Genomic DNA, 52,177 nt, shown 5'->3' on the forward strand with positions numbered 1-52,177 from the left:
CTAGAACCTGCAACGAATTGCATATATGATAAGCACTACCGGTATCCAATACCCATATGTTATCATAAGAGTCTGACAAATGGAAACTGATCATGAATGTACCTGAAGCTTCATCAAGCTTTTGTTTCGCCCTTTCTGCAAGGTACTCTTTGCAGTTTCTCTTCCAGTGCCCATCTTTACCATAGTGGAAGCACTGGCCTTTGTCCTTTGCTGGGTCTTTCTTAGCAACCTTTGCTTTACCTGGTTTGACCTTGCCCTTTCCCTTCTTAAGGGACCTTTCTGCTTTCCTTTTCCTTTTGGTCTCACCATTGCAGAGAACTGGCTTATCTTTCTTGATAGTATCTCTGCCTCCCTCAACATATTAAGAAGCTTTGGGAGAGTCACTTCAAGCTTGTTCATATTAAAATTCATTATGAACTGTGAAAAGGAATCTGGTAGGGACCGAAGCACAATGTCCACACACAAGTTATCCTCTAGGACCATTCCTAGACCTGTGAGTTTCTCTATCCACTCAATCATCTTTAGGACATGGTTCTGAACCGGTGTCCCCTCAGTCATCCTAGCGCGGAAGAGGCTCTTAGATATCTCATATCGCTGAGTCCTTCCCTGTTCTTCAAACAATTTGCGGACATGTAGGAGAATGGATCTGGCATCCATCTTTTCATGTTGTCTCTGTAACTCAGGAGTCATAGAGCCCAACATATAGCACTGAGCAAGAGTGGAGTCATCAATGTACTTCACGTAGCGAGCGATCTCATCCTCGTTTGCCCCTTCTTCGGGCGCAGGCATCACTGTATCAAGGACGTACATGATTTTCTCCGCTGTGAGAATAATTCTCAAGTTACGGAGCCAATCCGTATAATTTGGACCAATGAGGCGGTTGACATCAAGTATGCCACGTAAGGGATTTGAAAGCGACATTTTCTGAAAATAAAGATGCAACAGAAATGAATAACATGCAAATTTTGCAAGAAATAAACTATCAAGATATGGACTTCTTTCTTAATATGCTCCCACTATTTTACTAACGAGTCACACGACACCCTCAGCACGTGAAACGGAAGTCTCCGGCAGACTTCTAGTGGGGATCAAGATCCAATCAGCGTCTTAGTGTAACCTCGAGGGACTCGACCAATCACACTAAGCCTAAAAGGTAGGCAACTCTTGTCGATCACAACTCCTTGTGATTCCCGTCCTGTTCAGCCTCCGAATCACCATAGCCTCGAGGGACTTGACCAACCATGATGCTCGGTTAAGTCAACACCTTCGTTACAAAATGAGTCTGATTTGATGATATACCCTCGAGGGACTCGATCAAGTATACCATGCCCTCAGGTCACTGGTGACATCTCTATGTCGTAAGCAAGATAGCGAATCGCGATATAGGTGAGTCTCGAGGGACTCGACCAACTCAACCTACACCGGGAATCGGTTCCTACTTATAACGATGGAAGGCCACGTGGGTCAATCTAATTGCCTCACGTTTACCGACTTAATATTATCGAGAGATGTTTTTATAATTTGGTCTCCTAATATGACATGTCACACATATACATATTTAATATATATCTACATCGCATGCAAATATATATACATATCTAGTATGCGTATAAGCAATTACACCAGATGATCATGGACCACAACCTAATATGATTAGGCCCGAGCCAGTAGGACTAATCACTCACATCAAGATCTATGTGTGCAATGGTGCATCTCCATGCCCTGTGATCGTCCATTTCGTCCTTGTCGGTTCCGTCGACATCTTGATGCATCTTCATGCATCACGATCGTCCGTCTCGTGGGTCCCGCTATCGCATCCACGCTCCCGCTGTGCCTCCTCATGTGATTACAACTTAATCATAGGCACGCAGGGCCGACAATAAACGAGAAATATAATGGAGGTTTGCAGACCTCAATAATAATAATCACAGATACACACATCACACGGTCCATGATCATCCGTCCACACATCATACATCAAATGTATAAATAATCATCATCATGTAGGACTACTAGATAATAATAATAAAAAAATAATAATCAACTAAACCTTTTAATTAATTAATATTTTCTGAAATCAGGAACATTATAGGGAATTTCTGAATTCATAAGGGTATTTTCGTAATTTACAAAAGACAGAAACTGGAATTTCTCAAATTCCGAGGGGCAAAACTATCTTTTGCCCAGAAAACCCTAATGCCCTTTCCCCTTTTCGCTGCTGCCGCCGCCGCCACCCTGCCGGCGGCGGCCTGTGCGGCGGGGCGAGGGCACTGCCCTTGCATGCAAGCGGCACGCCCGCTGGCAGCGCTGCCGCTGCGGGTGGGCGCCCCTTTCGGGCGCCACTGCCTCCGCAGTGTTGGGAAATCCTTGGGGGCGACATCATATGTGCAGCGAAAGAACAAGAAAAATAAAATCCCCGATTCCCAAAGAAATGTTCGTCATCGTGCGAAGATTGGTACGCAAAAATCTGCGAAACATGAAACTGCGTATAGAGTATATTGTGTTACCTAGGGAGATCGTATATCCCTGTTTCCTTGCAGATCCTTAGGAGAGGGTGAAGGAGGTCAAGCGTCCTCCTCTCTAGCGGTGATCCACACAGTAGGGTTGCGACGATGCTCCTCAAAACTCCAGACCTACTCTGAAGTGGAGATGGAGAGGAGAATTGGAAAAGGCAAACAAAAGCTCTCTTGCCCATGGGGCTCTGAATCCCTCCTATTTATAGAGGTCCCCTATCAAACCCTAATGGGTCCTCCCCTAGTGGGTATTGGATCTGCATCCAATAAGACAAGGGCTCCGTCAGATATCTCATATCCGAACCTCTATTCATCGCAATGCCTACCATATGTGTGTGACCCTCTAGGCCCAATATCGAGCTGGCCGTGAGTCATACCTGTCAGAACTCCTTCTAACTCAGTGAATTATTATCTCTGTAATAATTCACTCGACTCATCGACTACGGACGTACTAGGCCACTACGCCATAGTCCCCAGATGATACATGGAATCCAATCCATTAAACCTATCTATCATAAGTTACCGTGTACCTATAGTCCCTCATCCATCTAATATACCAGAGACCGTATATCGAGCATGGTGTTGTCAGACCCACACGGTTTCTTCTCGAGTCTCGCTCTAATCGGATTCTCCCGGAGAACTCTTTCTCTCTCAACTCGAATGATCCTGGCCAGGGATTTGTCTGAGCAAGAACACATGGGATATTCCTCTCATGACGCCGAGAGTGGATGATCCTCTATCGACACTCAATAGCCCTCGTAAGGTCGACTACCACTCCCAATGACCAGCTGTACTAAATCTGGGACAGCCAAACCTATAAGTCTGGTATCAAAGAGTGGAGCACTCATACAGGACATCCTTGGTGTCTCAAGTCTAAGGACCAGATACACCACTAGGACTACGGAATCGCTGTCTGACAATAAGGCATCATCAACCATCTAGCATTCCGTAAGCGGATCAATCAGTGAACTCATTCTCCAATGAGGACCTGTACTGTATCCCTAGTGTCCCCACACAAGCAGCTATGAGACCAGCTGCATCCATCATATGGACGGGTATACAGCACACCAGTCTGTCTGGTTATCACGATATCCCTCTCGAGTAACCTATGACCGGGATTATTTAGGATATGTGTTTAAAGGTGAATCGAACTCACTATCGTGATCTCATCACGATCCGATTCCCATTGCACAAATTCAAGGACATCACAATATATGTATGCATTTATGCAATAGTTATAAAGTGATATATGCCAAAATATAATAAGCAAAAAGATTCTATATTAAGTCACACGTGCCATCACTCATGTGATTGACTTGCTGGGCACCTATGACTAGCACGCAGGCGGTGCTATCTCACCAGGCGACCGCCCCTTAGGGGGGGTTTCGCCCGCAGGAGCAGTGGCGGCGGGCGCCGCTGCCCTGCGGCGCCTCTGCCCGTGGGCTGCCAGCCCCGCCGGCAGCAAGCCTGCTGCAAGCAGGCCCCCGTCCGGCTGCAGCAGACGCAGCCCCTGTGTTGCCCGCCTTCGGCTGCGCTACACGCACGCAGATCGAGGGCAATAACTATTGCTGCCCTTCCTTGTTTTTGCGTCAACAATTTTGACCTCAAAATTCTTCCTAAACGCAACACACGCGGTTCAAAACCAATCATTCGCACGAGCAACCTAGCTCTAATACCACTATTGGGAAATCCTTGGGGGCGACATCATATGCACAGCGGAAGAACAAGAAAAACAAAATCCTCGATTCCCTAAGAGATGTTTGTCATTGTACGAAGATTGGTAAGCAAAAATCCGCGAAACATGAAACTGCGTATATAGTAGATTGTGTTACCAAGGGAGATCGTATATCCATGTTTCCTTGCAGATCCTTCGAAGAGGGTGAAGGAGGTCAAGCGTCCTCCTCTCTAGCGGTGATCCACACAACAGGGTTACGACGACGCTCCTCAAAACTTCAAACCTACTCTGAGGTGGAGATTGAGAGGAGAATAGGAAAAGGCAAACAAAAGCTCTCTAGCCCATGGGGCTCTGAATCCCTCCTATTTATAGAGGTCCCCTGTCAAACCCTAATGGGTCCTCCCCTAGTGGGTATTGGATCTGCATCTAATAAGACAAGGGCTCCGTCGGATATCTCATATCCGAACCTCTATTCATGGCAATGCCTACCATATGTGTGTGACCCTCTAGGCCCAATATCGAGCTGGCCGTGAGTCATACCTGTCAGAACTCCTTCTAACTCAGTAAATTATTATCTCTGTAATAATTCACTCGACTCATCGACTACGGACGTACTAGGCCACTACGCCATAGTCCCCAAACGATACAGGGGAATCCAATCCATTGGACCTGTTTGTCCTCAGTTACCGTGTACCTATAGTCCCTCATCCATCTAATATACCAGAGACCGTATATCGAGCATGGTGTTGTCAGACCCACACGGTTTCTTCTCGAGTCTCGCTCTAATCGGATTCTCCCGGAGAACTCTTTCTGTCTCAACCCGAATAACCCTGGCCAGGGATTTGTCTGAGCAAGAATACATGGGATATTCCTCTCATGACGCTGAGAGTGGATGATCCTCTATCGACACTCAATAGCCCTCGTAAGGTCGACTACCACTCTCAATGACCAGTTGTACTAGATCTGGGACAGCCAAACCTCTAAGTCTGGTATCAAAGAGTGGAGCACTCATACAGGACATCCTTGGTGTCTCAAGTCTAAGGACCAGATACACCACTAGGACTACGGAATCACTATCTGACAATAAGGCATCATCAACCATCCAGCATTCCGTAAGCGGATCAATCAGTGAACTCATTCTCCAATGAGCACCTGTACTGTATCCCTAGTGTCCCTACACAAGCAGCTATGAGACCAGCTGCATCCATTATATGGACAGGTATACAGCACACCAGTCTATCCGGTTATCACGATATCCCTCTCGAGTAACCTATGACCGGGATTATTTAGGATATGTGTTTAAAGGTGAATCGATCTCATTATCGTGATCTCATCACGATCTGATTCCCATTGCACAAATCCAAGGACATCACAATATATGTATGCATTTATGCAATAATTATAAAGTGATATATACTAAAATATAATTAGTAAAAAGATTCTATATTAAGTCACACGTGCCATCACTCACGTGATTGGCTTGCTGGACACTTATGACTAGCAATCGCTGCCTGCAAGGGACGGCACATGTAGGAACAACGCCGTTCGCGGGCAGAAGCACCTGCCGACAAGGGCAACAAGCAAAGGGAAAAGGAGGGTTAGGGTTTTATTGAGCAAAAGATAATTTTATCCTTTAAAATTTTTGAAATTCTAAGTGTTGTCTTTTGTCCAAATTATGAAAATACCCCTTATAATTTAAAAAATTTCATACATATCCCTAATTTTAAAAAATATTTATTAATTAAAAATTTAATTGATTATTATTATTATTATTATTATTATTATTATTATTATTATTATTATTAGGTCCTACATGATGCTGATGTGTATATATGATATATGATATGTGGATAGATGATCATTTGTGATGTGTGTACTTGTGATTATTATTATTGGGGCTTTTGAGCCTCCATTTTTTTTCTTGTTTTTTGTCGGCCTATGTGCCTATGAGTAAGTTGTAATCACACGAGAAGACACAGCTAGAGCATGGAAGCAATAGCGGGACCCACGAGGTTGAGACGGGTGATTACGATGTATGGAGATGTGTCGAGATGCCGACGGAACCGATGAGGACGAGATGGATGATCATAGGGATGGAGATGTACCGTTGCACACATAGATCTTGATGTGAGTGATTAGGCCCATTGGCTCAGGCCTGATCACATTAGGCTTTGGTCCATGATCATCTGGTGTGATTGCTCATGTGATGTGTGATTACTTGTACACCTACTAGATATGTATATATATTTGCATACGATGTAGATATATATTAAATTTGTATGTGTGTGACATATCATATTGGGAGACCAAATCAAAGAAACCCCTCTCTCGATAATATTAAGTCGGTAAACATAAGACAATTAGATTGACCCACGTGGCCTTCCATCATTATAGGTAGGGACTGATTCTTAATGTATGTTGAGTTGGTTGAGTCCCTCGAGGCTCACCTATATTGTGATTCGCTATCTTGCCTATAAGATAGAGATGTCACCGGTGACATAAGGACATGGTATGCTTGGTCGAGTCCCTCGAGGGTATATCATTGAATTAGACTCATCTTATAACGATGGTGTTGACTTAACTGAATATCATGATTGGTCCAGTCCCTCGAGACCATAGTGGTTCGGACGCCGAATAGGACGGGAATCAAAGGAGTTGTGATTGGCAAGAGTTGACTATATTTTAGGCTTAGTGTGATTGGTCGAGTCCCTCGATGTTTCACTAAGATGTTGATTGGATCCCGATCCCTACTAGAAGTTTGTCGGAGACTTTTGTTTCATGTGTTAAGGGTGTCGCGTGACACGCTAGTAAAATAGTGAGAAGATTAAGATAGAAGTTCATATCTAGATTGTTTATTTTTTGTAAAATCCGTATACATCTTTATTTTCAAAAAAATATCGCTTTTAAATCCCTTACGTGGTATACTTGATGTCAACTATCTCACTGGTCTGAATTATACGGACTGGCTCGGCAACTTGAGAATTTTCTCATGGCGGAGATAATCGCATACGTCCTTGATACAATGATGCTTATGCCCGAGGAAGGGACAAGCAAGGATGAGATTGCTCACTACGTGAAGTACATAGATGACTCCACTCTTGCTCAGTGTTACATGTTAGGCTCCATCACTCCGAGTTACAGAGATAGCATGGAAGGATGGATGTCAGATTCATTCTCCTACATGTCCACAAACTGTCTGAGGAACAGGGAAGGACTTAACGATATGAGATATCTAAGAACTTCTTCTGCGCTAGGATGACTAAGGGGACACCGGTTCAAAACCATATCCTAAAGATGATTGAGTGGATAGAGAAACTCATAGGGTCTAGGAATGATCCTAGAGAATAACCTATGTGTGGATCTTATGCTTCAGTCCCTACTAGATTCTTTTTCACAGTTCATAATTAATTTTAATATGAACAAGCTTGAGGTGACTCTCCCGGAGCTCCTCAATATGTTAAGGGAGGCAAAGAGCACTATCAAGAAAGAGAAGTCAGTTCTCTATACTGGTGAGATCAGAAAGAAAAGAAAAGCAGAAAAGTCCCTTAAGAAGGGCAAGGGTAAGGGCAGATCGGGTAAAACAAAGGTTGGTAAGAAAGACCTAACAAAGAACAAAGGCCAATGCTTCCACTATGACAAAGATGGGCACTGGAAGAGGAACTGCAAAGAGTACCTTGTAGAGAGAGCGAAACAGAAACTTAGAGAAGCTACAGGTATATTCATGATCAGTCTCTATTTGTTAGACTCTTATGATAATGTATTGGTATTAGATATCAGTAATGCTTATCATATCTGTAATTTGTTGTAGATTTTAACAAAGCCTTAGAGATTGTCTAGAGGAATATTGCATAATGGTTTATTTATACTAGACACCGCTCCACATATCATGAATGTAAGTGTGTCCGAGAGGAAACGAGATGAGGTGAACAGTGTATACCTATGGCATTGTAGGCTAGGTCACATCCATAAGGGAAGGATTCAAAAGTTGCTAAAGGTTTAATATTTAGATATATTAGACTATGAGTCATATGTAACTTGCGAGCCTTGCTTTCATGAAAAACTAACCAACTCTCATTTTAGTGGAACTAGAGAGAGAGCCATTGATCTCTTGGAACTCATACAGTAATGTATGTGGATCCATATCAACTCATGTCATTGGTGGTTACTCCTACTTCTTTATCTTTATTGATGATTTCTTAAGGTATGGACATGTGTACTTAATAAAGTACAAGTCTGAGGCATTTAAGAAATTCAGATAGTATAAGAATGAAGTGGAGAACCAGACTAGAAAGAGTATCAAGACTTTTTGATCAGATCGAAGAGGTGAGTACATCAGTACAGAGTTCACCCAGTTCCTCAAGGGCCATGAGATTATATCCCAATGGACACCTTATTATACACCTCAGCTCAATGGTGTTTCTTGAGAACGAATACATTCATGGCGGAGATGGTGGGAGCTTAATAGAGTTAAGCAAGGTTGAAGAATCTAGCTTAAGCACTACTCCACAGCCCGAGTCTATTCAGGTACCTAGCACACAAGTTCTGACTTTACATAGGTTCAACGGAATATCCTATCCTCCTAAGAGATATGTGGGACATATTAGAGGATGTGATGTTGAGGATATTGATCCTTAGACATATGAGGAGGCTATTACGAGTATGGACTCTGGGAAGTGTTAAGAAATCATGAATTCTAAGATTTGGAACCTAGTTAATGCATCCAAGGGTATTGTACCTGACGGTCGTAAGTAAGATAGAAATATATAAAATAAGACTAATAGTTAATGGGTATATCAAAAGTAAAGGATTGACTATGATAAAATCTTCTTAAAAATTCATCATAATTCTTTTGACTATCGTAGCATATGAGATCTGATAGAGACTACAGCTGATGACGAGTTTTTTTTGTGGTATGTGCGGGAGTCGAAGAGGATGGATTTGGCGTTTGGTTGGGGTTGTTCAGGTTACAACTTCAACAGGTGCTCTGCATGTTGGTGTTCTGGCGTTGTGAACAGGGCCTGCATGCAGTTGTGTTGATGCAGCAATATCTACTTGAATCAAACCTTGTGTCTTGTATGAAAGATGAAATTAATTTGGTTGATGTTATGTATCTACAGTCCTCACTCCACATATTTACTGCAATCTATGTTGATGCTTCTTCTTTCTATCCCAACTTTGATCTCTCTAGGTTCCTCCTCAGCAACTTTTGTTGCATGGCCAAACTGGTGCATCAAATGATGAAAAGCTTACACTTTCCTACTATTTGTCGAAACATATCTCGAAAAGATAGATAGGAACATAAATAAATCATAGAAAATGATAATAGAGGAAAAAGAATATGAACCCTCAAGACTATAAACTTGTACTTATTGCCAGTCTCTCACAATCTCTCTCTAAATTTTTTAGCCTCTTTTAGTTTTTCTGTATCTTTCTTTCTTTTTCACTTGAATACTTCAACCAATTCGAGGGCTCATATCTTATTAAAGCTTTTAGGTCAATCTCATATCTAATCATAAAATTTAATTTAATATTCCGACAATATTCAATATCAACAGCATATGTTTCAGGCTTTCAGCTATTGAAAGTTGGAGCTTCTTAAACTCATAGCATAGTGATATGTATCCGAGATCTCTTGCGGCTGGTTGAGTCTCGTCATAACATCTGATAGATGATAGAGTTTATCTATACCATGTATTGCTGCATGAAAGAAAAGCTGGAACCTATTGGCCATAAAACCTTGGCATGCATCAGTATCTAATTCTCAGTTTCTTAATCCAGTTTGTGACAAGCTTACAAGGAGTTTGTTGTTCAGCTTCAGATACTAATATTACTAGAATTTTATTCAAGAGAATCTGGATGAGTAGTACTTGATGATCTTCTACACAAATGACTTGCCAATGCAGGAAGCTTTCAGTCTTTGAGAGGAGCACTTGTCTTGCACACTACAGAATGCAATTCCTGCAGTTCAAGCAAACACTTTCTTGAACTGTTTCACTGTCATGGATTCCTTCAGCCAGTGATGAATTCTTAGATATCTTCAAGGCACCTGAATCCAAATACTTCCCAGTGTGGTTGAACCTTTGATCTAAAATTTGCACTTTGGAACATGCATTCATGAGTTCCTAAACCCCTCTTCTTATTGGAATTACATTGCCAGTGCCAACTGCAACTGCAACTTGTTTCATCTCCATCTCCGACATAGTCATGTCCTGCAGATTTGTGGGGTCCAAATAGGTTTAGTTTTAGTGAATGATCAGTGGTAAGTACAACACATTCTCCAAGTCAAGCATTGCACCATTTTTATCTGGATTTTCCCTATCCAGGCTGCAAGAAATTGTGATTCAACTCTGTCAGGATAATTACTACACTGCATTGCACCATTTTTATCTGGATTTTCCCTATCCAGGCTGCAAGAAATTGTGATTGAACTCTGTCAGGATAATTACTACACTGCATTGCACAGAAGAGGGCCTAATTGGATATCAACATAGTAAGATAAAAAAAATCTAAAAAACCTTGTTTGGTAAACCTCAAGTTATTTGGGAGCTGATCAGCAGAATGGAGTTGTTTGGTAAACCTCAAGTTATTTGGGGCCTAATTACTACACTGCTCAGCAGAATGGAGAGATAGAGTCTTTTGTCAGTAAGCCAGAGATACAAAAAATCTAAAAGCCTAACTCTTTGCCATTGTTCTCTATCTGAATCTAATTTTGTCATGATGCTAGATCACATAAAAATAGTTTAAATCTGGATTTCTCTGCCTCTGTAAGTTTAGAACTGATCCATATGAACTAAAAAAAAGAAAAGATAAACTATGTGAATTGCTTAAAAATTCTACAATTTGTTACTCAGAGCTCAACGATGAAAAAAGATCAAATAGCCGCATTATGAGAATATATGGAAAGAATTAAAAAAACAAAAAACTACTGGATCCGGCAATAATTCTGCTGCAATTTTCAACAGAAATTTCTTCACATAAAAGCTTAAAGATGCTGATGAGAATGGAAAGTGATCCACCAAGTATGAAAAGGTCAGAGATGGTTCAACTGCTGGACTACTTTTTCTAGCTCCATGTGAGTCAAATAGTGTCCTAATCCAAGCTTTGTTTGATTGATACTTGATACTAGAAAACTTTGACAGAAGATTGCTTTTGTGTGAAGTCATTATGTAACGAAATAATCTTCATGAAGTGATAAACTATATTGCTCATCTCATAGGCTAAATAAATAAATCATAATACCTTTGAAAGGAAAAAAAATAAACTCAAACCTTTTCTTCCCATTTTCTCTCTTTTCTTTTTCTTTGTTGCATGAGTTTTTAGTTTCACATGTAATAGTAAAAAAGTCTAGCTCTCTTATATTAACCGCCTCTCATCTAATCTAAATGATATGCTATGCAATAATATTATTGTCTAAATATTTCATGATATTAAAAATATAAATCAGATAATAATACATGTCTTATTTACTGACCTAAGTTTTTAGATGCAGTGATAGTAATAAATATGACAATAATCCATATCAAGCATGCAGAATCAATCCTATGCAAACCTTTTTCTTTTTTTTTTTCAAGAAGAAAAACTAATATTTGATGAGTAAAATGATTATAGCAGACTCCATTCGTATCAGTGCGAATCAAAAAAATTGAAATCAAGAGATAAGTTATCCTACAAAAACAAAATCTGAAATGTGTCTACTAACAGAATTAGGAAACCATTTTACAGGTACGTTTTCTTCTCTAGAAAAATGAAATATAAATAAACATATCCAAATTACTCAAATCAAATTCCGATGTTGCAAATTTTCCACAGGACAAAACCCCAATTCTTTGGTCACAACTCCTGTCCTAAATTACACACCCAACCATCACTCAACCTTTTTAGTTAGCCTTCCTTCTGAGTGGGAGTGTGGAAAAAGGCTGGACTTTTCCTTCCCAACCCGCAAATGGCGAAGCTGATGCAAAGCATCCGCCTTTTGGTCGCCCTCGTCCTCCTCGCCCGGGCTGCCGCCGGGGAGGCGGGGGCCGAGCTGCCGCTCGGCTGGATCCCCTCCTCCCTCTCCGGCTGCCGCGGCACTATCGCGGAATGCCTCGCCGGGGAGGAATTCGATCTCGGATCTGAGGCAGGCCGCCGCATCCTCGCCACCTCCAGCTACATCAGCTACGGTGCCCTCAAGCGCGACACCGTGCCTTGCTCCCGTCGCGGCGCCTCCTACTACAACTGCCGCCCCGGCGCCCAGGCCAACCCCTACTCCCGCAGCTGCTCCGCCATCACCCAGTGCCGCGGTGGATGAGAGAAAAGCCAGAAAAAAAAAAAGCTGGGTTTTGACGAAGGAGAAGAACCAATTTGGTATGTATTTGGTCACTCTGTTCGAGGTTTAAGTGATTGGTGTTGTGTGTCATGAAGCCATTGTTGTAGCAGATTTACTATTTGGTTATAATTCTACTTTTTTTTACCTTTTAATGCATCTTTCAGAAAAGAATTGATGATTAAGACTTAGATTTAGTAGTTTCCTGGAAGATATCAATAATTTATGTGTAACTGAGATGTGTTGCTATTTAGTTATACTTCTGTACTCTTTCCTTCCGATGCATTTTATCTCTGCAAAAGAAGACATTTTTCAGGAAAAGATAGATGATTTAGTCTATGTGGGTTTTACGTGTAATTGAGTTTGATCTTTCATTAGCAAAATTTGATGTTCATCAGGAAGAGGTGGGAGGGAAGAGAAGGGGGGGCGGGGGAATCATTAAAAGTTTATCTGTTTAGAATTTATGCCTAGGAAATGATGATATGGAGCTTTGATTGTTGGTAATACAGTGAGATTGGTGGGGGAAATAAATGCTTGTTTAAGGGTAATGGAGTTGAATTATTGGTGATATTGACCTTTGGTAGTTGGTTGTTCCCCCCTCACTGTCGTTCTTTGGATGGAAGAGAAGGAAAGGATGACTGATGGAGTGTCAATGGGGAGAAGAGAAGCCCATAGGATCATGGCATTTATAAAATAATCATGAAATTACTGGTCTCTAATGGCTTTGATAGGATGGGTCATGTGAAATTTACAGAGAGAGAGAGAGTAAATTGGCAAAAATTTGGCCATGTTTACTACAAGCAATCTCTTTGAAAGATAAGCTTTCTATGCATAAATGGATTGATGATAATGCAGAAGAGATTAACAGGACCATAAAAAAAAATGCACATGACAATTTTACACCCTTCAGTATTTATTGTGATGTTGAACAATTCAAATATAGTGCTTTATATGTCTAGGAACAGAAAGCATAGTAGCATAATTCAAAGTCCTTGTTCTGTTTTTGGTTTACTCCACCCACAGTCCCCATCTCTTAGGTTATATATTGAGGCCAGTTCTAACTTTGAACATGGAAGGTGGTGAAGAAAAGAAAGATGCTTTTCTCAACTAGAAAGAAGTCTTACTGATGCAGCTGAGTTTTCATATTAGTAATTCCTGTTTTCATGCCCAAATAGTGTTGCCAAGACAAAAACTATATAAATGTTGCTGATGCAACTATGATTTTTCATGCTATTGATTCCTATTCTTGTTGTCTAGCTTTCAAAACCAACTTAAATGCCTGATTTCTACTATCAGAAATTAGCTACACATGCTATTAAAACCTTCAGAGCAGGACCATTCATTCATATGATCAATAATGTTTCCAATAAAATATTCTTGACTAGTAAAACATTAAAATCTATTTGGTTCCCTGTATTAACTGTCTACTTCAACTTTTTTTGAGGAAAGAAGAGATTCTGTTCACCCATAAGCCATGGAAGATGAGAAGGGGTCCAAAGAGACTTCCAGATGATTGTGGCAGACAAATGATCAGTTGTGTCAAGTGTCACTTTTGGGTTGTTGCCCTCCCAAAGATGGCATTTCTGGTGGGTATATCACCTATATTTCAAGGCATTTATGACCTACCAAGGTCAATAGGACTGACAGATACAATCATAGGACCAGAAACACATCATCCATAAAAGACCCATATGAACCGACAACTGCAGCTATATGAACCAATCAATTAGCAAGTCCCATCAGCTACCAACAGTGACACTGCAAGGATAGTGTCCTTTTAGACACACGCTGATTTATTGTCAAGATTTTGTGTTATCAGCCATTTGTAAAGGAGGAACAAAGGACAAAAGAAACTCATCTTGATTTGTTTTGGTCTCTATCTTGAGATAAGTATTCAGTGGTGATCACAAGGGAGGGGTTTTATTTTCCTTGTAAAAGCGAACCTGGTCATGCGTTCTTGTGTTTGTTCCTAACGCAGAAAGTAGTAACAAAAAGAGTTTATAATCTACAGAAATCTCTATATAAAAATAAGACAATAAAATTTTACCAAGCAGCTTCAGTATTCAATTTGATGTATTAGATCTGCACTAGATCACTGAATCAACTGGGGACCATCTAATGTGGTTAAATCTGGTCATGCTGGTGATTCCTCAGGTGTTCCCTCGAAGCCACCAATTAATCTTCCTTGTTAGATCTGGGTTAGACTCCATAAGATCTAAGGGGCTCATGGCCTGCACCGACACCAACGAGCAATCACAACAAATCATAATATCACAAATAATATTTGAGATCAGTTACATAAGTCTTTTTGTCATTCAACTTCCTAAAAAAAAGGTGCCACTAATACAAGAACAAGAGTACAAACATGAAAAAGAAATCAGAATTCAGCGTTGTTGTCTGGGAGCCACCTGAAGGCCTTTCTGTGAACAGTAAGTTGATTGTACCACCCATTACCCTTTCAGACACATGTATGGTTACTTCCGTTGGCTTTCTCTGCTTCTTGTCAAAGTTCCATCAATGTTCTGTGAAGTTGATGTTTCTTACCTTGTGCTGTTCCAAACATCTTCTGCCAATTAATTTTTATTCATTAGTGTTTTTTTTTTCTTTCATTTAGAGTTTCTTTGATCTTTATAGAGTTGGTTTAGATGGCATGTCATGACACTGGAATCTTTAACAAGTCTAACAAAAGTTGATACTTTTGCAGATTAATTTTGCTAATCATAGATGTCAAATAAAGGTCTAAAGTAAAATAGAGCTAAAAATGAACTGTTATCACTTACCTTTCCAACTAATTTTGTTTTGTTCTCGTTGAAGCTAAGACACCAGAGCTTTTCTTTGTGCACTGTAATTGTGATTTAACTAATATCACCGGTTATTTCAGTCAAATGTGAGTCTTTGCGTCACAATAGGATTGTTTCTTTGTCACTCATTCATGTTTTTCAACAGTTTCGAGCTGCCGTATTGGTGAAAATATCATGCACTGATCATCTTTCATCACAAGCTTTCACGCGTAACACCATGCCCTTACAGATGCTCCAAGTCAATTAATTCCTCTTTGGCAACTCGCCTTCAATGTCATTCCATGTTGAGTAGGTTAAACTAGAAAAAAACGCACTAGTCTATCTTTGGATGATTCAAATCTTGTTGGGTTTCAGTATCCAATGCTTGAATAAGTAGCCATTTAACGAATAATTTTAAATCAAAGAATTTAAAGCTTGAATCCACAAGCAAAACATACCTGGTCGCTAATTTGAGGCCGAGCAGTCATCTACAGCGGCGAGGAACCAAATGATTGACGAGTTGAACTGTTTATGGCCGACCCACGGAATCGCAAGGTTTTGGTTGGTCGATGTGGGACTTTAACAACCATATCACACACCAAAAAACATCTTGAACTGAAGCATGAACGTCCGATATGGATATTATGTTGTAAGCTGTGACCTTTGGTGCACGAATCCTGACCCTGTTGACGCTGCTGATGAAGGCTTGAACGTCGATAGATCGAGAGCTGAAGTTTCTTCTTCAGTGCTCCAACCTTCGATTTCTCGTTAAGAAGGAGATCATTGACATGAGGAAGGGATTAGCTTTTCCCCATCTCAACACGGTTTCCCTTGACAATGGTTTCTTACAGGGCTTGTAATCCCGCAGCCAGCAGTAGCCAGTCTCGTGAGTCTAAATAAATAATAACTAAAAAAAATTAAAATTAGCAGATGAATCATCTTCAATTAAAATGGATGTTTATCGTGCGCTCGTTTGATGCGTATAAAAAGGCATCATGAGCTTCTACCCTCGTCAAAATTTGGGCTACATCCACATGGTCAAAAGCTGGGAGGCCACGGATTGAGATTAAGGGATCCTTTCTTCTTGTCACAGTTAAGTGTATATATCTCACGACAATTAAGTCACACACACACACACACACACACACACACACACACACACACACACACACACATATATATATATATATATATATATATATATATATATATATATATATATATATATATATATATAATACCTCTGATTACTGGGATATAATTTAAATGTTTATTTTTATATTTTGTATGACTTAAACTATTGTTAATATTTGGAGAAATATAAATATCATACGAAAATTTGTAAGCTCCAGATTAAATTAAAATAACGGGTTTCTCCGGGTATCTCTCTGGGTCTGAGAACAGCTTAAGCAACGCTCTCATAACAACTCAATGATAACATATGTTGCCAAGTATGTCGGTGTGCTGACACTTCCCGATGACAAGGGATATTTTGATGTAATATTCTCGACAATCCATCCACCGGTCTTTCACGCAGAGCATCTAATCCAAAAAGACAGCGAAACAGCACTGTGTATGACACCAATGATAACATATGATTATATTATATTCTTAGACATGTCTGGCTACATATTTCCAAATTATTGTCCGATGAAATAGCCACCTGGTCAGACGAAGCTGTTGGTTGGAGTTGGTATCATGCGACAACAGCAGCAGACATTCTTCTCCGCACATCTCGCCATTCCATTCACGCACACAAAAGCAGTTCACAAACAAAGCAAAATACCATAAACAAGATAAATGTCACTGGAATAGGATGGGCGACTCTGAGACTACTCACACGTTCAAATGCAGAGTTTCACAGCCAACCTTTTCCAACAGAAGCATCCTGGCTGCAGTGATAATACTTCCCAAAGGGTGTCGCTACCTTCGGAAGAAGAGATACCAGGAAGGATGAGAATGGTAAGGTCTCTGATGGATCGCAATCATTTTGGCCCCTTCTTCCTGCTGAGGATCTCCTGTTCTTTCAGGCGTTGTTGAAATCTTGCCAGGCGGGCCTGAAGGCTGACCAGCCCTGCTGCTTTGCGAGAGAGAACAAAGCTTAACTGTGTCACATAGTTGTCAATAAGGCTGCCAGGTTGGTCCACTTCCGCCAATAAATTCATTTCCTACAAACGACCATACTGCCCCGAGTTAAGAGCAATAGAAGCATATCGAACTCTCCCATATATAACCCATCATCAAAAGGCGAGATGTTCAGAGAATAAGCAAAAAAGTTCAAAGTGGATATTTGTACTTTCTTATTTTGATGTCAGAACAAAAGTTTATATTCACTAGAAGAGAAATCATCAAGTCATTATGGACACTTCAGAAACTTCTAAAAGACTACTGATGCTACAAGGTGTATATATTCTCAAAATCATAAAATGCTCCTCAAGTACTTCAGTCACATCAAAAGGTGATCCAGACTGTGTACAACAAATCATGCATAGAGTTGTGGATTAATATAACATAAAAGCATAGCAATAAGGAACAAATCAAATTTTATCTCATAGACAATTGTAACCAGTTCAAACCACGATTCACTAAATCTGGCAAAGTTAAAGATTACGGGTAATGCTCATAAGGCTGTGTGTACAGTGGTAAACACACACAAACACAAACAAAATAATGATAAAGAAAACTTCACACAAACACAAGTGATGTTTTCAAACTATAGTGCTCTACACACATTGGATTGGGCAATCACTGCAATATGGCATTTGATAGGCACTTCATAGACAAAAACATCATCTACTCCTTTCTCATTATGATATGCTTATGTATTATTCTGTATAAGAGGAAAAATATGGCTAAAAATTTGGTACGATAAAATTGTTGAAGATGCTGTGCTGCCTTCAAAATGATTGATGAAATTTGCATTCCTCATTTTTCTTTCAACGTCATCTCTGTTGAGAATGTGAGTATGCTTGTTCATTAGCCATGAACATGCAGATTGATAAAGACGAAAAATGATGTGAGATGGGTAGAATGATGATAAGATTGAAAAACCAGTTAGTCTTTCATATTTAGGTTAGTGCTGGACGATACAACGAGGGTAATAAACTGCCAGTAGGTCAAAAAGCTGAGATTTTAGTTTTACTAGAAAGTAGGACATAATAACATTAAATTACATTATTCAGGTTTCACAAGCTGAAAATGTTATATAGATCAGCATCAAAGACATTTCTTGTTAAAAATAGATTATCACCAAAACTAAGTTGGCTTACAACAAATGGGCACCATGTTGTACAGCACTAAAAAAGTTTCACAAGGGTTTTATAATTACCTCACGCACTATCTCCATTGTATTTTCAATTTCCTTCCTATGAGCAGCTATCAGAGCATCCTCTTCCTGAAAATCACAACAATGATGAAGTTAATACTAAAAAATGAGATGAAGTTCCACATGACTGGCAGAAGCTGAAAAATGATCTGGATGTTTTAACCTCAAGAAGAGCATTTATTTCTTCATCATTGCATGAAGCTTCCTGTTCATATTGTTTTGACACAGTGTCAGAAGCAGAATCAAAAATATGTTGCTGCTTTTGATTAGAGGGAGGCAGTCGAGGCCCACTTTCTTTTTTCGACCAGTTCTGTCTCTCAGGCTTCTCTTCCCGGGTCAGTTTTCTCCGAGGTGGGGATACCTTTGGTACTTTTTCTTCATCTTGAGTATCAGATGAATTCTGAACAGTATACGATTTGTTGCTATAACCTCCAAGATTGCTTTTCAAGTCAGCTCGTTCCCTGTCAAGTGAACCTGATACTTGCATGCTTTCTTCCCTTCCGTTACGATTGTAATTCATTGTTCCAAGAGAATTCCTATCGGGCTCTGATGAAGAATTATGCAAAAATATTTCAGCATTTCTTTTGGGCACTTCCACTGCATTAGAACCTTGATTTTGCTCCGCAAAATTATCTGTTTCAACTGAGATAGGAAGTGATGATGCTAACTCTTTGCTCGAAGGAACCAAAGATGCAGAAGCCTGATCTTTTCTAGAATTGCCACTCTTGGAAAGGCTTTTAACCCTGCTCAGTCAAAAGCTCAAATTACAATAGCTAGAAAAATATGAGCTGTAGTGTTTATGCTTTAAGCTACACAGGCAATACCTATCAGCATATCTCAAAGTATTAAGGGTATGTTCACAAGAACCAGCATTTGGGGAAATGCAAGAAATCATAACTGTCCTTGAATTGCCAACAAATGAATCACGAAGCACCTCGGTCAACTTGCTCCCCCTAAATGGAATATGAATTTGATCATTGTCTAGGGCACGGATGCATTCTTTTAAAGCCAAAAGGCTCTTGTTTATTTCTGCTCCCTCAATTCTGAAGTAGAATATCAAACAAAACACTAATTAAAATCATATAAAAGAGAGCCCAATGAAACAACTGATGTTAAAATTCTTGAATATACTTCATTCTTTTGGATGTCGCACATTGAAAGACAAATATTAAAGAGACCACAAATTTACGGACCTAGTTTGACGATCATTGTCTGTTGTATCAGCGCCCCGCTCGCTCCCAGCAAGATCAATAAAAGATATCTTTCCAACCACCTTGCCACCCTTTGATTCATTACTTTCCTTTTGTCTTCTGTTATCTTCTACTTCTCTATGCTTCTTAATTGCTAGTTGCAAAATAGCATGGGATCTTGATGATTCCTCATTAGCTCCTGTGGAACCCGTACTTCTTGCAGCATTACCTTTCTCAATAAATTCCTTAACCATCAGAACATCTGAGACCTCAAATTCCTGTAATCCCACAATACAAACTTGCTGTCTTCCATCTTCCCTCATGCAAAGTTTCCTGACAAATGTTGTCCAAATGGATTGCAATATTTAATATCATGATATAATACTAAACAAATTATTTAGAAACTGGAGACAAGGAAGATGTCAGAATACCTAATTTCAGATGGTGTAAGAAATTTATAAATTTGAAAGCAACTTTTGCTCCAAACAGAAGTATGCTATTTCGAAACTGAAAGGTAGTATAAATTTTTTTGGGCAATTTAATAATACTATCTCTAACAAAAATAAATCTTAATAAAACATTGTACCAGTCACTTATAAGACCAATATGGCATACTCCAGAATGTCACTAAAAAGATAAAATTATTAATTAAAATCAACTGTATAACTAAAAACAGTACAGAATATTGTTAGCATCTAAAAGTATATTTTGATAATTAACATCTTAACTTCTCTGAAGGATCATTAAGCTTTCAATACACAAAGATGTGACACATAAGAACAATATAATGAATAATATAATTCAAATTAAATAATGTCATCCTGGCAAGCACCACATGGAATGTGGAATGTGACAAACAAGCACGAAAATACATGTTATTTAACAGCAACAACTAGCACAAGACTACACGATATAAAAATAAAAATTCATAGACAAGTAAAAACCAAGTGAAGTCACACCATGGTATAACAGTCCAACCTTCTATCACAGAGAAGATCAAAAAGCTTTCCACCATATATCTCAAAATAACTAAGCCATAATTTGAACTTTTGATTGCGGTAAAATGGTTGATGTAACAGGCGAACAATGTCTTCTACAGCTCTGAGTGGCAGTGGTTGCATAGTATATGTCTTTCCACTACCTAAACAAAAAGTAAAAACAGGTGCAACAGTTAATCCAAAACACAGTATCAACTTTTGAAATTTTGCATATAAGGAAATGCCCATATTTCGTTAGAATAGGTGACAACCAAAATAAAAAAATACAGTCAGAATGATTTGTAAAAGAAGTAGCTCAGGCATAACATAAATGTGAAGAAGATGAACAAAGCTGAACTTTACTTCAGACATTAGGGATGTTTATGATAGTATTGTTGTATAACCAGTTCTGGACATAGCTTCAGCAGATAAGGCATAACTAAATTCATCCAGATAATTTTCTCCTTTGGTTTTTCAACTGAGCCGGTATCTCAAAGTTTCAGTTTAATATGAGCATTCTTAAAGAAATCTAAATTTTTTTACCAGTAACATGTGTCATAGATCGACTGAATCAACTATTCCAGACCAAATTTACAAGGCTAGGTGCTCAAATTTCTTAGCCTTAGGATAAATGAGAAGGTAACAATAATAATTCTGAACAAAAAACTTAATATAGCGAGCATCTTAAGTAAAATTAAAATTAAAACAGAATTACCAACAAATAGAATTGACATAAGTATACAAATTGCACATTGTTAATTAATAATTACAAAACAATCAAAAATTCATATATCATGTTTTGCAAGATGAACCTGTTTAACCATAAGAAAAGCAAGTAGTTTTTGCTCACTCAAAGATGGTCTGTATAAGTTAACCAGGATATCATAAGTAAAATTAAACCAGGATCACCAACAAAAAGAATTGACATAACAACCTGCATGATGTTAATTATAAAAAAGTGAAATATTCATATATCTTGTTTCGCAAGATGAACCTGTTTGACCATAAGCAAAGCAAGTAGCCTTTGTTCGCTCAAAGATGGTCGGTATAATAGGCTCAACAGTCACACGATAGACCTGCATGAATAATAAATATTTGATATTTGAGAACCATAACTGATGAAAGTAGTAGGAGATATATCTGAAATCATAGAAAAGTAGTTTAATTGCCGACCAATAGACATTACTAAAAAATTACAACAATGACAAACCTCATCATTAGAGACATGCTCATCCAGGACAGCATCAAAACAAAATTCATGTTTCTCCACATATGCAGTCAAATCGACCTGCCAAAATAAGATAAACAGGCATGAAATTTAGATCAACAAAGAACGACAAAGCCAACTTCAAATGACTATAAGCTTGATATGCTATTTGCCACATGTATATATTCAAATGTGCATCTAACAGAACAGGGATAAATAAGAGAAGTATGAAGCAAGTAGCTTAGTTCTGACTAAAATAGATATCCATTAACAATTAATTGCTTTTTTCACAAAAGATAAGCAAATTTAAAGCCAGAATTTAAATCTCTGCCTGATATTCTTTTTAGTACATCAATACAATATCACTATTTTGGTGGGTATATCAAACCATTCCATCTGATATTTACTAAGATAATAAAAGACAAAAATGAAAAGTATTATACTGATAATGAGCTGCATGTTTGAATATCAGTTCTGATAAAACCAATAATCACTGTCCATACCAACCGGTATAGTTGATATCTGAAACCTTGATCTGAAGACATAATAATTGGTTAAAGATTTTATAGTAAACTACGTTTGACATTTGAGTGCTAATCAAAGGAAACCTCCAAAGAGCAAGATTTTATGAGATATCAACCATGAACAAGACAATGAAACCAATCGAACAACCAGAAAAGGTTAACCTATGTATGCAATAATAACTTGCAACGAAATGAATTGTTCTCCATGGCATCTGGTCGCATTCCATCTATAGGAGCAACACTACTTCAAATGTTGCCAGTTAAGTCAAAGAAGTTATCAACTTGGCTTATTTGTCAAGTTTTCAAATACTGAGCAAACCTTCCATCAAAAAAGATGCCCTAACCAGTGATTTAAAAAGCGCTAGGCGCCAAAAGGTGCCAAGGTCCAAAAATGCCCGAGGCGCTAGGCGCTCGCCCGAGCAAAGCGAGACGCTAAAATATAAAAATATATAATATAATTAATAAATATAATTATTTAAAATTTTAAATAAAAATATGCTATTAAATTAAGAAAATCTATTAACAGTATTGAAAATTAATCATTTCAAATAAACTTAATATTAACAGTATACTGTATACTGAGCCTGCTGACTGAGAAACGAGGAAGCAGCGGCGAGCGGCGGTAGCGACGAGCAACGGCAGCAGCAGCGGTAGCGGGAAAGGGAACGGGAGCGACGAGCAGCGGGAGGTGCGAGCGGCGACAGCGACAGCGTTTGCGAGCAGCGGCAGCGGGAGCAAGAGCGGCGAGCAGCGGGAGGCGCGAGCGGTGACAGAGGCAGCGTTTGCGAGCAGCGACAGCAGCAAGCGGCGACAACGGCAGCTTTTGCGAGCAGCGAGATCGGGATCGGGAGTGGCAGCGGCAGCGGGTTAGGGTTGGGTAAGGGTTATATCGGTTTAGTTGGTTCGATTGAACCAACTAACCAACCGAACCAGGACCGAACCAGACCTAAAATCCTGGTTCGGTCGCCTTGGTTTACCCAGGCACTCGCCCGAAGCACCCAGCGCCTGGGCTCGGGCGAGTGCCTGTTTGAAGCGCGCCGCCTGGGAGATTAGCGAAGCGCTCGGGCCTCGCCTCGCCTCGCTCAAGCGCCTAGGCGAGCGCCCGAGCGCCTTTTTCAATCACTGGCCCTAACAAAGGTCTTTCATGCTGTAGCATGGGAGCGGGAGCATGCTGGCATATGTGTGGTATAATTTCAAGTAATGATGGTATAGGCACAGCATAGTTACATGCTATGCTGATCAGCATGCTCTATATGAACAACTGCAAGCTAATCATATTTCTCGCCATGAATCAAACCCACAAGTGTCAGCGTGACATTACAATTCCATTTCTACAGGCTAGACAAGCATTATGTGAAACTAGAGCCATCCATTAAAACTAAATCACTCAATTACTTGCAATTAGCAATGTATGAAGAGTGCAAACGCACGAAATTGGTTTCAAAAAGGTTTTAGTGATCAAGAAATTTAGAATTCAACAAAAGAAGTTTATGCTCTTTTTTCAAAATACCTGTTCAGAAATAAATTAAAACCATCGAAAAAAGTGGCCTCCTTGTCCTTGTCCATATTGATATCCTAACCATCAAACTCAGATATAGCTAAATTAGTTAATCTTAAGTTATTTTAATTCTTTTACCAATCATATTTTGCTTGTTTACATCGAGGATTGCCATTTCATGGCACAGAAGGATGTCAACATCGTTTGAGCTGGTTTGCATGCATGTATACTGGTCAATACAAGTCAAATTTTAGTGTAAACCTTGTTTAGCACCTTTGAAACAGATCCTTGTGACATGTGCTGCTTCTGTTTAGGCATGATTTGTCATGACTTGTCCTTATATGCACCACTAAGAAATGTGCCATTAGTGTAAAACAGAAAGAATCCTTATGCCACCTGATCACCAAAAGCATTTTACTATACAGGGTCTTCAAAGGTTTATCAAAGCACAGAACACCATTAATGAAGCATTCATGAATAAGGTAACGGTTGAGAAAAACACTAATTGCTGCTCTACTCCAGCACCCTAAAAGGCGCAGCCTTCAAAACGCTTGTTGTGTCTATGATTGTATCATGTCTAAGTCAATAACCAGCAGTTGTCAGATACCTCCGAACACCACAGATACTTCACAATATATTAGGACAATTACATCATCTCCACTTACGTTAATTATGTTATGCAAGATTTATCTATGTATGATTCATCTATATATGATTCAAGGCATGTCCCAATTTGTAATTAACTGAAATCTATCACTTCTTAAAGTTTCTTATTTGCCTTTGAAGCATACATTTGCAGTTTATGTGAATGGTTGTTATGATTATTATGAATAACATAAATGATGTTCACAGATTATTCAAATTAAACAAACTATAAACATAAAAATATATAATTATATATATATGAATTAAATGTCATGTACATATCATATAGATGTGCTTCCTAAAGTTTTTTATTTGCCTTTGAACCATACATTTGCAATTTACATGAATTGTTGTTATGATTACTATGAATAACACAGATGGTGTTCACAGGTTATCCAAATTAAACAAAGTGCAAAAAAGAAAAAGATATGAATTAGATATGTATCAATACTATGTCATTTCCTAATTTTATGGAAGCCATATCAGTGTGTATCTCCATGCTTCATCTCAGTTAGTATCTTAAATATACAAATACAACAACCAATAATAGCCCAACCCAATTATTTAGGGTGGGATGCTTGGATCTTTTCCAAACATTTTGTTTAGGATGATACACTAAACAAACTAATAGCAGCCCAATTCCTTATTGTTGTTTCTAATAGAGTTTAGGTCTCCATTTACCTCTTCTCAAAGCATTAATCCTAATCCACTCACCTTTGACAAAGCATCTATATTTTGTTTAAATATGCTCATATCATCTTGGATTTTTTTTTTGTTTTATCTTGTATCAGAGGCCTTCACCTAGTTGTACACAAAGAATTCTTACACCTACCTGCACGTAAAATTTCTTAGTCTTTTCTAGCAATCCCATACATACATCTCAGCAACACTTATCTTTTGCACATGTTAAATAATTGCTCAACCTTCCTACCCATGAAGCATAGCTCATCTTACAACTGTCACATAAACTTGCCTTTTTATCTAAAACTGATAACCATCTTTCTTTAACACTGTTAATATTGTCAACATCATTTTCTCTTCCTTCCAAATAATATATGCAAGACACTTGAAGTTTCTATTGCTAGAAACTTCTCATCAATCTATTTCAACTATAGACTCAATAATTTTTTAAATTGTTAAAATTATGTATTTGGTTCAAGACCTACTTAGTCTAGAAGTCCTAGCTCCTATCTTTGTCAAAATAGATCTTAAAGAACTGCTAAAACAGATCTCTCATAAACAATCCACTGAAAGGAAAAGACGGGGCAATTTATAAACTACCGCAGCTAAATGAAACCACATTAAGAAAACTGTGCCTAGAGAATGAAAGCCTGACAGATATAGATAGTTATCTACAAAAACAGACATTTAAATTGACTCATTTTTTGTCTAAAACTCAGTTGACCTTGTGATCTTCAGAATACCTGATAAATCAACACTCTGAACCTAATAATAAACCTGTAAGATGATCCCAACTTCACTCAGAGAACTACCTTCTTGGACATAAAACTAAATTTCTTTAGGTGTTGAACTATTATGGCAAAAAGCCTCTAAAATGATTAACAAGAGAATCTTGGTTTTCATTTGAGTCTTTCTTTTATTTACAACATGAGACACCATTTATAGAAGTTATACAATGTCACACCTGTAAATTCCATTGATCAGCCTCTCAAGATGTTATCCAAGAAGATTCCATAATGCCAAGAATGTTGTTTCGCCTGGGCCAGTATGAAACAGATGGTATGTACCGGTCAAGGTGTTAACTAATACGCTGACCACCCCTGATTCAAACAGTCCGACCCGACCATATAAAAGAAATAAGAACCTTCCCTAATCGCATCTGATTGTGCTCGTGCGGGACCAATCGCAAGATCTTTTGTGGTCCACAGTTGTCGCCTACCCGATACATGCCTATTCTCCTCTTCCTCCCTCCTCCTCTACCTCCACTACCTCCTCCTCCTTCCTTTTCCTCCTTCCCCCTGTTCCTCCACTGCCTCCCTTTTTTTCTTCCTCATCCTTCCTCCTTCCTCCCTCCTCTTCCTCCATCACCATATATTCCTTTATCTTCCTGTTTGGGTCACTAGTACATACCAGTACACCAGGTCAATACAATAGTACCAACTGGTACATAGTACATAACGGAGGGACAGATATAGGTCTGATCCTTGAAATGTCATTCCTTGGTTTAAACTACCTAACATGATTTGACAATGCCAACAAAGATAGTGGAAAAAGAACCTCCTCTTATGCTACTCTGTCCAACTTTGTAAGATTCTTCTATCATGTCATAGGCACATGTTTCCCTCAATTTTAAGTTCATCATGAATTTATAAAGAATGAAACTCAGATCAATGTTCATCACCTTATTGTAAAACATAAAAGCTGAATTCTCTTTTCTGGTTGTAAAATTAAATTTTTAATGTGTTTGTACCTTTCTTCAAAATCATCAAGATCAAACATCAGAAATTTGCATGAGGTTAATAAACTGCATTAACCACATAAAGAAATCTCCAACATTAAATATAGAAGACCAGACAAGGGTGACTTTATGAGTATTTCTATGGCAGCACAAGTTTTTTCTTCATCAAAGTTAACAAAATGATAGAAGAAAAATCCTAACACCCACATGTTGTCTGTGTTACTAGTTCAGATCCTTTGTAAAAAGGACAAGATGTCAAAGATAATTATGAACTTATGAAAATAAAGCCCCATCCCCTTTGCTTAGCTTTAAAAAGATTCAGCAAACATACTTTCTTCGCTGACAAAAAAATAATTGGCATTTAATATTGAAAAAAGGGTAAAGACAAGTATCATAGGTTATGCATATAAAAAAAGAGAAGCTGCATGCCATATCAATGGATGGGTACACCAAATGTTTATATTTAACTGACATAAACACAAATGCCAATCAAGTACAATTACCATCAACAAGAACATAACCAAGACTGGAATTGCACACAAAAGCTTTACAATAAAAGCATGCACAGTAATCATTAAAAATAAGGTCCACAGCAACTAATTCAAATTTTAATGGTAAAGAAAAACAATTGGAACCAGATCATCATATTTTCTGCAGATATTACAATACCTTTAGCTTTGGCTCATGGACAGTTAAACATGCATTATCATTTACAGTGACAATGTCATCCTCTTTTCGCGATTTCTCCTTTTTGTTCAGAGGTCTTTTACGTACCTAAAACGAACGATGAGAAATGGGGAAAGAAAAATTAACCAGACATCTAATGCAGCATAAATATTTATAAGCAAGCAAACAATTTGGCATACAGTATAGAATACAATCTTCATTCAACCATCCAAATTTAAGCAGTCTTGGCCGAAAAGGAAGAAAGAAAACAAAGTACCATCATCAATGCATCCTTGTTGCCACCAAGTTGATGGAAAAATCATCAGGAAGTTGATTTGTAACTTTCTGGATGATATTTCTGTGAAAGAGCTCTACATAACTTAATATATGGGAATGTTCTACTTCTCAAATTAACAAAACTTTTTCCTTCATCTATAACTGGTTTCACAGTGCATAAAATCTTGACCATTTGAAAGTGTTGCCTTCTGTCCTTCAGGTATTAACCATCCTTACTCTTTCTTGAGTTTGATCGATCATTTTTCACTATGATAAATGGCTTGTGGAACTAATATCATATCACTTCTTGATGGTTTCATTGACCAGAACTAAAAGTTCTATCATCACTAGATGTAATTTTTCATTTTCATAGGGACATGCCACAACAACCTTGATGTTCAGAAATTCTACATCACCAACAGTGACTACAAATATTACATCATAAAACAGTTAAAAAATTTAAATGACTTAATAAACTGACACAATCACGTAATCTGAATTATCCAAGTGCTCTTGTGAATCAACACAAAAGGGTCACTAGTAACTCTGCCAAATATATTCTTTTCTTAAGCCAACACATAAATTTAACTCTTGATACTTGTAGTTCTTTAGTTATGGCAGACCTGGACAAGTTACCTCCAAGTTAATGATTACAGACTCAGACAGCAGGTGAATGTTTATTAATAATCATGTAAGGATGTTAACAACTTATGCTGCATGTCATTGTTTAATATACCAACACAAGCACAATATGGTAACTAGGGATATGCGTTCCCTATTTCTTGTCAGTAAATTTTCAAATTCACTTACTCACATACCATTGACTTTCGCATATAGGTGTCCACTTTGGATATTAAGTATGACAAACTTCCATTAAGTTCTCTATTTGCTTTTTAATTCGTTAAACTCATATTCAACATCACTTGGAATAGAGATGAAAATGTCCAGGGCAGATTGGATTCTTTGAACTAGATGCATATACTAAAAGAAAACTTTCAACCTAGTGTGGGAAATAAAGTAACCCCCAACAAAAAACTGACACATGGGCTCCCAGATCATGGAGGATCCCAACATAGTAAACTTCATTGCAACCTGACCAGCTCATATGCCACATCATCACCATATCAAAATGGAAAATATCCCCCCAGTGGCCGGATATGGGAAATCTTCCCTACTGATCCATTAGGGTTCTGACATTATAAAAGGGGCTTCCTCATAGAAGAATAGGACAAACTTTTCCCTCTTTACTTTTTCACTTACTTTCTCCAATTCGTCCTAGTTTGAATAAGCTATAATTGGTGTGACCAGTGATTTAAAATGCGCTAGGCGCCAAAAGACGCCAAGGTCCAAAAACGCCTGAGGCGCTAGGCGCTCGCCCAGGCGCTCACCCGAGCGAAGCGAGGCGCTAAAATATAAAAATATATAATATAATTAATATAATTATTTAAATAAAAATATACTATTAAATTAAGAAAATCGAGTACACAATCACAATGTCATATTAATAAAAAGTCTCAAAAATCAAAACAATAAAATTTTATATCAAATCTATTGAGTTGCTTTGTACACTTGTCATTTATTCTGAAACCTAACAATAATTTTAAATAAAAAAATTAATAGTATTAAAATCAAAATAATATATTATTAATCTAATAAATAAAAATATTATTATTAATATACAGTTAGTAATATATTATTAATATACTGTTAACAGTATAGTGAGAAAAGTGTGAGAAGACCGAGGCTACTAAGACAACGACAGTGGTAGCGAGAGCGGGAGTAGCGAGCGATAGCGGGAGTGGGAGTTGCGAGCGGTGAGCAACGACAACAACGATGAACGACGATTGTGGCAGCGGCGAGTAGCGACAGTGGCAGCAGCAGCAGAGAGCAGCGACAGCGGAGAAGAAATCTCGACGGCAAATCGCGAGTGTTAGGGTTGGGGAAGTCGGGGAAATCGTGAGGGAGCCTATCGGTGATTTAGTTGGTCCGATTGAACCAACTAAAGCACCGGAGACCGAACCAGACGTAAAACATTGATTCGGTCGCCTGGTTTAACCCGGGCGCTCGCCCGAAGCGCCCGACACCTAGGCTCGAGCGAGCGCCTCATTGAAGCGAGGCGCTCAGGCCTCGCCTCGCCTCGCCCGAGCACCTAGGCGAGCGCCGGAGCGCCTATTGAAATCACTGGGTGTGACTTGCAAGGTTTAAGTCAGATTTCACCCTAGTTTGAATAACTATAGATAGGCTATAACTCTTGCAGTATTTTGCTCCATTCTCACAACAGAGAAGAAGAAAAGAGACTTTTAACTTCCGCAAAAAAAAAAAACAGAAAGTTATATATTTAAAAAAAACAAAAGATAAATAAGCAACACCTGCACAAAACAGTTCCACCCAATCTATGTTGCTTTTAGTTATAATATGCATTAATAACTCATACAATTCTATTTCATCAAGCATTTCAGATATGGGTCTCAAAAGCTAGAATCGTGAATCACAATTTTTATTATGGAATCCAATTTATTTCAAACAAGATGTACTAGAATGAAACTGTTATCCAAGCATATTGACTCTTTGGCATTTACTTTCCAAGCTAAAAAACAAATTTACTGAAAACCTGTTGACATCATTTTGATTTAAAACTGCAGTTAGGTAGCATAGAACATCACATCTTTAGAATGCACCACCAGATTTTTCAAACATACCACTACTTTGATCTTGGCAACATTGCTCTCTTTGGTACTAATCTCTTTTTCATTATCCACTGGCCTCATATTGCCCTCTGCTCGCACTTGTTGCTTAGTAGATGTCACATCATAGTCATCATCAAATCCCCTGGTAGGAAAGAATGGTGACGGCTCAAATGGTTCTGAAAATACATGCTGCAAACAGGGGACAAGAACATAGTCCTTTATTAATTTCAAAAAATAACAACAATTACAGATAGTCATCATTTGAAGGCACCAATTAATATCATTCTTTACAGTGATTGCAAACAAAGCTAATTTCCTAAATTTTCTCACTCAGATTCCAAAGGAAAATTCTGTACTAAAATAAATCATGGAGCACCCTAAGAAACTAAAAATAAATCTCATGGATATGTATAATTCCATGAATGTTATCTTTGTACATGTATGAAAATATATTAACTATTAAAAACCACTGTGTTCTCTTTGCTTTCTTCTCATTCATTTTATGTTAAGCTCAAACAAGGTTCACAGCTCATGTAAAATTGTAAATATTGTTCTACTTAAAAAATTAATCCAAGAATGGTATTTCTCATAATACCACCTTCGATATCAATATCAAGCCATTAGTAAAAAGAGCATGGCTTGTCTATTTATGGTAACTGATATTTGTCCCATAAACATCAATAATCCACAAAAACTTGCTCAGCATAACAGAATAAAGCAGAAGGTTATGTGTTCATACTTTTGACAGCAAAATAAAGAGCATCCTCCATTCTATGGAACAAATGTTCATATAACCATGAAAAATCTTGCAAGCAGGATTTTTCATGGTCAGTCAATGTCAAGCGGGATTCCAGCATAGCATGGTAGGTTGGAGGGCTTGCAAGACTCCTATTCTGACTAGGATTGCATCAAACAAGGGAAAAGAGAGGGATAATAATCAAAAAATGTCCTTCCCCTAAACCTTGTTCAGCACTCAAATGTGTTGTCCATACAATCAATAAATGGGTCTCAGGAACCATCTGGAATGATATTTCTAAGCCCAGAATAGCAAATCAGTCTGTGGGTTACTTTAGTTATTGAATTTTTTTCTTAATTTAATTAGGGCTTAGCTAGTAAAAATTCAACAAAGAAATTTGAGCTCAACAGGATGTCCAGACTTCTATCACAATTTCTATTATATATTTTTATTATTGTCCAGCAATAATATTAGTCTAGTTGAGAAGATTTGGTCCTGATAGCTTTTGGAGTCTCTCATTTCGTTTGAATCGAAGCAGTGCTCGCCAAAGGCAGCACTGTAACAAAAATGCAGCGGCATGTATTGCCTGACAACTGTATATAACTATAATTTGGATCTAAAGGCTTTATTCTATCATCAAATTAGATAAAATCTGAAAATCTATGGCATGTGCATTTGACTAATTATGTAAAATCATCAATTATGCCCAACACATAGGAAAACACTTGTAAAAAGAGTTATTACCATGAGGATTACAAGCTAAAGCAAGGTGATGAGGAAAAAGAGAATGACAAATCCAGTTCCAATGCATAAATATCATTACATAATCATAATCAAGTTAAAAAAAAGAAAGAAAATGAAGGTTAAATTACACGCAAGTAAACGATAATCATGACCAAAGGAGGGAGAGTTTGACAAACGTGAGAAAAGCAATCAGAACATTATCGAGGCATTAGTGTTACAAGGAACGTGTCCAACAGATACTGAATGAAATGTAGTATATTAAGCCAAAAATTTAGAGATAAAAGTAGCAAATCGTAAAATATTCCTTAACAGGAGTAGTATATTGTTGCCAAATAACTTGTACTTATGCAAAAGGGTCGGGCAGGGACATGCAAGGTATGCAAAGACGTAGAGTAAGTTGGCAGTTGAACGCTAAAAACAGACCACATGATGAGTAACAAGAGCAACATCATTCAAGGTGTTTCATGATATGATGCTTTGCTGAAGGCTAAAAACGCTAAAAATGGTGGGATCAGGGAATCATTCTCAAACATTCAAAGTCGTGGGATTCTATCATCAGTTATCCTTGTATATTTAATATCATAATCACCATTGACTTGAAGAGGCAAGACACTATCACCAATATTTATCACATTCCAGTACTAATCTTAAACAAACCCATGGGGAATCGGCGTAGGTTATAAATGTACATGAGGAGGAAAACCAGCAGTCCTGTATACCCCCAAAATAATAGCATTTGGATACATACAGGCTGTCGATGATTACCTCTGAGAGAAGCTCAGTGTCATCCATAGCATGAAGATCCAAAAGCCCAGCTCCAAATTCCCCTCTGAGTTCAGGTGAATAGAAGCCATCAGCTGCGGTCATCGTACCCAGACTTTGTGCTGTTGGAGTGTATGGTTCAGAAACAGATTCCCCATTGAAGTTAAGATTCCTCAAAAGCCTAAGGAGTTTCTGCTTCTCCTCCACCGACTGAGGTCCATATCCCTGCCAATTCATCTCTCAAACATTTAACTGACAAATTATTTAAAAGAACATTTAGGCCTTATTTTTAGTAGATAACCTACGAAATTTTCAGCAAAATCTTTTATTCGTGGTACTTGAAGATTAAATGTTCAAAGGGACACTGGCAGGCAAAGAAGTTATCACATCTGATGCCGCCTTTGGGGCCCATGCTATAATTAATCGCATTCGTAGCAGCGCACAAGGAGAAAATACACGAGAGATTCAAAATGCACTATAAAGATTAAAGAGAGAGAAACATTTTTAGTCCTTTCATTATACAAGATGTACCAAAGATCAGGAAACGGTCGGTTACCTGCATGAGGAGATTGGGGAGGAGGCGGTTGTCAGAAGACGCCATGGGCGAGGCCAGGTGCTGGAGCCCGGCGGATTGGAGCCACCGCGCCATGACGGCATCCCCGGCGTCCCCACCGGCCGCCGCCGCCGCCGCGGCGGTGCCGGCGCCGCCCTGTTGCACCTGGCCACCCATGTGGCGCTGCGCCCTGCGTTGGGGCGCCAACTTTCCGCAGCCCTGGTGCCCGCCGACGCCGATCTACAAGATGCCAAGACCCGCCGCACCTCCAGATCGAGATCGGGAAGGGGGCTCACGGAAACATATATGCCGAGATCTACCGCAACTCCAGGGCGAGATCGGGAAGATCCGATCGCGACCGGCGGAGAAGCGAAAGCGATCGAGGAATCGGGTTCTCGATGGATGTAGCGGCCGATCCGGTTGGGATCTGGGGCAATGGGGCTGGGATCGGGTGGAGCCGGGAACCCTAATCTTAGTGCGGCGAGAGTCGATGGATGGGGGCGATCGATGGATCGATCGCCGATGGGATTGGAACGGGGAGATGCGAAGGTTTCTTGCTCCGAACGGGAGATGGGGAAAAGGAGAATGGGTGAGAGACGGAGAGAGAAGGGGGTCCGACGAGATAGAAAGAACGAGTGTCGTCGCCGAACCGAACCCAATGAATTTATTAGACTCATGTGCCATGTAACAGAGGCGGTCAGGAGACTAATAGAAGGCGATTTGTCTTCGACAGTGGCTGTGTGATTATTTTTATTTTCTTTCTTTTTTCCTTTCTTTTGGCAAAATTATATATATATATATATATATATATATAAATGATTCTTACATTTATCTTTTAAATGTAAATTTAAATTTTATATTTTTATAAACTAAAAAATACAATTATCTTTGAATTGATTATTTAATAATATGAAGAGATAGACGAATATAACATTGATAGAGTAAAAAAAATCAAATGGTCAAAATTAAGAGTTTGAAGTTTGGAAATAGGAGAAAAACAGTTTTATTTTAAATAATTAGGTATAGTTTCGATAAATATATAATGTGAAATACTTAAATATGTTGTTATGATATGTGAAATAATTAGTATTAATGTTGTAAAGAAAAACAAAGAAACACAAAGAAAGGATTTTACTATAAATTATAAGTACATATTCAATATATTCTTAATTTACCTGTAGATAAATAATATCTTGTAGATAGCATGTAAAGTATCATTCGAAACTCAATTGTAATTAAAGAATATTAAAAATGTTATGGATTGTTTCTTATTTTATGAAGGATTATAATGAGATCTAAAGGTATTTTAGGTACTGTTCATATTTTTTTTATGAAGGATCTTATGAGGCTTAAATGATTTAAAGATTCATTACAGGAACATTAAGAATATTATAAATATTTTATACTACATATTTCAATATTTGAAATAATAGATAAGCATAAATTTTTTTTTCTTGGAAAAAAGAAAAAAGGTGTAGAAATTAAGAAGAGTAAATGTTTATTTTATTTAATTAGATCTAATTGCTGCCTATTGAAGCTTTATATTTTTTTTTTCTTTGTGTCATGTAATCAAATAAAACAGCAATTAATCAATTATTATGGTTCATTTAACTTGTAATAATTATATAGCAATTGAGTCCAATGTTTGGATCAATATTTGAGCTAGGAGATCTAACCTATAAATGGCCCTAATTCCTCATAATACAATATATTTTTTATATATTTATTTTCATTTTCATTATATTAATATATCATTAGTTTTATTTATAGCAAATAAAAATCATCCGGTGCAAATTACACCTGTTTTTGTGTGCAAATCAATATACACTTTGCCCACCTACTTCATCAATATCATGTCAATTTGCAGTACTGTCATGTGATGTTTGAATAGAACAAGAAAAGGAAAAAAAAAAGAAGAAGTGCTACAATTTTAATATACGTGTATATTTTAAATAAACTATTTTAATATTTATGCTTCTAATATTAAATTTAATATATATATATATATATATATATATATATATAATTGTACTCCAATTAGCTAATCATTATCTAACAAATAATTTAAACTCTAATTACCATCCATATAATTTTAATATAAATAACAAAATAACTATAAAGACATTCACGATTATCGGATGATTATCATCCCCAATAGTTGGATTTATCGATCATTTAGAATATATTTGATTTCGAAAATATCATCTTCTCATAAAAATAATTGATTAATTTGGAACATCAAGTTAGTGATATGACATGATCCAAACATTAATTACAACAAGTAAATATTTTCCTACTCAATCGCATAATACGACTACATCAATAATTATCGAGGGATGCTTTAGATATTTAAAGATCTTTTGATATGTGTTCCCGAGACAAATATATATGTATAATATTATTATTTAATGGAATATATATATATATATATATATATATTATGTTTGTAATGGCACATACATTATTTCCAATCTTTGAATTAATGTATTTGTAAAACCATCATCCTTTCTTTTAACACTAAATTTGTGATATATGAAGCTACGTGAAGGCATTAAAAGAGGTAAAAGAACAATCACGGAACACAAATGAAAAAGTATTTGGGGTTGGTGAGAGGATTCCTACATCACCATGCAATCAAAGAGGTGATTGGATTAATTATGACAGACATAATTACTATCAAAAAAATTTAAATATAATTATTCGTAACTAATTTAAGTCAAATATATAAATGTTAAATACATACAATATCCTTAATATTATATTTTTATAATAAATAAAAAATATTTATCTGAAGAAAACATTGATACAGAGATTAGATGATGAATCTATATGGCTAGCATTTACAAAATGAAAAGAATACTTTGGTTCTTCTGATTCATTAGCAAAGACATCAGAATTTGGTGGGATACGACTGACATAAATAACAAAAACCTTTGAAAATTAATTCACAATTATCATCGATAATAGCTCTTAGTTACCATGAAAACTCAATGGTAGCTATTTTAATTTGTTTTTAGGATGTATCTTTTTTTTTTTCTGGCAAAAAGAAAAAATAATTTAGTAAGATTTAGTGGTCTATAGAAAAAGGATTTAAGGAAGAAACAAAGCTTTGTAATCATGTTTAGTTTGAAAAGGATGTCTTCAAAGGGAGTTCAAACCTAAGTGGACACCCAACAAACGCTTGGAATGAATGCAACACTTGGTGATGTAAAGCTTTCACTCCCAACACTTTTTCTTCGGTGGAAAGCTCCAAAGGTGTTTGCCTGCCACATTAATAGATGTTGATTAGGTTACAAATCCCATCCATTAGCCACTGACATGATTGCAATGTTGAAGTCACATTGTAATTAATCCAAACCTATTTCAATTGTTTCTAGTAATCCTCGAATTAATTTTGAACATTGTAATAATAATCATGTTTTTTTCACATCAAATCAATGTGATCGATTTAGACGATGTTAGAATATCTATTAATGAGATAAAAGATGTATCGAATATATATATAAAAAAAAAAGAGTATCAGAGACATGTTTGAATTCGAATAAAAAATATTATTTGTAATAAAAATTATGTGCTTTTGACATCAAATTAATACGATCGATTTAGACAATGTTAAAAGTATCCATTAATAAGATAAAAAATGGATCGAATAGAAAAATTAGTGTATGACGTATGTTTGAATTCGAATAAAAAATAATAAAATCGTTCTTTTAAGACTATGATAATTTAGGGTTCGTAGACATCTCTCTAATTACATAAATAATAATTTTCTAATTGATCTTTTTGAAATTATAGATGAACTATACAAACCTCGTATAGTTCAAACCTCGTATCGTCGTATGTCATGATATTTTTTTTTTTGTGCGAGTAAGGTTATATGATAATTATTTCCAGATTATTGAGTTACCCTAAAAAAAAAAAAGTGACTACATTATTATTCTCTTTGGAATTACATGCAAGATTGAAATCAAATCATTTAGGGAACACATAAACAAACAAACACATCCCAAGGAGGAGATCGAGAGTATTACCAGCCGACATGATGGGCACTTTGCTCCAAAATCTGCACATCTCAAGCTCATCAGGAACAGTGATGGATGGAGCAAAAAACAGCAACTGTGATGGCAGATGTGTCCACATGCATCAGAAACAACATCCAGTAGAGATTCCTGCAACATGTCCACTATGATTGCAATATGAAGGTTTAAGTTACATTTGTGATGAGTTATTGTTTACTTGGGAAGTATCTTAGCTTCTAAAAGGTTCAAACTACTTCATAGATTAGCACATCCATTATAAGTATGGATTCACTTAAGAAAAAGTAGGAAGAGAAATCCTTGATGGATTAGAATTTCTTGCTCTAAATATTTCATGTATTTTTAATTTTCGATGAAGAAGTAAGATCCGAGGAAATACTTCCAATACTCTTTACATTTCTCTTTACTAGATTTAGAAATACTGAAAGAAAAGATATACGAGGAGATTTGTACTTGAGCTGAGATTGGTTCATATTATGAAAATTTTGATTTTTTTTCTATGGACATATGTAACAAATGTCAAGCCACTTTAATGATCTTCTAATATGTTTCTCAATTAATTTTATGATTATTAATGAGGCGAGACCAAAGAGATTGATAATAAAAAAAAAACACTATATCATGACAATGATTGCTTGCTAACATTCACATAGTTTTTTTTTATAGGAACGTAGAGTAGAGAATACAAAACTAGATTTCGAATCATAAGATGACCGTCAAATCAAATTTTTGATATGAAAGTCATTTTGATTTTGAATCCTTGTATACACCGAGAATTTTCTAATGACATGAACCTTTTTTTTTTTTTATGAGAGATGAATCGATGATATAATCTAAGTTATACTAAACCTATTGTGCTTTCTATTATAATAAAAGATGTTCGTAGTCGTGAGATCTCTCCGACACATCATTGGGCAAACTACTATTATCTGCCTATCAAATCACACAACATAAAATATATATTATTGGGATGATAAGTATATATAATTTTGATATCTGTCCAACGAGAAATATATTATCGTTACAAAGGCATATTTCCATTTCGATTTGGTGATGAGATGACCGACGACTTCGTCGGGTCGAATGGAGTGAGCCGGAATCGAACCGTGTTGCTTTAAGATTGGTGCTGCTAAGCAGGCCTTCCGAGCCGTGTATGGTCCACGACAAAAGCCCAACAATCGAAAGCCCAGCTCACTCGTCGCTTTCCTCCCTCCCCTTCTGGCCCGTCAAAACCCTAGGTGTAGGATCGATCGGTTCGGTTCCGAGGTTCGCTCCTCCTCGATGCCGTCCTCGGATGACGAAGTCGATCGTGTTCCTTTGAGTGCGCGGCCGGAGTGGTCGGACGTGAGGCCCGTCCCGCAGGACGATGGCCCCAACCCGGTCGCGCCCATCGCTTATCGCGATGACTTCCGGGAGACCATGGACTACTTCCGCGCCGTGTATCTCGCCGACGAACGGAGCCGCCGCGCCCTCGACCTCACCACCGAGGCCATCGGCATGAACCCTGGCAACTACACCGTGAGCTTTTGTTCTTTCCCCTCGTAATCTCAGTTGTCCTGAGATCGATAGATACTGGGGAAAAGTCTTCCGAAAGATGTATTTTTCTTGTTAAGAGGGAAAATCCAGAAGCTTTTGGTGGAAACCTTTATACAAGTTCATTTAGTTAAACAAAGGCCTTTCTTTTTTAGCAAGTAAGACGGTGGATGGATCTGCCGAACCGATCTTGAATCACATGCATCTCATTCTATTTACCGTTGATTTCTGAGAAAAGACTCACCATGTTATTTAGTGCCTTAGGTAGCTGCTTGAGCTGAAGTCTGAGTGATATTTCGTTTGCGGAGGCAGATTTAATGTGGTTCAGAGGCTCTAGTTTTGTGAAGAGATTTCCTCAAAAGTTCGTACATCAATTGTGGTGCAAAGATAGAAAAAGAAGCAACTGAACTTGTGTTCTTTTCTTTTGTGCAAGTAGGATCCGTTATAGCATCACCTTGGATAGCTTACCTAAAATTGGATTTAGTGTGGACAACTATCTGTTGATATGCAACTTACGGATCATTTTTTGTTAAATTGAGAATTATTGGTATTATTGGCTTCTTTGGTAATTCTGAATTTCTGATACTGCTGTTCATGCCATTAATTTGATTTTGCACCATGATCAAGGAAAATTGAGATCTAATTTCCTAATATGCTTATTCAGGCTTTAGTTATCTCCTATCTTCTTGTTTTTCTGGATTACACATCATCTAGACTTTCTTTTCATGCTAGAGGGCATTACTCAAATTCATTATATTGCATTTTTACGGATACAAACATAAAGTGAGACCTTTCCTAATGATCTGTGCGCTATATTACTGTATTATCCACAGAAGTTTGTTTCTGTAGCGTTAGCTGTTTATGCTTTAGGTCATGCATCCACTAAATTATGCAGTTAAGTACTTAAGTTACTATTTGTCATGTTTGTACATTACAGTCTGGGGCATATCTCACTTTTTAACATGTTTTTAACATGTTTCTTGGATATTAAGAACTATTTATTTTGCTGCCTTTATTTTGGTTTCTCTCTTTTTCTTCGCTGTTTATGCTGGATCTTCTTATTTGATATCAAATAAAACAATGCAAATAGGTCTGGCACTTCAGACGCGTTGTGCTCGAGTCATTAAATGCAGATTTACATGAGGAAAGGGATTTTCTAGACCGAATGACTATGCGCAACGCCAAAAATTACCAGATCTGGTGAGTGTTCACATCATAAGCCTATTATTCTGGTATCAAGAAAAACATTCATCCATCTTGATAGATTTAGTTTTTGGCACATATTCTCTTAATGTCTCATAAGATTTCACTTGGCTATATATATATTTTTAATTTTTACACTGTTCTAAAAAGAAGTAATGGCAGTTCATCTGGGAGAATTAGCTTGCAACTTGTATGCTAATGATTATATATGTCATGTAGGCACCACAGGCGGTGGCTTGCTGAGAAATTGGGCCCAGAGGTTGCAAATAAGGAACTTGAATTTTCTAAAAATATACTTGATCTAGATGCTAAAAATTATCATGCCTGGTCTCATAGGCAGGTAATTTAACTACTTTCTCTTCCCCTCTCTTTTTCTTGATGTACTTTTGAGTACTGGAATGTGTTGAATTTATACTATCTTAATTTACTCAACATCTAAATCAAAACCAAGTCGAAAGGCTGATCAAGGGGTCTCAAACCTAGAATATCCTGAATTGTGCTCACTGAGAATGTACTTTATTTTTGTACAAGCTGATTTGATCCTTCAAATGCAGGTGATGAAGGATGACCTCTGTCAATGTTTATCCAATACTAATGTTGGACCTTGTTATTCTCTTCCAATGCAGTGGGTGCTTCAGTCATTAGGTGGCTGGGAAAACGAGCTTGGCTACTGCTGCATGCTTCTTGAAGATGACATTTTCAACAATTCAGCATGGAATCAGGTTGACTGCTACAGGGTCCAGTTATTATACGTAGCTATTTTAGATCTGTTCAGCTATTGCTTTATGCCATACTTTTCTCTTGATCTTTATATTATTAATCTTGAGAATGGCTTAGTTGACATAACTATTTGCATTTCTTATAGAAATCATTAGATTTAAGCCAGTAAATTGAAATTTAGTGCCTTCTGTTTGTTAGAAAATTTCTTATCTTAAACATAGAATAGACTATTTGATAACATTATTTTGACATGCTTTAGTTTAGTGTTCGGGAGACATTCCTGTTACCTTATAAGTACCTAAGGTACTTATATTTTTCAATTCGTGCTGTATAAAACCTACTCCAAATAATGGGATCTTGTCGATTGAGCTGGTGTCCCTTAGTTTGACAAGTAGTCTTTCCTTCGTAAGTCTGATTGATGAAACCTGGTGATTTTGAAAGAGTAAAATGGAGATTCAAGCAGGAGATCACAACATTGAACTGTAAAATTTATGGACTACAACCACCATAAATCTCAAAATTTGTCAACTAATGAACTTGCATGACCATACTGCTAGCCTGAAAATTCTTTAGCTTGTAATTTGAGTTCTATGGTATGCACCATCTTCCTAAGATCATCACTTTATTATGGAACAGATTTGCACCTCAAAGAATCTAGTAAACCTAAAAACCAATTGGTATCGAGCCTTGGTCAGATAGGTAAAGCTTGGTTCTTACCCTTCTGATTAGTATTAAAACGTGGGACATGTGCATGTGAATCATGCTTGTTAGTTTGTGCGTGCTCTGGCACTGACCGACCTTTTTACCTTTTTTTTTGTGGTAGCAGTTTTTTTTTCCATTGATGTTAGAATCATTAAACAGCTTTAGTCTTTAGAAGGTTGTTTGCCTTTTGCCACGTATCACATATCATAAGGCACAAATTCTCATTTAACTCATTCATTATCCAATTGTACATTCTGTTGGCAAGTATTTTCCTGAAAGTGCTAATGCCCAGTGTTTTGCTCTTCATAGACTATCATGTTTCAGTTAATTAAGGTCCAAAATGCATAGGTAATTTACATAATTAGGGACTACTATGATTGTTTCTTTACTCTATGATTGTTTCCTCGAGTATATATATCCATATCTTAGAATGTGACTTCCCTTGTCATTTATAGAACAAATCCATGTTCCCTATTAACTGTTGATCTGCAACAGCGGTACTTTGTCATCACAAGATCTCCGCTACTGGGAGGCCTACAGGCCATGAGAGATTCTGAAGTAGGCTACACAACAGAAGCCATCTTAGCTAACCCGCTAAACGAGAGCCCTTGGAGATACCTTCGAGGACTGTACAAGGGCGACACCAGCCAGCTAATAAGCGACAACCGAGTATCTGAATTGTGCCTGAAGGTCCTGAAGACAAGCAACAGCTGCCAATTTGCATTAAGCCTGCTCCTGGATCTTCTTTGTTATGGTTTCCAACCATCCGAAGAACTCAGGGCAGTAGTCGAGGCTTTGAGAAACTCTGAACAGGACACAGTAAGCAGTAAGTTAGCCACTACGGTGTGCCTCATCTTGGAGATCACGGATCCAATGCGATCGAACTACTGGGCGTGGCGAAGGAATAATCTTCCTAGTCAAGTTTGTTAAACTTTCCTAGGGTCCAGGCTAACTTTCCACTCCTGTTTCATCAATCTGTGTGGTCCGTAAAGTCCAGGTGATGGATCAGCTATGGAGTCACTGCTCTTTGGATTTCGCCTCTCATACAGAGAGCCCGTCAGAAACATATTACTCTGTCACGTGATTAGTTGTATCTTTGTTGATCTAACATGGTTTTGTGCTACTTAGTTCAAGATGATGCAGGTCTATAGTCTGTATGCCGTTAATACATTACCGCCTTAACTCAATCCTCCAAAAAGACCAGAGCAAAAGACAGCAGCACCTCTTCTCTGTGTGTCATCCTTTTTGTGTCACGGTATAAATGGATTGATCGAGCTCCGGATTAAGTGGGTCCAATCGATTGTATTCCAGAAAACCCGACCCGTTATCATTATTCTTTATCAGTAAAATGATGATGGATATGTTTACCGTGAATCTGAGTCCAAATCCCAACTCCAAACTCATGCTAAATCGAATCGAGATGTCCGATGCAGTTTAAACGGATCAGGTAGTTTGGGATCCGACCCGCTGTGGGATGCTTCCTTCACTATTACCCGGATCCAAATCCGATGGACCTTTAGATCCGATCTCGCAGTCCCCGAACGCGAACCCACCCTCCGATATGTACCCGCAAAGCCTTCCCATGGCCATCTAGACCAGCTGTCCCCTCCGCCAATGTTACGGCGGAGCTCTCCCCCTCGCCTTCTGCCTCGCGTTTCTATTCTTTTCTTCAGCTTCGGATCATTGACCATCGCATCATTGTGGCAACCAGGAGGGAGCTTCGGATCATGATCCGACGTATGAATGTGTTGTGCGTGTGTGTGCGGGATGATCCTTGTTGCTCAGCATTAGCTCGGTCTTTGCTGGGATGAAGTGTTTTTTTTTTTGGATATGTATGCTTGCTTTGTTTAGATGGCCACTGAATTCAATGATTTACGCACTCATGGTTTCAGGAGGTTCAATCACTTTTTCCCAGTATTATATGTTTAATTTATGTGTATAGTGATGTTTAGACATTAAGGTTTCAGGTTCGGTGGCGATCAAGATGTAATTAGATGAATTATAAGAATGTCGGAAACAATTATCTCTTATAGAATTTAGCCTTGTAGTTTAGTTATTATATCTCTTAAAAAATGAAACTGTTTATTGTTTAAGTTTTAATTGCGACATTTCTTCAGAACCATGGATCCTAGAAAACATGACAATCTTGATTGACTTTGCTTCCTTTGTGAATGAATATATCTTATTATAAAAACGTAATGTTAATCTTGTTTGGAGTATATGGATCAACATCACACACAATGATTTATGACAGAGAGCAAGTTAATTAGTCTTGGTCTCTTTGACCAAGAAACTGAATCATTATTCTTAATTTTGGAGAAATTGAGAGACAGAGGTAAAGAGTTAAAGCCTCAACAGGCTAATCATCAACTACTATCACAAGGTGACACTTATACTCACGAAACAGCACAAGAAAGAAAAAGAAAGAAGACCCTGAGGACTGAAGAAGGTGAAATGATCCAAGCCCAATGACAGGGCGGCCTTTTTAGCTTTTGTCGTCATTTATGTTTTTTTTTAATACTCTTAAAGTACAAAATAGAAACAACATTTATGATTTGTTGTGTGTGTTTCTTGTCTATTTGTTCTTGAAAAGTTCATTTGACGATACGTCACCACCACCGATATCTGTTTTGTCCTTAGGATTATCAAGTTGATTTTTTACCTCTGTTCATCAAACTCTCTAATTCATTTGATCATACACATACTGAATCTTGTCCTTTCCTCAAGAGGAATGTTAGACACTATGTGTGCTATCTGTTCATTAGAATTCCAGAAGCAGAAAGTATCTGGAACTGAAATTTTGGAACATTATGTAAGCAATTTGAAGAACCAACAACTTGATCATGTTTGTTTCAGTTATTTATAAGTTTTTAATTATATACGAAAAAATGCTAACGATAAAAAAAATCTAAATACAACCTTATCAAGGAGTAGCCAACTCTGAACTGATGTTACAGTTAATCATCTCTATTTGGTGTTTCCTGTGCCAGATTCTTTTATACAATAGAAGCACCTAATCCTTATATCAACTTGGTGTTTCTGGGGCCAGTCACAATTTTGTGAATCAGTTCCATGAACTGAAGGTTTGTGTAATTACTTGTGACTCCATGCTTCAGAATATAGGGAAAGTTTCATGACCATAGGAATGATTCATGTACACCATTGATCAAATCCTAATCTTGATGGAAGATTAACCTTGTTGATGAAGCCTATAGTTTTAGAGAAACCTGGTCTGTGTAAGACTCAATCAACAAAAATGATTCCCTAGATTGAATCCAAGGCTTCGCCCAATCTCTGAAGATTTGGACGCATCCACAACAAGCCGTGATGTTCCAACTATTTGTGATCGGCTGTATGAATCTTCTCCTGCCATTGAGCTCATGGTTACACCCTGTAATGTACTGAAATTATAATAACAAACAAAGTTCTATTAAATTGTCTTGCCTTACCCAATGTTGTTTCATTTGCTGACCAAATTCTGCTATTGTTTTCACTGATACATTTTCATCCTCATCCATTTTTCATTTTTAAACACCCTTGGAGTCTCTTCTTTAATCTCCTTTTTGCCATATGATGTACATGGTCAAGCTTGATATAGTTCTGCTTGCAACTAATTCCAAACTGATACAGGTTTTGTCCATTTTGCATTCTTGATATGCTGTTTAATAAATTTGTGGAATGTTCAATTTTGAACATTTTTGTTCTACTTCATTGATAAATTAGTGTATCCTTTTTCCTATTGGTCTTCATGTCAGTCTTACAATTACCCTTAACTGCAATCTGTTGGACGTTATCTAATCATAATATCTTTTTGAAGTTTAGTGCATTTCTTTGTAAGAGAAAAACCTTATATGCTTAGAATTACATAACCCTTTTATATATTAAGGAGACATACATTGAATTTGCCAGTAACATTCACTTCCTCAAGAACCTGATGCAGTAGCCCTTTTCATACTGCACATGGTATAAGGTTTTTGTTTTTCCTGTATATTAGGGAAAGCTTCCTTTTCTAGAGATGTCATGAACATGTTAGAAAATAGATCACTATTCAAGGACTATCAGCTTTTCCTAGAGTCATCAGAATTGAATTACTCATGATACTGATCTGGGCCCTCTTTACATGAGCAGCTACTATGGCTTTGTTGCTTTTTGTTGTTTTTATTTAAAATCTAATATCTAAATGTGATTTAAGTGTCTCACATGATTATGTAGTTGCTGAGTCAAACTTACCAATCTATAATTTCTTGGTTTATATCATTTTCAGCAAACAGCAGGAGCAGAGCTGAGTGGAGCACCCCCAAGATATTTCTGTATGCTCCTATTTTTACTTTAATTCATCGCCATCACCTTTTCCCTTCTCTTCTGGTGCACAAATTTGGATCCACTCCTGATATTTTGTAGATTTCCTATTTTTGACATGATCTGTCTGATTTCTGTACATTGGAATATAAATTTATCAACAACACTGGACATGTGGGAACCTAGACCTTTGAAGATATAGTTGTCTCTTGGAACACCAAAAACACATTATTGACTAAAGCTATTGTACTTGATTTTCAGGAGCATTTGTTTATGATGAGATTCTCACCAGTACAAATTTACTATCTGAGGATTCTTTGGACTAATCTGGGGACTATTCCAGCATCCAGGATAGACTTTAAAGCAAGGAGAAAAGAACACAATTGGTGTTGGAGATGTTGGAGTCGTTGGCTGATGTTTGGACACAATGGAAAAACTGAGGTTGTAATATTCTAGCCTATTTTCTCTTGTTTTGGTGGTACAGAATCCATAGCGTTATCGCCAACTGGATCAGATGAAAATGGTGACATGATGATGATGGTGCAGTGGACATTCTTAAGCATATCCACCTCCTCACTTCTGTTCAAGGAACTGTCTACTTTATCAAACATAGACTTCATCTCATTGCTGAGTAGACTTTATGCAGTTGAATGCACAACGAGCACATTTTTTCAAAGAGAGAGAGAGAATCACATTCATGTACATCTCAGATTCCCTATTCAGCAGATTCAAGCTTTAATTGCTCATACCAGCCTGGTGGAAAGCTAGGGGAAGTGTAAGCTTTTACTTACTGATTCCTTTTTTATTCCTTTTATTCACCATTATAATGCCATTTATATTGATATTAGTAGTGGCAATTTTCCTTTTTAAAATCGAGCTGAAAAGTCATTCTCTTGATGATATTTGAGTGACAGCTTTGCCTTCCTGTCCTTTTATGAAATTTTAATGCAGAGGCCAGCTGGTAAGAATCTTCATGCAAAGTTGATGTCCATGTCCAAGCATCAAAATCATCGCTACAGAAGGTTAAGCTTCAGTCCATCTAATCTGTTAGTGAAGTCAGTGTTTCATGGTCTTTTCATATGACATTGTCATGATATTGAAAGTATTAGATTGGACTATTGCACTTTTTCTATTAAATTAATAAGTGACCATGACTCTTAAGGGTAAATCATCAAGGACAACTAAGTCTGGTATGCTTCAACTTTAGATTTCTCTTTTGAGCAGGTTTTCATCAATAAAGCCCTTTTGTCATGCTTGCTAGTCTCTGCTAACCAGTCAAAATAACCATGTCATTCTGTAGTGTAAAGAAAGTACAGTGTGACCTTATTTTAAGGGAAAAAGAGACTTAGCTTGTGACTTCAATCTGCAGGTCAGATGATGGGTGAAGCATGGATAATGTTTTTAACACAAGTGCTGTCCGATGAGGAGGAATCTGCTCCATGGTCCATCTAAACCTATTAGGCATCCTTTATATATTATATTTCTGAGGGACCAATGACCATTCTTGGAACCTTATTCTGCAGGGTCAACATTAAGTTATCATCCAAGCACTGTTGGCAGATATTTAAAGTCCAGCCGACCAAATGTGGCTCACTTCATGGCACATGAATGCAAGATCAAGTCAATGAAGTTAAGCTTCTTCTACACTCTGGTAAGTTGGTTGTCTTTAAGAATCCACTCAGTCATCATAACTTGACCTTTTAATTCTTCTACATTTCTTGGGAAATTGTAGCTACTAGCTTGGTCATCATGGTGGTCAAAGTTAGTTCAAGATCAACTTTTTGACTTGATATGGGAAAGGCTCCCTTCCTACCATCTCAAATAGTAACAGAGCATATAAAATTCAAGTACAAGGAGCCACTTTGAAGTAAGTTTCTCTGATCCACATTCTCTTCAGGATTATGATAATATAATTCACTTAAGTCATTGGATGTGCAAACTCTTCAGAACTCATCTCTCAATCTTCTCCATGTCACCATTAGAACAAAACACATGACTCTTAGCATGTTCTTTTATCATCTTAAAAAGAATTATTAAGAATATGTATCATGTGTCATCTAACGACTTAAACTTTTAGATGAAATTGACAATAACTTTTAGGATATATTCAGATCATTTTTAGGTTATATTAAAAAATAATTAATTCGAGTATGTGTCTTATATTGACTTAAACTTCTAGATGAAATGATAATGTTATTTTTTTAAAATAATTATATATATACTCTGTTATTTAAGTGAGTGACCACAAATTTTAATAGCTTGGGCTAGTATGTATTTTATCATCTCGTTGTTGGTTTAGATTTGATGTGTGCATGAAACTCAAATATATGGTATGGTGCAAGTCCAAGTGAAGAATGAATACTGTATGAATATTTTTAATTAATGATGAGAAAAGAAGGATAGATATATGATTCGAACTTATGGTACAATTTCAAGGATTTGATTGAGTTACTGCAAGTCCCAAAAGCTTAAGTTATCGGGAAAAGATTAATATAATGGATGAGAATTTGATTGCATCAAGTTGAGCTCTTGCAACACTGGATGAGTAACGTAGAAGCACAAGCAATACAACTGTAGAGACTGTAGGATGAACCTGACACATATGAGTTGCTGAAGCCCAAACATTCCACACGATCCAAATCAATCCATGCGAAAGCTGCAAAAAGGCTTTTGCTTCTCCTTCAGCAACTTCAATCGCCTTCACCCCTTTTTCTGTATCATTTGCATGGAGAAGTCTCTCCTTCTTCCTTTCACCCTTCCCGGTCTCAACTACTAGCATTTTGGAATCACTCTACTTCCAACCTCCAGCAAACTGTCGTGCTACCATGGATGAACCCTAAATCCTTTATCACATGTCTGTATGGAGCTGGCTAAGTTGTTCATCTTTATCTATGAAGTCTTTTGTCTAGTTATGTTTGTGCACCTAAGTTTACGCTTTTATAAAGTGAAGTTATAAGGAGATTGATCGTATTGCTAATGCAGAACCAGCTATGTCTGTGAACTGTGATTGATGATAATTAACACACATGGAAAATCAGGCAAAATGATGCATGTGTAGATTACATTTTGATTGATGACATTGAAGTATCCGCTTATGTCCCATTCAAAGAAAACTTTTTGGTTGATTGATTGACTCACCCATGGCATCTCAAAAGCACATGTACAGTATATTTGAATCAACAACTAACAACTAGTAAGCAAGGATTGTAAAAGAAAAAAAAGGGATTTGATTCTAGAAAGAAAACAATCCTTTTAAAATTTTATTCAATTTGTGGGATTTTGAGCAATTAGATCCAGTAACTTGATAAGTCTGACTTAAGCTAATAATATTAGCTTGCTTCGTGTACGCGTAAACCTTTCTTATGCCTAACCCAGATTTATTTGACATCCTCATCATGCTCAATACTTTGTTTATCCTGCTCTCATTTTCGACATCCGATTCAATAGGATAATTGATACATCATTGATAAAAAATATATAAATATGAGGTAATAATAATAGACTAATCTAACCCTGAGTACCTTCATAACTATCCTTTCATCAATACATATATATTTATATTTACAACAAATGAAGATAATTCCTTCTTGTATGAGCTGTTGCAATAATCATCTGTCTACGATACGATGTGTACAATCACTCTTGCTTATTATCTATCTCAAGCACATCTTCACATCCTCGTCTTCCTCATATACCATCATGTACAATCCAGGAATATCTAACTCTCTTCAATTCAATCAGTCCATGATCATCCCATGGAGTTTGTGATCATAATCATTGCCATTGCCAACGCCTGATCCATCCCAGGCTGCACCCTCAGAGTTAGAACATCCTTGTCAAGTAGCTTTTTTGCCATGGATCCATATTTCCTACTAACCTGTCAAAAGGAGACGAGGAAAGCTTAAGACTGTGATGGATCAAGATGTGGAGAGAACAGTTGGTACCTCGGCCACCAGTGTGTTTGCAGCAGACTGATAGATCTTGGAGCATTCCTTCTCGCGGGACCAGCTCATTCGATAACCTAATAATGGCTGGAATCCATCTTGGGTGAACATGGAGATGGTGCAGCTGTGGCTGCCCAAGTCCTTGGTTGCTTTGAACAGTGGGCTTTGCTCTCTCACCATGTCTTCAACATCTTTGTCACCCTTGTAAGCCTCCCAACTCTCCTTCAAGTTCAGAATCTGTCAAACCATGGATGATGATCAGATGCTTAGGTACCGTTAGGGATGTTAGGTGGTTTTTGGATTGGACCAAATTATATGGATGACGAAGAAATCAAGTATTGAAAGATTCTTCTATAAATGTCTTATGTAAACCAAGGCTTTGGTAAGGATGTATACTAGAAAAAGACTTTTAGTGCTTCTAGGATTTTCTTGTATGAGATTTATACCAAAGTTTGTACAAGGAAATTTTTGTTTAGATTTAGGTTAATAAACAAAAAAATTGATTCTTCTATGAATATCTTATGTATATTAAGACTCGGTAAGGACAACACGTATAAGAAAAAGACTTATAGTGCTATTAGGATTTTCTCGAGAGTATATGTTGAGAAAAAAATTCTTTACAATTTATAAAAGAAAGTGTACAAGGATATTTTAGTTTAGATTCTTCTTGTATAACAAAATAATAATAATTTTTCTTTGTAGACGTAGACATCTCATGTGTTTGCTATTTAAGGTTTGTGTTCCATTGTTGGTTCTATGGTTTAATATTGTTGCTTCGAGTGTTGAATGCGGAAACTGAACGAGGAGGTGTCGGTTTGAATCAGATACCAATGACTGCAGGAAGAAGAAGAAGAAGAAGAAGAAGAAGAAGAAGAAGAAGAAGAAGAAGAAGAAATGTTGATGTCTTGAAGAACAAACACGCATGCATGTTTGATCTTTCTTTTTGTGGTTTTTAAGGCTGTATATATTCTGAGTAAGATGGATATGCTTATCTTTCTACTGTATGAATTGATCTTTCTACTGTATGATTTGATGTGGGCATGAGGAGGTGGCATCAATAGAAGGGTAGATCAATGGGTTTGTCACTGTAAGATTGCTACTTCTCAGCTTGTCCATGTTTATGATGCTTGTCTTCATCATATGGACAGTGTAATCTTTCATTCTATACATGAGAGAGAGAGAGAGAGAGAGAGAGAGAGAGAGAGAGAGAGATTCTTGGATATGTCAACATTAAGGAAACAGTGGTCGTGTTCATGATGTGGGATAAAACATAAGTTTTCTAAAGTCCATGGAACCATCAGGTGAAAAATGGTGCACTCTAAAGGAGAAGACCGCTGTGTTTGTGAAAGCATTGATTGATGTCGCTGATGTTATGGATATCAAAAATTGGGAGTATGCATAAATCCTTTTTTGTGCTTCGCTCATTTTGTGAGTTTGGTCTTATTTCTCTATTTAATAGGTCTACAGAAGTTACGAGTGTGTTGTTGGTGTTCCTACACATTATTGAAGTATGCATCATAATTTTGATCATCAAAATGATTTGGTTTTTAGGAAGAAGAAGAAGAAGAAGAAGAAGAAGAAGAAGAAGAAGAAGAAGAAGAAGAAGAAGAACAATTTTGCCATGTATATATATTACTGAGATCGCCTACTGCTCTCATTTCATATCGTCAGATGAATCTCCCGATAAACCGACAACAGGCACTATTCAATCATGCACGGTCAGCTGATTTCAGTGGGGGAGAGAGAGAGAAAGAGAGAGAGAGAGAGAGAGGGGTGACCTTGCGACAGCGGCGGACGGTGAGGAGGACATGGCCGGCGCAGTCCATGAGCACAGCCTGCTGCCGCCAGTTGTGGGCGTAGTTGTCGACGCGGAAGACCATGCGGCCGTCGGCGTCGTCGTAAACGGTGTAGCCGTGGCTGTTGAAGAGCAGCGACTTGCACCACACAGTGAGCCGCACCGGCGCCGGCGAGCATAGCTCCGGGAAGAACGCCCCGCTTCTCCTCGTCGCCGCCCGTCTTCCACCATCACCCACCCGATCCTCCATCGCATTCTCCTCTTTCTTCTCCTTCTCGTTGTTGTTGCCTCCTTCGGTGGCCTCCATCAGCAGTCAATAATAGTAGTGGCGGACCTCGAACCAACCCCACCCCCACCCTTTTCTTATAACCTTTTCCTTGTAGTTGTAGTTGTAGTTGTCGTTGAGAGCATGCATGCCATTTCACTACTTTTTTTTACTTTCTTTCATATATATATATATAT

The 52,177-nt window shown here is 37.6% G+C and overlaps 4 protein-coding genes and 2 long non-coding RNA genes across 6 annotated transcripts; 2 read left to right on the top strand and 4 right to left on the bottom strand.

Annotated features, from left to right (window-relative positions):
• Positions 1-9,925: 9,925 nt before the first annotated feature.
• LOC135605268 (uncharacterized) lies at positions 9,926-16,123 on the bottom strand. Its single transcript, XR_010484408.1, has 4 exons — positions 15,732-16,123; positions 14,541-14,724; positions 10,484-10,595; positions 9,926-10,397 (listed from the first exon to the last, which is right to left on the bottom strand). It is a non-coding gene; the product is annotated as an uncharacterized LOC135605268 (long non-coding RNA).
• LOC135605267 (rapid alkalinization factor-like) lies at positions 11,988-12,648 on the top strand. Its single transcript, XM_065095152.1, has one exon. The coding sequence runs from the start codon at positions 12,131-12,133 to the stop codon at positions 12,476-12,478; it is 348 nt and encodes a 115-aa protein (XP_064951224.1). The 5' UTR covers positions 11,988-12,130; the 3' UTR covers positions 12,479-12,648.
• Positions 14,788-15,720, bottom strand: LOC135605269 (uncharacterized). Its single transcript, XR_010484409.1, has 2 exons — positions 15,274-15,720; positions 14,788-15,059 (listed from the first exon to the last, which is right to left on the bottom strand). It is a non-coding gene; the product is annotated as an uncharacterized LOC135605269 (long non-coding RNA).
• A 726-nt stretch (positions 16,124-16,849) lies between the features above and the next one.
• On the bottom strand, positions 16,850-34,152 carry LOC103969287 (kinesin-like protein KIN-13A). The gene is made up of 12 exons (XM_009382786.3): positions 33,486-34,152; positions 32,933-33,154; positions 30,700-30,876; positions 27,728-27,832; positions 21,976-22,053; positions 21,760-21,841; positions 20,767-20,929; positions 19,792-20,121; positions 19,423-19,641; positions 18,762-19,341; positions 18,602-18,667; positions 16,850-17,441 (listed from the first exon to the last, which is right to left on the bottom strand). The coding sequence occupies exons 1-12, from the start codon at positions 33,657-33,659 to the stop codon at positions 17,259-17,261; spliced, it is 2,379 nt and encodes a 792-aa protein (XP_009381061.2). The 5' UTR covers positions 33,660-34,152; the 3' UTR covers positions 16,850-17,258.
• Positions 34,153-38,759: 4,607 nt separating this feature from the next.
• Positions 38,760-42,810, top strand: LOC135605270 (protein farnesyltransferase/geranylgeranyltransferase type-1 subunit alpha-like). The gene is made up of 5 exons (XM_065095153.1): positions 38,760-39,037; positions 40,143-40,252; positions 40,475-40,595; positions 40,882-40,977; positions 42,173-42,810. Exons 1-5 carry the CDS (start codon positions 38,801-38,803, stop codon positions 42,605-42,607), a joined length of 999 nt encoding a protein of 332 aa, XP_064951225.1. The 5' UTR covers positions 38,760-38,800; the 3' UTR covers positions 42,608-42,810.
• Positions 42,811-49,498: 6,688 nt separating this feature from the next.
• LOC135605271 (protein LURP-one-related 8-like) lies at positions 49,499-52,065 on the bottom strand. The gene is made up of 3 exons (XM_065095154.1): positions 51,699-52,065; positions 49,921-50,157; positions 49,499-49,853 (listed from the first exon to the last, which is right to left on the bottom strand). Exons 1-3 carry the CDS (start codon positions 52,020-52,022, stop codon positions 49,725-49,727), a joined length of 690 nt encoding a protein of 229 aa, XP_064951226.1. The 5' UTR covers positions 52,023-52,065; the 3' UTR covers positions 49,499-49,724.
• Between the last annotated feature and the right edge of the window lie 112 nt (positions 52,066-52,177).

The sequence above is a fragment of the Musa acuminata genome, chromosome BXJ2-2 (genome assembly GCF_036884655.1).
Source record: "Musa acuminata AAA Group cultivar baxijiao chromosome BXJ2-2, Cavendish_Baxijiao_AAA, whole genome shotgun sequence".
Taxonomy (NCBI): Eukaryota; Viridiplantae; Streptophyta; class Magnoliopsida; order Zingiberales; family Musaceae; genus Musa; species Musa acuminata.

What these genes read in the sequence shown, in the direction of transcription:
- LOC135605271 (XM_065095154.1), bottom strand. Translation starts at nt 52,022, where the DNA reads ATGGAGGCCACCGAAGGAGGCAACAACAACGAGAAGGAGAAGAAAGAG. An exon ending in CCGTCCGCCGCTGTCGCAAG is followed by an intron (nt 50,158 to 51,698) that starts GTCACCCCTCTC and finishes ATGGTTTGACAG; the next exon opens with ATTCTGAACTTGAAGGAGAG. An exon ending in CAAACACACTGGTGGCCGAG is followed by an intron (nt 49,854 to 49,920) that starts GTACCAACTGTT and finishes TCCTTTTGACAG; the next exon opens with GTTAGTAGGAAATATGGATC.
- LOC135605267 (XM_065095152.1), top strand. Translation starts at nt 12,131, where the DNA reads ATGGCGAAGCTGATGCAAAGCATCCGCCTTTTGGTCGCCCTCGTCCTC.
- LOC135605270 (XM_065095153.1), top strand. Translation starts at nt 38,801, where the DNA reads ATGCCGTCCTCGGATGACGAAGTCGATCGTGTTCCTTTGAGTGCGCGG. An exon ending in GCCAAAAATTACCAGATCTG is followed by an intron (nt 40,253 to 40,474) that starts GTGAGTGTTCAC and finishes TATGTCATGTAG; the next exon opens with GCACCACAGGCGGTGGCTTG. An exon ending in ATGCCTGGTCTCATAGGCAG is followed by an intron (nt 40,596 to 40,881) that starts GTAATTTAACTA and finishes CTTCCAATGCAG; the next exon opens with TGGGTGCTTCAGTCATTAGG.
- LOC103969287 (XM_009382786.3), bottom strand. Translation starts at nt 33,659, where the DNA reads ATGGGTGGCCAGGTGCAACAGGGCGGCGCCGGCACCGCCGCGGCGGCG. An exon ending in TCCCCAATCTCCTCATGCAG is followed by an intron (nt 33,155 to 33,485) that starts GTAACCGACCGT and finishes ATGAATTGGCAG; the next exon opens with GGATATGGACCTCAGTCGGT. An exon ending in ACACTGAGCTTCTCTCAGAG is followed by an intron (nt 30,877 to 32,932) that starts GTAATCATCGAC and finishes CCCTGTTTGCAG; the next exon opens with CATGTATTTTCAGAACCATT.